The sequence below is a fragment of the Gossypium arboreum genome, chromosome 13 (assembly GCF_025698485.1).
Source record: "Gossypium arboreum isolate Shixiya-1 chromosome 13, ASM2569848v2, whole genome shotgun sequence".
Lineage (NCBI taxonomy): Eukaryota > Viridiplantae > Streptophyta > Magnoliopsida > Malvales > Malvaceae > Gossypium > Gossypium arboreum.
In genome coordinates, this window is record NC_069082.1 from 90,653,826 (window position 1) to 90,725,914 (window position 72,089).

A 72,089-nucleotide genomic window follows, 5' to 3' on the forward strand; every position below is an offset into this window, starting at 1 on the left:
GGTTGAGTAGTCTACTCGGCCTGATAGGCCCGGCCCAATTTAGGCCATTTTGGAGAAGGAATTTTATATTTCAAACTTGCTCGGCTTAATTTCAATTTAAATAATAATAAATATTCTTTTAATTTAAATTTAATTATAAAATATATACAATATTGATTAAATTTTTTAACAGTAAAATATTTTTTATTTTTATTTTTGGTATGAACTATCCAAAAAAAAGGAACTTGGACATAAATTTTTTTTTGAACCAAGCCTCAATCTCGGCTCAACCATGGAGAGGTGTAGGTAGCCCCCACTCTTTGTCTATTTTTCTCGACAAAATGTCGAAAAAAGATAGAATATACATGTGTTGAATATAAAGATATTGATTTGTTGTTGCTTGTTTATTGGTATATTATACTTTTCCTATTTTCTGAGTGACCCATCGACCCCACCATTGGGCTTTGTTTGTTGATAATTTGAAGATGATTGATAAAAGAATTCGACATAACTGTAAGACATTGGGCATTATTTGGTGTTAATTGACAAAATCTAGCCCTTAAAACTAACATTCATTACTCTCAACTCTGGCCCGTGACTTGCACTTCCATACAACGATGACTCCATTCCTCTTAGCTTTTTTATTAGGCCTATTAATGAACCCACAAGAAAATAGAATGGCCCAACTTTGGTTTCGCAAAATAACTCAAATATGTATTTTTTTTAAAACAAATTTAATATGATTATTAAAATAATAAGTAAAATGCTGTAAAAAGCAAACATTTTGGAACTTAAAGAATATAATTGTGTAAGAAGGAATTTTCAAAAGAAAATAGTTGTAATACTTGTGGTAATGAACTCTTTTTATTTATTAAGTAATTGTAGTATAAGAATTAAATAGAATTTTGTATAGTTCTTAATATTAATAAAATTATGGTTTCATAATTAAAAATTATGTCTATATATTAAAAATAAAACGTGAATATAAACAAAAATAACATAATATTTATTTTAAAATTCAAAGACAATAAAATTAATATAATATTAACTACCATAAATTCAAATTTTAAATATAAATAAAATTGTTTAATAGAATTAAATGTAATTGTAATACCTCAAATTTCTGTAGTTTCGACTTTTGTAAGTGTTGGGCTTGGAAGTGTCTGAATCTGTGTTCTGAGTTATTTTTGGTTTAAATATATGAGGGTTAAGTGATAATATGCTCTGGGGTGTGTTTGGGAGGTCTTAAGTTCAAGCTTTAACTTGGGCTAAATTTTAGTTTTTATTGAATAAAGTCTGACTTGAGGTCAGTGGGCTTATAATGAATTATGGGTAAAAACTTAACAGAATGGGGCCTACTGGTCTAGTGGTTAAATGGCAAGAGAATACGCTTAAGGTTAGGGGTTTGATTCCCTGCAGTGGTGATGGGATTATTTTTGCTGCAAGTTGCAATTAAGATTGGCCTTATTAGAAATCTAAGTTAGGGTTTTAAGGAAATTAAGGTTTATTCCCTTCTTTTTAGAGTAAAGGCATTTTTTTGTTCTCTGCCGTATTTTCTTTTGTTTTCCCTAAAAAAACCTTACTGCCGAAAATCATCTTTCTCCTTCCCCTCTCTTTTTTTCTCTTCTTTTTCGATAAGCTTAGACGTATAGCTAGAGGTTTTGTCGATTCGGTAAGTATCGCTTTAAATTGAGTTACATGTTCTCCTTTGGAGTTTGTTTAAAGAAGGATTTTGGTTGCTATTTAGGGAATATTGAAAGATCTATGGATCACTAACCGAGTTTTTAACAGTGAAGAATCATCGTTCCTCGTTGAAGGTAAGTAGATCTCTCTTTCGGGATTTCGTAGTTTTTAAGGATGTCGATTTAAGTGATTGATTTTGGGTTCGGTATTGTCGATTTTAAGCTTTAGAGTGCTCGTGGTTGGATTAGTAGTAAAAACGAACTAGGTGTGTACTCCGATCGCGTAGAAATCGAGTTTCGGTGAAATTCGAAAAGTAGCCTGTCGACGCCACATGGACGTGGGGTCTGCCCGTGTGGTAGCCTGCGTCGCGAGACACGGACGTGTCACTGACGAGCCAGGTTGTGCGCGCGCCACACGGGCGCAACAAACACGGGTGTGTGAGGCTGGTGAGGCCGTGTGCGAGGCACAAGCTCGACCAATTGGGCCGTGCAGGCCGCACGGGCGTGTGGGTCACACGGGTGAACCACACGGGTGTGTGGGACTTTGGGCCAAGCCGTGTGATCTATAAGGGCAAAGCCAAGTTGAGCCGTGTGGGCCACACGTGCGTGTGGGCTTACACAGGCAGGGCACACGGGCGTGTGGGCCCAATTTATTTGAAATGTTCTATAAGGTGGCACGGGTCGCCTAAGTCGACTGTGACCTGACTGTAGGGGCAATAAGCGTTACTTAAACCCTATACTCTGATTGATTACTGAATTGTATGCAAAAGCATGTTATTATAAGTATGTGTATCTATCTGGTTCCGTATATCTGTTCTGTCATGATTTTGATAAGATCTAATATCTGCATATAAGCATGTCATGATATGTATGTTGCCTTACATTGGGTTGGGATTGTTGTGAAGAGAAGGAAGTCTAAGAGGCGATTAGCCTATTATCTGGCAGCTACGATGCATATATCTATTATGTACTGTTTTACAGTACCTCTTGATGTGTAGGGTTGGATAGGTTGATTATATACCCATACTTGGTGTGTAGGGTTAGGTGGGTCGATTTTATCCCCACATGGTTGTTGGGTTGGTCGGAGATGGTGTGCAGGGTTGGTGGGCATGTTTTCTGATATTTGATTTATTATGCATGCAATACCTGTATAGCTAAGGCTAAGCTATCTGTATTTTGTTATCTGTTTGTATGCATGCTGTTTGAGGAGATGTATACACTGAGTTTGCGAAAACTCACCCCTTTGTTTATTTATTTCTCAGGTAATCCTCAGCAGTAGATGGATCGGTGCGACAGAGGGCTCGATGGTGACCATTGTTGGACATTTATGGATTTTTGAGTAACATTCTATTTGTCTGCTATTTTTTTAAATATTTATTTTTGAGATTAAAATGTCTTTGAACTTGAACTATTTTTAAGTTATTTCAGGTTTTTAAACTATTAAGCTATTAATTAATGAAATAATGATGTTTTAGCTTCCGCGATAATGAAATGTGTTCACCTAATAATCAATTTGGAGATTTCACGACTTAAGTAATGATAATGAACTAAACGATTTTTAACTTGCTAAAATTTTCTAAAAATACTCTCATGTAACGCTGCCAGATTCGGCCATAACGTCTAGGCCAGGTTTGGGGTGTTACATTTGGTGGTATCAGAGCCAGGTTCAAAACTCGACTGGGAATTTTGGGTTTTAAAATTTGGTTTAAAGAAAATGATTTGTGAAACAATTTAAAATATTTTTGATAAATAAGTGGTTCACCGAGTCTCCAGCGTCGATCCTGTAAGTTCTTTGAAACTCTGATATGTATTGTCTGAAAGCATGCTTATACTGAAAATTTTTCCTGTATCTATCTGAAATACTGTGTATGTGTTATAAAATACTTTAGGTAGTGTAAACTGGAAACTGTAGTTAGCTTACTACTCGCGATAACTGACTCTAAAACTCTATTACCATATTGCATAAAATATCTGTTAATGATTATCGAAACTGTAAACTAATGTACATAAAACTTCTAAATATAGATTAATTCGATAGTTACGATGAACACACGTGGTACTTGTGGCTTGTAGACAGAGTACTAGAGGCCGAGGTAGAGGTTGTAGAGGGATTCGAGCTGAGTCCTTCGCATCTGATACGATACCTAATTTGTACACTAGCGAGACACTGGTGTCACCTGTTACTGAGACTGGTGCTGAGTCTCAAGACCGTACAGTTGGGGACGACGCTTTGCCCCAGGCCATACTGCGAATCTTGGAGAGGGTTGCTGGGGCTAATACTGGATCTAGAGGTCGTGGGTCGGTTATGGAATGACTCCGGTCGAATGGGGCTGAGATATTTAAGGGCATCGCTGGAGTTGCTCCGAGTGTGGCCGAGTATTGGATGGATGCCACAGAGCGCATAATGGATGCCTTGGATTTTACTGATGAGTAGAAGCTCAATGAAGCTATGTCTCTGCTTCGCGATGAGGCATACCAGTGGTGGTTGAGCGTTAAGGAAGGTACTCAGCCTGATAGGTTGACTTGGGATTTGTTTAAGACCACCTATTAGAATAAGTATGTGGGAGCTAGCTATACTGACACTAGGCGACGTGAGTTCCTGAATCTCACTTAGAGAGACTGTTCAATGGTCGAGTATGAGGCAGAATTTCTGAGGCTGAGTCACTACGCAAGGGGCATGGTGATGAATGAGTATGAGCATTGTGTTCGATTTGAGGATGGTCTTCGTGACAGTTTCCGAGTTTTAATAGCTTCTCAGAGGGAGCGAGATTTCTCGGTCTTGGTCGAGAAGGCCAAGATAGCCGAGGAGGTGAAGCGCTCTGAGTATCAAAACCATGAGAAAGGGAAAGTTAAGAGGGATTTTGAGTCTACTGGTTCTAGGATGAGGCCTAAAAAAAGGCTAGAGCTGATGGGTCCGTTAGAGTTGAGCCTACTGTTGCACCTGTTAAGGTGGCGATCTGCCAGCTATGTAATAGAAGCCATCCAAGCGAGTGTTAGAGATCTACTGGCGCTTGTTTGAGGTGTGGATCGACTGAGCATCGAGTTAAGGATTGTCCACTGAGGGGTAATCAGGTGCAAGCTTTGGTTGTTGAGACTACGCAGCCGCCGAGAGGAGTATAGCAGCCATCTAGGGGCCGAGGACAGACTAGGGGTGGTAATGGTATGGGGCGAGGTTAGAGAGCACCTGGTAGAGGTGCTGGGCTAACTGAGGTGAGACAACCTGCACTTGTCTATACTGCACGTCACCGTGAGGATGGAGATGCTCCAGACGTCATCACGGGTACATTTTTTATTCTTAATGTACCTTATGTTGCATTGATAGACGTAGGCTCTACGCATTCTTATGTTGCATGTTTTGTGTCTAAGACCTTGTGGATTTTGCATGAGAGTACTTCTAGTGAGATTTCTGTGGTAAGTCTGTTGGGGCAAACCATTAGGGCTAGTAAGCTATTTAGGGACGTTCCATTGGAAGTCCAAGGGACAATATTTTTGGTTGATCTAATGGAACTTCCGTTTGGGGAGTTCGATTTAACTCTGGGTATGGACTGGTTGGTGAAGCATCGTGTAAGTCTGGATTGCACTGAAAAGGGGGTGGTTCTGAAGATCGAGGAGGATAATGAGAGAATCGTGATTGGAGAACGACGGAATTATCTGAGTAATATGATATCTGTATTGGTAGCAGAGAAGCTGGTGAGGAAAGGATGTGAGGCATTTTTGGTCTACATTAGTACTTCTGATTCTGTAGACTTATAGGTTAAGGACATCCGTACTGTGAGGGACTTTTCAGATGTATTTCCATAGGAATTACCAGGATTACCTCTGAGCCGTGAGGTAGAATTTGGGATTGAGTTAATTCTTGGTTCAGCTTCGGTGTCTATCGCCCCTTATCGAATGGCACTAAAAGAGCTGGCTAAACTTAAGGCTCAGATTCAGGAGCTGTTGCATCGTAGGTTTATTCGTTCTAGTGTGTCTCCGTGGGGAGCACCTATTCTATTCGTAAAGAAGAAGAATGGTACGATGAGGATGTGTATCGACTACTGTCAATTGAACAAGTTGACGATTAACAATAAGTACCTACTTCCGAGGATTGATGACTTATTCGATCAGTTCAGAGGGGGCTTCAGTGTTTTCTAAAATCGATCTGCGGTCAGGTTATCATTAGTTGAAGGTGAAGGAGGTTGATGTGCATAAGACGGCATTTAAGACTCGTTATGGGCATTACGAGTTTTTAGTTATGCCCTTTAGGCTAACTAATACACCAGCGGTATTTACAGACTTGATAAACCGTGTGTTTTAGCCCTACTTGGATCAGTTTGTATGGTGTTTATCGATGACATTTTGGTGTATTCTAAGTCTGATGACGAGCACGACGAGCATTTAAGAGTGGTTCTGCAGATCTTTCGTGAGAAAAAGTTGTATGCGAAGTTCACAAAGTGTGAGTTCTGGCTTAGGGAGGTAACCTTTTTAGGGCATGTGGTTTCTACTGAGGGGATTCAAGTGGATCCTCGTAAGATTGATGCTATGATGGATTAGAAACAGTCGAAGAATGTGTCAGAGATCCGTAGTTTTCTGGGATTGGCAGGATATTACCGACGTTTCGTAGAGGGGTTCTCGTTGATTACAGTGCCGTTAACTAAGTTGTTGCGCAAAAGAGTTCCTTTTGTTTGGACTGACGCACAGTAGGAAAGCTTCGAGAAACTAAAAATAATTTTGATTCAAGCTCCAGTTCTGATACAGCCTGAGCCTAGTAAGGACCTCGTGGTTTACAGTAATACGTCACACGTGGGTTTGGGTTGCGTCTTGATGCAAGACGATAAGGTTGTAGCTTATGTGTCTCGACAGCTTAAAACTTACGAGGCTAATTATCCAACGCATGATTTGGAGTTGGCGGCAGTTGTCTTTGCATTAAAGATTTGGAGGCATTATCTGTACGGTGAGAAGTGTACCATCTACACTAATCATAAGAGCCTCATGTATCTCCTCACTCAGAAGGAGTTCAATCTTAGGCAGTGACAATGGGTTGAGTTACTTAAGGACTACGACCGCAGTATTAAGTATCACCTTGGAAAGGCCAATGTGGTGACCAATGCATTAAGTTGTAGGGCTGTGGTTGATTTAAGAGCGTTATTCGCTCGACTGAGTCTTTTTGACAATAGATTAAGGATAAACAGTTAGGAGATGAGTCTCTTCAGTTGCGATTTCGTCAAGTTGAGACTAAGACTACTACTGACTTTGGAATTAATAGTAATAGGGTACTGTGTTTCTGAGGTAAGATCTGTGTACCTAATGATGAAGATTTGCGATTGTTGATTCTGAGAGAAGCACATAGTAGTCCTTACGCTATGCACCCTGGTGGAAATAAGATGTATAAAGATCTCCGAGAGTTGTACTAGTGGCCAGGGTTGAAGCGTGAGGTGGCCAATTTCGTTGCTTATTGTTTGACTTGTCAATAGGATAAGGTTGAACATCAGTTACCTTCGGGTTTACTGCAGCCGGTTAAGATACTGATTGGAAATGGGAGCGAGTAACAATAGACTTCGTTTGTGGGTTGCCCCCAACACCTACTAAGAAGGATTTTGTGTGGGTCGTCGTGGATCAATTGACCAAGTCTGCACATTTTATTCCTGTTAGGACGGACTTCTCCTTGCAAAAGCTGGCTAAGCTCTACATTTTTGAGATAGTGAGGCTGCATGGGGTACCTGTCTCGATCATTTCTGATAGGGATCCTCGTTTTACATCTTGGTTCTGAGGGAAACTTATGAGGTTTTGGATCCTCGTCTTGACTTCAGTACTACTTTTCATCCTCAGACAAATGGTCAATCAAAGAGGGTGATTCAAGTACTGGAGGATATGTTGAAGGGTTGTGCTATGGATTTCTGAGGTAGTTGGGAGGAGTACTTGTCGTTGGCAGAGTTTTCTTACAATAACAGCTATCAGTCTAGTATTCAGATGGCACCGTATGAGGTACTGTATGCACGTAAGTGTCGCACTCCCTTGTGCTGGACTGAGTTAAGTGAGCGACGTATTCTGGGTCCGAAATTAGTATTAGAGACTGATGATAAGGTCCACCTGATTCGGGATTTACTGAAAGCGGCTTCTGATAGACAGAAGTCCTATGTGGATTTGAAAAAGAAGGACATCGAGTATTCTGTGGGAGATAGGGTTTTTCTTAAGGTCTCACCATGAAAGAAGTTTCTGAGGTTCGGTCGTAAGAACAAGTTGAGTCCTTGATTTATTGGGCCGTACCAGATTCTGAAGCGAGTAGAACCAGTTGCATATCAGTTAGAGCTTCCTCCAGAGTTAGATTGTATACATGATGTATTTCACGTGTCGATGTTGAGACGCTGTCGCTCCGATCCTACTCACATTGTGTTTGTGGAGGAGATTGAGGTTAGACCGAATCTGACATTTGAGGAGGAGCCAGTTCAAATTTTAGATCACGATGTTAAGATTCTACATAGGAAATCTATTCCCTTGATAAAGGTGTTGTGGCAGAATCATAGCACTGAGGAGGCTACTTGGGAGCCAGAGGATTCGATGCGTCAGCAGTATCCTCACATTTTCTAATCAGGTAAAATTTAAGGACGAATTTTCTTCAATGGGGTAGTAGAATTGTAACGCCCGGAATTTCTGTACTTTCGGCTTTTGTAAGTGTTGGGCTTGGAAGTGTTTAAATCTGTGTTTCGAGTTATTTTTGGTTTAAATATATGTGGGTTAAGTGATAATGTGCTCTGGGGTGAGTTTGAGAGGTCCTAAATTCAAGCTTTAACTTGGGCTAAATTTTGGTTTTTATTGAATAAAGCCTGACTTGAGGTCAGTGGGCTTATAATGAATTATGGATAAAAACTTAACAGAATGGCCCTGCTAATCTAGTGGTTAAGTGGCAAGGGAATATGCATAGGGTCAGGGGTTCGATTCCCTACAGTGGCGATGGGATTATTTTTGCTGCAAGTTGAAATTAAGAGTTGGGCTTATCAGAAATCTGAATTGGGGTTTTAAGAAAAATTAGGGTTTATTCCTTTCTTTTTGGAATAAAGGCATTCTTTTTATTTTCTGTCGTCTTTTCTTTTGTTTTCCCCAAAACAAACTCACTGCCGAAAATCATCTTTCTCTTTCCCCTCTTTTTTGGTTTTCTTCTTTTTCGATAAGCTTAGACGTATAACTAGCGGTTCTGTCGATTCGGTAAGTATCGCTTTAAATTGAGTAACGTGTTTTCCTTTGGAGTTTGTCTAAAGAAGGATTTTGGTTGTTGCTGTTTAGGGAATATTCAAGGATCTATGGATCACTAACTGAGTTTTTAACAGCGAGGAATCATCGTTCTTCATTGAAGGTAAGTAGATCTCTCTTTCAGGATTTGGCAGTTCTTAAGGATGTCGATTTAAGTGATTGATATTGGGTTCGGTATTGTCTATTTTAGGCTTTAGAGTGCTCATGGTTGGATTAGCAGCGAAAACGAACCAGGTGTGTACTCCGATCTCGTAAAAATCGAGTTTCGATGAAAGCTAAAAAGTGGCTTGTCGACGCCACACGGGCGTGTGGTCTGCCCGTGTGGTAGCTTGTGTCGCGAGACATGGGCGTGCCACTGACGAGCCAGGCCATGCGCGTGCCACACGGACCCGACAGGCATGAGCGTCTGAGGTTGGTGAGGCCGTGTGCAAGGAACGGGCTCGACCAATTAGGCCGTGTAGGCCGCACGAGCATGTGGGTCACATAGGTGAACCACACGGGCGTGTAGGACTTTGGGCCAGGCCGTGTGATCCACACCGACAAATCCAAGTTGGGCCATGTGGGCCCATACGGGCAGGGCACACGGGCGTGTGAGCCCAATTTGTTTGAAATGTTCTGTAAGGTGGCACGGGTCACCTAAGTCGACTATGACATGACTGTAGGGGTGTTAAGCATTACTTAAACCCTATACCCTGATTGATTACTGAATTGTATGCAAAAGCATGTTATTATAAGCATGTGTATCTATCTAATTCCGTATATCTGTTTTGTCATGATTTTGATAAGATCTGATATCTGCATATAAGCATGTCATGATATGTATGTTGCATTGCATTGGGTTGGGATTGTTGTGAAGAGAAGGAAGTCTGAGAGGGAATTAACCTGTTATCTGGCAGCTACGCTACATATATCTATTATGTACTGTTTTACAATACCTCTTGGTGTGTAGGGTTGGGTGGATCGATTTTATCCCCACATGGTGTGTTAGGTTAGTTGGAGATGGTGTGCAGGGTTGGTAGGCATGTTTTCTGATATTTGATTTGTTATGCATGCGATACCTGTATGGCTAAGGCCGAACTATCTGTATTCGTGTATGCATGCTTTTTGAGGGGATGTACACACTGAGTTTGCGAAAACTCACCCCCTTTGTTTACTTGTCTGTCAGGTAATCCTCAGCAGTAGATGGATCGGTGTGACGGAGGGCTCGATGGTGACCACTGTTGGACATTTATGGATTTTTGAGTAACATTCTATTTGTCTGCTATTTTTTTTAAATATTTATTTTTGGGATTAAAATGTCTTTGAACTTGAATTATTTTTAAGTTATTTCGGGTTTTTAAACTATTAAGTTATTGATTAATGAAATAATGATGTTTTAGCTTCCGCGATAATAAAATGTGTTCACCTAATAATCGGTTTGGAGATTTCACAACTTAAGTAACAATAATGAACTGGACGATTTTTAATTTGCTAAGATTTTCTAAAAACACTCTCATGTGACGCCGCCAGATTCAGCCATAACGTCTAGGCCGGGTTTGGGATGTTACAGTAATATCAAAATAATTAATATAATTAAAAAAGAAAACATTTTAGACCTTGAAGATTTAATTTAGAACTCAATATTTTCGTATTTGCTTGTGTTCCTTCTTATATATACAGTAAAACCTCTATAAAATAATACCATTGGGACCCAAAAAGTTATTATTTTATCGAGGTTATTAGTTTACCGATAAATGAATATTTTATTAATTTATCGATAAATTAATATTTATTAATTTAGAGAATATTTCATACTTTATGCATGGTTTTTTTTTACCAAAATCCAATATGCATGTAGGTGCAATGAATCAAAGTTAATTGGTTCATGTAACAAAAAAAAAAGTTAATTAATTGGTTCATGTAACCAAAAAGAAAAAAGAGTTAATGGTTTCAAAATCCAATACGTATATATTCATTGGATAGATTAAATATTTTATTATAAATAAACACATGTACATATCAAAATATCATAATTCATATAATCTTTTCCTCCATGGCTTTCCATTTGAAAGGTGTAAAAAAGTCTACATTGACGGATGAGATGAGAAAAAATATTATATATAAGTACAAAAATGAGCATTCCTCTTCAAGTAAAAAAGATTTGCAACAGTGGGTTCAACAAACATTTGATCTCTCTGTTAGCCAATCAATAATATCAAATACTTTTAAAAGATCATTTGAATATTTGTCAAAAGAGATAAAGAACAACAATGTTAAAAGGCACAAATTAGCCAAATATCCTAAATTAGAGAAGGTATTGTATGAGTAGTTTCTCCAATATCAAGAGAAAGTAAACATGACTGGAGAAATGATTTAAACTAAAGAAAAAGAATTTCTGCAGAAAATGTATGGTAATGCAAATTCCGAATTTAACTTCTCAATTAGTTGGTTAAAACGGTTCAAGGCAAGACATGGGATTAAGTATTATAGAAGATTTGGTGTAACACCCCAAACCCGGCCTAGACTTTATGACCGAATCTGGCGATATCACATGGAATGGAATTTGAAATCGAAGTTATCAAGTTTAAACCGTTTTCCACTCATTAGCTTTAATTTATCTTTCGTCTATTTCAAAACTATTTTCTCGTTAATTTGATTCATTTAGAAACATATTCTATAGCGGAAGTTTTTAAAACCGTGATATTTAAAGAAAATCATTCACGTGTAGGAAAATGTTGTTTTTAATTAAACCAAGTTTTCATTGTGTTTTGCAGTTTAAAAGTCCATATAAACAGTTAAAATCCAAAATAACGGCAACAGTCTAAAAATTCAAACTACATAAAAAATACCCCAAAAATAATAGGAATTAAATCAGTTTAATAGTCATGTGGTCACCGTTGAGTCCTCCGCCGCACCTATCCGTCTAGGTCTGGGGGTTACCTGTACAGCTAAACAAAAAGGGGTGAGTTTACGTAAACTCAGTGTGTAATCCCCACAGAAGGATGCATACAGTCAAACAACAATTATCAGTCAAATGTAGTCTGGGCCTAAGCCCACTACAGATTCAGATACAGTTTAGGCTTTAGCCCATTCAGATAAAGTCTCAGATATAAATTAGGGCCTTAGCCCATCTCAGATACAATATGCATACAGTAACAGAAATCAGTATCCTACCTACCAGCTTCTACACACCATCTTCGGCCGTCCCTACACACCATGTGGGGTTTAAAACACCCACCCAGCCTTACACATCAAGTCGTACCGAATGCGGCACATATCAGTAATATTGCAGCTGAGCTGCCAAGTAATAGGCATCAAAGCCTTTCAGTACACTTCCTTCAATAATCAATCATCATATCCCAATGTAGATGCAACTAAACATGGTCAATGCAGATATACAGTAATACATGCTTACATACTAATATTCAATTATCAGTCATACATACAGATCAGTAAACTTGCATAAATTTAACATGCTCAATACATACATTGTATGCTCAGATCACACTAGTTAGGGTCTAAGTAGCGCTTACCTACCCTACAGTAGGTTCACAGTCGACTTGGGCGACCTGTGCAACCTTAGGAAACATTTTAGCTAAATAGGTCCACACGCCCATATGGTTTGCCTGTGTGGGCCCACACACCCAGATTGGCCTTGGCCCATGTAGATCACACAGCCTGGACCAGATATCACATGCCCATGTGGAGTATCTGTTAGGCCCACACGCCCGTTGGATTTAGCCCGTGTGGCCCACACGGCCATACTTCAGCCACCACAAGGCTGTGTGCTGCACACGGCCATGTCTTCGTCGACCACACGGCCGTGTGGTATCGATAGTTTGCACTTTCGGCTTTCGTCGAATCCCGTTTTCTGTGTTTTCGAGTACACACCTGGTATCGATTCACTACAAAAACACTCCCAAGACCACCAGGACCTAAAATTAACCAAAAGACTCTGAATTAATTGGTTAAACGATAAACTAAGTCGATCCCAATAAGTTATTCAACCTATTGGCAACCAAACCTTACCTTCGAACGAAATGACGATTTCACACTACTAAGGTCGCAAACAACAGCCCCCAACCCCTTAATCTCTCCTAAACACAAAACGAATTCTATTAGCATATGATTCATTCAGTCAAAACAAGAATTGCACCACCAAACCTATCGGTATCGCACGAAAAGTACCGAACTAATGAAACGCGAAATTTCGGCAATAGATAAAAAGGCAAAACAAATTCGATGACAAGGAACAGAAAGAGAAATCGGTAGAGTGCAAGAGAATAAGCAATTCACGTTAGACTTTTTGGGGAATTTTGAGGATAGAAAAAATTTTGAAAAAAAAAAGAAGACAGTTTAGATTAGATAACACCAAAATCCCCCAATTTCCTCCCCACTAATCCACTACTCAGAATTCTAACTACACTGAAACACTTGCGCAGTTCCGAACAAAAATAAATACCCCTACCTACTCTGAGATTCAAACACACGACTTCCTCACAACAAACAGACTCTCTTACCATTTGAACCAGCAGGCTTATTCTGGTATGGTTTTACAACTAATTAAATATAAGCCCGCTGAGCAAGTATAAGGCTTAAGTTAGAAAAATACCAAAATTTGCCAAAGATAGCGCTTGAACTTGATACCTCTCACACACCCAAAACACTTAACCACTGAAGCAAATACACAGTTGTGTCACATTTCAACAGAAACAAAAATAAGAATTTTGGGGCGTTACATTTGGTGAAAGTGGTTCAGTTGTTATGGAGAATATTGAAGATGTTTTGCCATAAATAAGAGCTAAATTGGAAAATTTTGATTGGAAGGTTATCTATAATATGGATGAAACAAGCTTATTTTATCATTTGCAAGCATATCATTAATTTACTACAAAGCAATTAGAAGGACGAAAAAAGGATAAAGAAAGACTTATTGTTGTGGTTTGTTGCAATGAGGATGATTCAGATAAAGTACCTCTTTGGGTTATTGGTAAGTTTGCTAATCATAGATGCTTTAAACATATGAATATTGATAATCTTAACTGTCATTATCGAGCCAAAAAAAAAAGCATGGATGATTGGATTACTTTTTCAAGATTTTGCTCGCTGGTTTGATGCTAAAATGACTGGTAGAAAGGTGTTGCTTATAGTAGACAATTGCCCAGCCCATCTCAAGGTTATTGAAGGCTTGAGAAACGTTGAATTATTCTTTTTGCCTCCAAGTTCAACATCTTCAACTATGTGATGCTGAATTATTAGAGTAGTTAAGATTTATTATCGGTGTTTCTTTTATTCTAGCATATTAGAAGGTTACGAGAAAGGAGAAATAAATCCTGAAAAGATTAATATATTGGATGTAATCCATTTTATTAATGTTGCTTGGAATATTGATGTGAAGGCTACAACTATTGCAAATTGTTCCAACATTGCAAAATTCGATCTAAGGAGTATATGTCTCTTGAACAAGAAATTGGTGATGTTGAAGGCATTCATAAATTAAAAAAAGTAATTTCTGATTTACACTATAGAAGTGCCATGGATGTTGAGCAGATTTTGAATTATCCAAGTGAAAATGAATCTTTGATGGAATCACCTACGTATGAAGAAATTATTCAAGGAGTAATGGATGTGCCAGCTGATGAGGAGCAAGATCCAGATAACAGTAGTGTTTTATCACATGTTTCTCCAAAAGTGGCTTTTCATGTAATGGCCTAAATTCAAGGTTATCAGAATAGTGGTTTCGTAACCACAAATCCGATTTAAAGAGAAATTTATTTCAATATTTTTGCATGAAAATTGATATGATAGGAAAATCGTATGAAAATATTGATATAAAAATTTTACTGATTTAGTGATTAGTTAGAAAAAGAAATTATTGAAGAAATTGGGTAAAATAAGGTATCAGGACCTCTATCTCGTAAAACTGAGTCGAAAATAATTTTATAAATATTTATGAAATGTTAGTAATATGGTATTAAAATTTCGTTAGGAAATTTTAATGTTTGGATAGTTAATTAAATGAAAAGGACTAAATTGTAAAAGGTGTAAAAGTGGATGGGATGATTAAATAGCTTAAGTGTCTAATGAGAGAGGATTTAAAAGGCAATTAGACCCAAAATTTATTTGGGCTGGACGGTAAGGGCATGAAATCAGCAGGAAAATTGATAAATTAAGGGCAAAATTGGAATATTGCAAAATTAACTAAATAAAACTAGGACTAAATAAGAAATATCTAGATTTCTATTCATTTCTCTTCAATTCCAGCAGCTAAAAATGCCTTAGGAGGGTTCTCTAAGCTGGTATTCCATAATTTTTTCACCAAGTGAGTTAATCCTTGCCTTTTTCTTGTACTTTTTGTGTTTCTAAGACTTTTACAACTAGGTCCTACTATTAAATTCATTAGTTTTTGATTTCATGGATGAAATTGAAAGTCACCATGGTTGAATAAGATAAAAGATAAAAGCACGCTCATAATAATATGACTTATTTAAAATATGTAAGGATATCTTAGTAATTTCATTGATTTAGTTGGTGTCTAGTTGACTCGTAAACCAACCCAATCACACACTTAAAGAATTTATAATATATGTATACATATAAACACCCATTTAGAGAAATTTTGAATTGACTAGAGTATCCTTTATTTTTCATTTTATTATTAAATTGACATTAAAATAATAACTTATTAATATAATATTAATTATTATATGATAATAATAAGAGTAATATTAATTAACTATTAAAACATTGAATCTAATTAGATAAATTAGAAATAATAATTCCTTTAGATAAATGATATATAGATATTACATATACTATTAATTATTATATGATCATAACAAAAAAATATTATTAACATAAAATAAAAATAATTATTTTATTATTAGTGTTACTAATATTATCATTTACTTAGATTTCGAACCTATATTAAATTATATTTATTTATAATTGTTATTAATTAAATAGTGTTACTGTCATATATGAATTAAAACTAAATATAAATTAGGGAGGTAATTTTATTCAAGTAATAATTAGAGAAAAAATTAATTTTAGTATTATTTGATAAGTTTTTCTTTCAATCACAAAAGAAGAAAGTTTAGTTTTATCATAATTTGATATGTTTAATTTAAATTATATTATTATTATTTTTGATGTATTGATATTAGCATTTCTTTTTCTTGTGAAGTTGAATGAAAGAACAAAAGTCAAAATAAAACAATAGAAATTAAATAAAGTTGACAAATAAGAATCTGGAAGATGATTCTAAATAGAGTTAGAAATCGTTGTAGTACTTATTTTTATTATTTACTATTACTTTTTATTATTTACTATTACTATAAATCTATATTGATTTACTATATTGATTGCAATAAAATCTTTTTGAATTTAGTTTTGAGTTAGCATTTTGTTTTTTTTTTGGAGATGATGAAGATTGAGAACCTTAAATGTTTTTGTAATATTACTATTTGTTTTTATTGTTTGAGAAAGTTGAATATTTTAGTTTGTCTTAATTTAATTTCATATTAATTATTTTAGGAAGCTGAATTTTTTTAATTTATTACATATAAGTTTTAGTATTATTTGATAGGTTTTGTCTTGAAAAAAAATAAATTATCATCAATATTTAATATGTTTAATGTTTACTATATTATTATTTTAATATTATATTATATTTAATAATACTTTTATTATTTAATACATTAGCAATAGTTTTTCGTTATCAAAATATAACTTTCTTTTGAAATATAAAAATAAAAATCTATGAACAATAGTAAAATCTAGAGTCAAAAAGCTTAAAATTGGCATATAAGATAGATTTAGTTTTATTTATTTTTACTATTAAAAATTCTTATATTTATGAATTATGAACCTTATGATTTTAATTACTGTTAAATTCTAAATTACAAGATAATTCATAGTTAACAACTCAAAAGATAAGTAATGCACATCCAATATTATTACTGCATTTTTATTTTTGATATTATAAATTCTAACTTATCCAAAATATAAAAATAAATAAGGATCCTAAATGTATTTTTTTTCACTTGTGATTTAAATAAATATTTTACAAATCTACAATCTATTATATTATTAAATTAACTTTTTTATATATAATTGGGGAGGAAAATGAGGTTACTTAATATTGAACCTAAACTCTTATGCCTATAACATAATGCTTTTGTTATTAGGTCAAGAGGTTGTTGACAATTAATATTTTCTTTGATTATTATTAAAAAATACAATTAAGATAATAATTTATTTCTATTATTAAGCTTTTGGTAGAAAATTTGAAATCAAACTTTGTATTTATGTTAAATTATACTTTCACTTTAAATCAACTAATTTATTTTGAGTTAATAGAAACTTTTGAACTAGAAAAATATTTTTATTATTCATCATATTATTAAATTAATATTTAAATAATATTTTTCTATTATTAAAATTTTAATATGATATAATACTTTATTAAAATTAAAATCAAATTTTGCATCCATGTTTTTTAGAGAAAAAAAAAGAACTTCATTAATGAGAAAGTTACAAAACAAGCAGAAAGAGGATACGAACTACTAAACCTGAGCCATCAGGCCCACCTCTTACACCTAAACCTATCATTCACAATCTTCAATTATACTAACATTAGGTGCAAGACAAAAAATTCTCATTAAACGAAGTAGTGGGAAGAGTATCTCATTCCGTGCGGTCTGCATATAACAAGGCCGTTTGCACTGATAAATAGATTACCTTATTAGAACACCGACAAATCCACAAAAAGACAAATACTGAAAATGACTTTTTATAAGCAAATAATCTTATAGCAATACACCTAATTGATATGCATCAGATAATGAGTAAGACAAAGCAGATATAAAAAGCAAACAGTTCGACTTAATGAGTACATTATCAAGAGACAACATTTTTAACCATGAAAGTTCCTCCCGAATAGTGAACATACTCAAACCCCAGCAAACACTTCAGCACACGACCTGTAAAATCCCGTACTATATCCGCATAATTCAATTATTGGTTTACTGTGATTTATATAATTCAATTTTGAGTTATATTTTCATCGGTATTTTAATAATATAAAACTACGACTTACCGCTGTAAATTAAATATTTTAACATTCAATATTTAGATATTTTCATTTAGTTATTAGTCAAAAAATTATTCAAAATTTTGAATTTTATTATTATTTTGTTTTACATTATAACTATGGTTTGATTTTTTTTATTGTTGTAATATTTTAATGATCAAAATAGTTAATATATTTACATTTTTTGTAATGTTTTAATTATCAAAGCAATTAATATATTTATTTATTTTAAATAATTAATTCATTTTAACTAGAATTTAAATAATATTATTTTTCATTAACTACAATAAATAAAATTACATTATTTAATAAATTTAAAATAAATATATAGCATCACATGCAATGTACATGATATAATAATTAATATTATAGAAAAGCCGAAATATTAATAGTTTAGTTGATATATTTTAAAAATCAGTTGCTAAAATTAGCTTAAAATAATCACTCCTCTTTATTCAATCTCAAGTTTCTCTATAGATTACAGCATTTAAAATTATTCGTAAGCCTTTAACTAAAATAAACAAAAATACTTGTAATGAAGAAATATAACGAATCACATTGATAATGTGGTTCAACGAAGATATTTTATATTTAAAATATATATTTATAAAAATAGATTAATAAATTATTATTAGTTGAGTGGTAAGGGTTTTCTATAAGAAATTGTTGGTCTTGTGTTTGGTTTCTAAATAATATTTTTTAATTATTTTATTTGAAGATTATATAAAAATATGAAAAGATGAAAATACCCAAGTAATGATTCTTTAACATAAACATATTTTAATAATAGTATAACTAAATTGGTGTCGAATTAAACTGTGACATTAATCAGACTGTAGACACCTATATATAAAAGTTTGGACCTTCCTACGGACGAAACGTGGCTCTCTCACCAATTTCTTTCTCTTTGTTTTTTCATTTTACTCAAATGGTTAAATTTCACCTTTGGTCCCTCTAATATTATATACCTGTATAAAAGAACTTTCTGTTGGCTCTCTTACGATGCTCTTTCAAATGTTTAAACTTCACCTTTGGTCTCTCTAATATGCTTAAATTTAATATTCTATATACTTTAAATTTTAACATAATTTAATCTCTATATTTTGTAATGTTATTAATTAGTCCAAATAGTTAATGTCATTGACTTTTTAGTTAAAACATTTTGTGGTTATATATAATTTGAATACCCTAAGAGTCGTTCGACACGTGGCTTCTCATTTCTTTTAGGTTTACATCGACGCTTTTTCTTTTTTTTCTTTTGCAATTTTTAAAGAATGGTTAAAATTTAGTTTTAACCCTTATATTATGCCTAAATTTGATATTTAACCACCTCACTTTAATTTCTAATGTAATTTGGTCCCTGTAGTTTTATAATATTATTAATTAGTCCAAATAGTTAATATCATTAAATTTTCGATTAAAATATTACATGGTTATATATAATTTGATTCCCTAATGGCCTTAGAGAGGGATTGTAGTTTTTTAATTTCTTTTAGGTTTGCCTTGCATTTTTTTTTTTTTTGATATTATAAGACAATGATCAAACTTCAGCTTTAGCCCTTATATTATGCTGAAACTTGGAATTTAATCTATACACATTATTTTTTACATAATTTGATCCTTCTACTTTTATAATGTCATTAGTTAGCCTAAATATTTAATATTGTTAACTATTTCAATTAAAATGCTAACGTTAATTTTTCTTAAAACACTATTCCAACAAAATTATTTTATCACGACAAGTTTGAATGAATGTTTTAAGAAAAAAAATCTATATAAGAATTTTCAATGTTATTTTTATTGTTATATGACTACCAAGTGATTTATTTTAATTTCAAAGTGTGACACCAGCGAATTTAATAGAAGATTTTTAATAGGGGTAACAATTGGACCTAAATTTTTAAATCCAAAAAGTAAAGGGTCTTGTAACCTCCCCAATCTGACCTCAACGTTAAACCTGAATTCAGAAGATAACATTAGCCACCAAAATGGCTGAGTAAGTTATCAGAGTTTTGAAAACAAAAATTTTAAAACGTTTGTTTATCTTAGAAGAAAAACTTAGCCTATTTTCAGAAAAACATCACTATAATATTTTAGAATTCACAGTTTTATAAGCACATGCTTATGAATGACAGTGCAATTTTAGTTTATTAAAAAAAGTCCTACCCTACTGATACACACCACACTATGAGTTTCCTAGAACTCCGATTGTGGATTAACCACCGCTGATTTGCAGATAAACTACCACTAGTTGTGGGTACACAACGTAATTGCAAATAAAAGCTGCCATTAGGTTTGTAAAAATTGTGGGTAAACCACTAGTATTTTTAGATAAAAATATTTGCAGACAAGCTGCCACTTGGTTCGTGATCAAACCACATATTTGCAGTTACTACCACTTGTTGTGGGTGCACAACATATTTGCAGATTAAACAAACTTCCACTTGGTTCATGTATGAAACACACTTATTAAACTGTTGCTCTTCCTTCGTATATATCATCCCACTCCATGCAATGCAGTATGACATGCTTTGTAATAGAATAAACCGAAACTAGCAGTAATCATGCTTAACATGTATTCAGTTCATCACTAGCAATTAACATTATTTCATTGGTATCTGATAAGGTGGTAACAAAAATTAACACTAACAGTTTATCTGTTTCACAATGACAGTAGCATGTAATATACGTTTCACATGCTGTATAGCCATAAAACTTTAATAATTAAATCACAAATTCCATAATCGCATAATATCAAGGACTCAATTGAGCAAATAAAACTCTAAAATAAATTCAGGGCATATACAAGGACTAAACTAAAGATATCATAAATTTATGGGCAAAACTGTAAAATAGAGGGACACATGATCATGTGGCCAGGTCGTATGGAAGGGGTACACGACCGTGTAGCTGGGCCGTGTGGCAGGCTGTAGTTGTGTGGAAAATGCAAAATATAATTTACAGAGGAGACATAGCCTTGTGGAAGGGTCTTGGTCGTGTGGTTCACAAATTAGCCTGGGCCTTCTAGGGCAAATGGCCGTGTAAGGGGGACGTGTGGTCCACACGCCTATGTGAGAGACCATGTGGCCCTATTCCTACACATGTTTACCACCAATTTGCTTGGGAAAAGACACACACCTTTCACCAGGAATCTGATCGACATTCCTCACATTTGATTTTGATTCGACTCACCTAAATTAGGTCATTTAAACGATATTTACACAAGAATTAATGGTTGATTTCAAGATTTGATAAGATTGTCGAAAGATTTATCAAGAACCGAAAAAGATTGTTTAGATCAAACGAATATTTATGTTGGATAATAATATTACGAAAAATCGGGATCTAAATATTGAAAACGAGTTGTACTTACGTATTCTTGAATAGTGAAGCTATCAATAGTAATTTCAAATCCTATAAAAAGGACGATTGAATGGAGGATTATTTGATTCGGGAAAGAAAAATAATTATCAACAATTAGGATGAAAAAAAAATCAAGGTGGAATTCTAATTCTATTGGAATTTTGGAAAGAGGCAAGTTATTAATTCTAATTAGAAAATAATTGGATTAATTCCTATGGTTTGTAAACTCTAAGGGCGCCACTTTCAATTTCCACAAGCTGGCCGAATTTCAAAAGAAAATGGAAGGGAATGACATGATTTGAACCTAGGAACACAAGGAAGGAAGGCTAACTCTTAACCATTTGGGTTATTGCCTATTTCTTGTGTAGTTTTTAATCTCAATAGTGTATATTTTGTGTTTATTGAAATCTCAAAATTAAAAAGGGATGGAGGGGGCTCAAACTTGGGTAAGTAAGGGGGAATAAGTGTATTTAACCATTAGGGCTATTCAAGTTTTTTGTCTATCCAATACAATTAACCCCTTATATTTTAGGGCATGATAATTCTCCCCTCCTTAAAAAATTTCATCCTCAAAATTTCTCTGTTGACTCATCAATCACTTAGGGCTAATTTAGCATTGCTTTTAAGAAATGCTTTTAAAACATGCGTTTGAAAAGTGATTTTGAGAAGTACTTTTGAATAGTTTGGTTTAGGATTTGAGTGTTTAGCATTGCTGTCAAAAAGTACTTGTGAGAAATAAAATGCCCATTTTAAACATGGTATTATCAAGTAACAAATAGTTATTTAAATAATATTCAAATTAGTTAATATTATTATATTTTAGTAAGAATATAAACAATAATTTATTATAACTTGTTGTTAATATTGTACTATATGAAATATAAATTTTAAATATTTTTAAGCAATAAATATTAATTATTTATAAAATTTAATTAGAATATATAAACTATATTTTAAATATTTAAATATAACCATTAAATATTTGTAATTAGATATTAACATATTTGTATTATTTTAAAACATAATTTTTTATTTTTAATTAATAATTTAACACATTTATAATTAAGCACCAAGAAAAAAAAAGAGAAAATACTATGTTGTTGGAGGGGTGAAAAAGTAATTAAGCACCAAAAGTGCTTTTGGTATAAGAAAAACTAAAAAATTTAACTTCTGCTTTTCAAAAAAAGTAAAAAATTTCAGCAAAAAGCAGTTTATTTAGAACAATTTTTTTTCCAAAAGTATTTTTTTAAGTAATACTAAATAAAGCCTTAGTCACACAACCTGTTATTTCTCCTTTTAAGCCAACCACTACACTTTTGCTGCACAACTCTGACTATTATTCTCCTTAAACTTCCTATAACTTTTCTCGAAGATCCTATTCACTACCATGGATTGTCCTTCTGTAACTTCACTAACGGTTTCATCTACCCCGAATTCTCATATTATGAGCAACATATGAATGGGTGGATTCTATTTCTACTAGAGCAAAATACATGTGATGGCATCAGACGCATCTTTATCCTCATAACCTCTAATGACATAAACAAGGGCAGGCTGTCTAATGTCAATTTGATTCACACCAGTTGCTATGGTATTTGCAACCATATTTTGACCTCGTCCCCTAAGGAGGTAACTGATTTGACCTTTATTTTTGGGCCTAATTTTGAGTTGGAGCTTGATCCAGTTTGACTCGATGTGGACAATCCTTAACCATATGCTCTATCAACCAACATTTCAAATACGCACCCAATTTCCTCCAGCACTCGCTCGAGTGGTATTTACCATGATATGTACAGTTGGAAGTCTTACCCTAGAATTAGTTGTAGCAACCCTTTGCTGTGGTCTACCCTCTTTGGCTCATTTTATGAGATGAGAATCTGAATTAGTGGAACCAGAATCTCTATTAAGCAGGACCTTATTCTTCTTCTGTTTTTCGTATTCAACCTGTTTGATCTCTTCTAAAATTTTGGCTTTCTCCACTAGGGTCTCAAACACCCGTTCATGTGGTGGAACATGTATTTTGAGGTCGAAACACAACCCATTTTTGAACCTCACACACTTATCCTACTTCATGGTGACCATTCTTTGGGCATAACAACTGAGCCTTAAAAATTCAGCCTCATACTACGCTATAGTCTTATCCCCTACTTTAACTAAATAAACTCAAGTCGCGGACTTCCACATACCTAGTGCTGGAACGACGAAAATGTGCAAGTGTACACAATCGCAACAAGTAATAAAGTGACAAGTAAATGTCGAGTTATCATACCCACAGGGACTGTGAAAAGGATTGTTTATGAATGCAATTTAAAACACTTTGGTGAAGAAAGATATTTTGTTTTAAAAAGGGTCATGAAGAAAAATAAGATTTTAAACTAAATAACTAAAGAAATAAATCTCAAATGCACGCTTTCAAAATATGATTTAATCAAGATGACATAATTATGTTGATTTAATTACATTTCTTTAACTTAGAATTATTAAACTCATGCTTATGTTGTTACGAATAAATTCACAGCAACTCGGTAATTTGCTAACTTATGAACATATTCACCTACACAAATCCATTCATCTCTTAACATATCCCTATGTTAATTTAAATGATTAAACAGATTTTAATAAACAAACATGTTATGGCACATACATACTCATTAAATTGAACTAATCTCTTGCATATCCCTATGTCAATTCAACCGATTAATTAAATTTAATAAGCACATAAAAGACTATGTGAGGTAACAAGGTATCCCTACCTTGAGACAGTTTAATCACAATAATCTTGCAAGTCATACAAGGCAAGTGTATCGCCAGATACATTGCTAATTTAACCTTCAGCTACCTTAGAAGAATAAACATGCACTAATTAAGTATTGCGTCCATTAATTACATTTTCAATCCGTTTAAATAATTAATTCATTAGCTACCTCACAATTGTAATGCAAGAATAACTTAGGCATGATTTTACTTAATCAAGCATTTTACCGAGGCCTATAACAACATAAACACAATTTTAATAATTTAAGTAGATGAAATGCAATCAAACCAACACGAATTAAGTCCAAGCTAAACTGATTAAATTTACCATTCCAACAACATAAATATTCATAGATATGTTCATCATAACAACAACAAAAATTAAAGAGATAGCAGACAAGAATCAAATCCGGTGTTTTTCCTTAGCTTGACTAGGTTGCTCTGTCTTCGTTCTTTGTTGTCCTTGCCGATCAAGGCTGCTATGAACACTTCAATGTTGCTCCAAAATGGCTGAAGAATAACCCTTTCCCAAGGGGAGAAATCGGCACAAGAGCAAGGGACTTGAAATGGAAAAATGAGATGAGAAAGTGATAGAGGAGAGAAGAGATGTGAATGAATTGAGGTATGTCTTGAATGATCAGCCAATGGGGGTTTTTATAGCTGAATGTGGAAGCTAAAATTTGATAAAAATAGCAGCCAAAGAGACACCCCTTGGCCAGCCATCTACGTGGTAGAGTTGATGGCTTCAACTTTGCTAAATATGGCTTGGGGCAAATCCATAAAGCCTCCAATTGTGGAGGGGCTTGAATGCAACTTTGACAAGTCTTCAAGGGATTCTTTGCAAGCTTAATTAATCAGTTAATAAGCTGATTTTGGTCAGCATATGGACGGTTTTGGGCTGCCCAATCCTTGGCCGGTTCAGTTCAATCGGTTAGGTTCAACTAGATCGCTCTTTCCATAATTAATTAATAATAATTTATTTAGCCCAAGTTAAATTGGGTATAAATTAAAATTAATTATATTATGAATTAATACACATAATTGGACCGTCTTAGGCTGGAAATTAATTAGCCTCGATACTTCAAATTGCTTCTCGATTTTGTGCTTACAAAGGTTCATCGGCCATTTTTCGCCCTTTATGCAAATCATTAAAATAACCAAAATTCATCAAAAATAATTAGAAAATTAACTAAATTTAAACATGTTCATATTTTAAGTGTACTTTAATTATTTTATAAAAATTAATTATATTTCGACAAGAATTTAATCGAATTCGCATGAATTTAAGTTAAAAAGGGTATGAAAAAGTATGAAAATTTTTGTGTTTCCACACCCCAAACTTAGTTCATTGCTCGTCTTGAGTAATGCACAAATTTTGAAAAGAATTGCTCGAAAACACCTTTGAAAAATTCCTTCAGAACAATATTTTTCCCAAAATTATGAATTTAATATACTTGTGCTCAAAGACAAGAAAATTGATAGTTATGCTACTTAAGTATACATATCGTTCAAATTAATCTCAACAACTATTATAATAGTAAAAATTAGACTAAACAATTCCTAATAAAGTCATGTTAAACCTTACCAATGTGATTTTATTCTCTTTATTCAAGATTAAGTTGCAATCATTAAGTTTAACTTATGTCTTCATATGTTGTATGTAGCAATTTCTCTCCACTAATGTAGGTAGCATCAGAACTTTGAATCAATAGGTCTTTAACAAGGTTGTAACGTGGCTGGGCTTAAGGGTAGGTAAAAGATAGATAAATTTAGGCTTTTAAACCCTAGACTCAGCTTGTATCGGACCTTCGAAATAATTACCTTCAATACATCAACTTTCTTTGCTTTTACATACTCTTTTGTACATCTTATTTTAAGAAGTCAAACTTTTTTTTATAAATCGAGCATTTTGCTGAGTGTACTACAATTTTAGAGTATTCGATACTTTTTTTCTTCTTTTCAACTCCCCCAAACTTACTTTTAAAGAATACTTCGAATAGTACTGAGTCTAGTATTTGAGACAATTTCAAGATAGTTAAGAGAAAAGTGATGGCTAAATTTGCAAGGGTTCAAATAAAATTAGGCCATATAGTCTCAAAGTCGGGTTTCAAAGGATAAAAATTTCATCATGGTTGGCTTGAAAGGCTCAAACAGTCCAACAAAAGTTACCTAAATCATTTTCAATGTTCCATGCTTCCTAAGATTTCGCCTCGAGAAACTACTAAGTCAATTCTAAATACTTAAACTTTCATGCACGCCTAACTTTCGTAAGGAACTAAAAATTTATGGTACGATTTGCATGCTTTATTAGAAATACATTCATATCATTATTAAGCTAACAAAATAATTTATTGAAATAATAGAACTTTATTTATACTGAAGCTTAGCATACTTAACTAAATTTCAAATTATTGAACAAAATATACCCTAATCATAATTAAAAGAAAATTTTTACTCTGAGTGGAAATAATTCAAATTCAATTTTTCGGTCTCCCCTACTTAAGAGGAACAATGTCTTCATTGTGTAAAGTGAATAGATACTATATACCAGGTAGGATTCTAGAAAAGAGGAGGTGAGTTAAATTGACTGCTTAAGTACCAAGCTTTCTCTAGATCCAATCCTAGACATGTATATACCTATTGCCACACTTTATACTTTGCGACTTATTCAAATTTTATTTATGATTTTCCTCTCTTATTCTGTGAAAATAAAAATTCCTAATTAAACCTAATCTTAAAATGACCTAAGAACAGAAATAAAATAAGGTCAAGATCCCCCTTTTATTTATTTGTAGACTTTTCTAAATTTGACTCATCTTTTGCTCTATCATTATTGCCTTTACATGAATCGCTTCGCTCCTTCTTCGATAATGGACTCCATGGTTCAAATATAAAATCTAGAAATTCAGGTACAAAAATAAATGGGTCATTGTAAATTTTCTTAAGAGCACTTCTCATCGAGTCATCCCTTATTTTTGAGTATCTCCAATAAGCTTGTTGCTGCCATTGCATATGCTGCATTATGTCCACCAACTTTGACAGCTCATCTCGAAGATCTGGGCTAGGCGGTTAAGCTCTGAACATTGAGGTTTTGTTATCAAGTTCAACTTCTGGTTCCAGTGGTTCCATCTTATCAGGGACTTTAGCTGATTGCATTAGTTTGATCTCTTTGGGATCTTCTTCGGGATTCTCACTTTCTTCAATTTGCTACTGTAGAACAGAATCTCCAGCTATTCGGTAAAGGTCCCAATCTGTGATTGTGCGCTGGCTATAACCTGTCTTCGTTATGTTTGCAAGAATTTTAGCTTTCAAGCACAGAAGTGTTATCATAAAGGGAAAGTAGGCTGGGCCAGAACATCTAACGGCACAATTCCGTATCTCTCTCAGGATGATTTTTCCCACATCAATGGTCTTTCCTGTTAAGATCGTGTATAATAAGACCATTCGCTCTAATGAAATTGTAGTCCCATGTGAGCTAGGCATAAGGCTGAAACGGATGAAATAGAACCATACCTTTGTGAGTGGTGTCAGATATTCTCTTCGAAAAGTGTGGATTCCTTGCTTTAACACAATCCACTTAGAACCTGGAACTGTAACTTCCTCAAGAATTTCTTGCAAATTTTCAGGCTTGATATTGCTCATCAAGGAAGAATAATCATCGTTTTTGAAATCAGGCAATTCAAAGAACTCATTAATAGCTTTTGAAGTTATTGGTACCTTGATCCCGCTAACTGGAACTTCCATCAACTCGCTTGAGGTTAAATTCGCATAGAACTCGTGAACTAGTTCCTCATCCATACTAGGTCTCTTCTCACAAAACAATTCCCAATTGAGGTTTCAGCAACTTGAAGAATACGTGCCATAAAATCTTTGTAGTTTCTCTCTTTCGATGTAAAGCCTTTCTCTGAATGCATCTGTTGATTTTTGAAGATATCCTCATATCTTGCTTTGGCTTCTTCACAATGGAAATTTTTTGTGTTTCATCAATTTAGGCACAGACACGAGTTCTCTTACAAGGAATGATTAACCTAAACAAAAGATGGAAAAAAATTATTTTTTCAAATATTTAATTAAATAAAAATTATTAATGATTCAATAAATTGAAATTTTAAATAATTAAATAAAATTAAAAATTTAGGAGAAAATTAGGTCTTACCACCTTTTTTTTTAGAACTCCTAAAAAATAAATAGTTAGAAAGCAAAAGAGGTCAAATGGAAGTAGGTTGGAGGATTTGGCTAAAGGTGGGTGAGAGGGTGGTGTCGTTCGGGTGTGTGAGGTAGTAGTGCGCAGCAGGCGTTAGGAGTGAGCAGCAACGCCCGCAGGCTAGGCTGGATGTGCGAGCAGCTTGCGGATCCTCGTCAAGCAGACCCGGCGTGAGCGCCCGCGGGACCTGGGCACAGGTAGCAATGCGCGGGATGAGGGCCTGGTGTGGGCAAGAACACGAAGCGCAATGCATGCAAAGTTGAGAGCAAGTGTGTGCAAGGTAGGCTGCGGCGTGCAATGCGATGGACCTAGGGTCATGGCAAATGGTCGCTTCACTAGGAGGTTTTGGCACTTGAAGGTTTTTGATGCTTTAGGATTTTGAGTGATGAATGATGAAGAAGGTGGTATTTATAATGAAAGGAATAGGACTTAAAGTAGAATTCTTTGAGAAATTTAATAGCTAAAAACTCTAAGTTCTAATTTTAATCCAGTTAACAACAATTAATAATTAAATACATGCATATTAAATTATTAATGCTATTAATTTATTTAAAAATAAGATAAACTAATCCTAATTCTATGCTAAATTGATAAAAAATAATATATAAATTATAATAGATATAATTATATATTAAAGATTGTCATCTTAAAAAACTTATCAAATAAAATATGATTAAATTAACATTAATTTTAATTCTACATAAAGTTGATAATAATTAATATATATTATAATGGATATAATTATATATTAATAATTATCATCTTTTTAAATAAAAAACATTTATTCTAGAAGCCCTTTGAAAATATTTATAAAAAGAGGCATCTAATTTTTATTATTTACAAAAGAGCAACAAATTTTAAAAATACTTCAATTAAGTCCCTAGACTTAATGATAATTTGAAATTGAGTTGCAATTTAAAACTTGGATCAAAATTGACCCTCTTATTTGGAAAACCAAAAATTTAATTTTATTTAGGGAATAATTTCTCAGAAAATTATGTTAAAATCAATTCCCAGTAAAGATTGGAGGGGTCACAAGCGGTCCTACTTAAGTTCCAATCTCCTAGACAGAATTTATTTAAACTAACTGATCTCGAAAATATACCCCAAAATAATTTATTAAAAAGGAAAATAAGAAAATTCAAACATCTAATAAAATGAACGAAATTTGATTCCGTTCAGTCTTATCTCCCCAGTAATGTTTCAGACGCTGAGCATTAACTTGAAAATTACCTCCCTTACCTTGGAGTTCAACAACTCCATATAGATGGACGTGATGAATTGTAAATGGACCGGACCAACATGGTTTTAATTTACATGGAAAGAACTTTAATCTGGAATTAAATAAGAAGACTTGTTGACCTGCTTCAAATTCTCGAAGTCGAATGTGCTTGTCATGCCATTTCTTAAGTCTCTTATTGAGTAATTTGGCATTTTCATACGAGAACATTTGGAATTCCTCTAGCTCATTGAGTTGGAGCATCCGTTTCTCTTTAGCAACCTTCGGATCCAAGTTGAGTTGTCGTAGGGCCCAGTAAGCTTTGTGCTCTAACTCCAGGGATAGATGACAGGCCCTTCTAAAAACCAACCTGTAGGATGACATCCCTAAAGGTGTCTTGTATGTTGTTATATAAGCTCATAAAGCATCATCCAATCTTTTGGACCAATCTCATCGGTTCGGGCAAACTACCTTCTCAAGTATGCCTTTGATCTCTTTGTTCGCCAGTTCAGCTTGCCCATTTGTCTTTGGATGGTAAGCTGTAGTGACCTTGTGTTACACTCCATATTTATCTAATAACCATTTCAACCACTTGTTCACAAAATGGGACCCTTCATCGCTGATAATAGCTATTGGGTTTCCAACGTTATGAACACGTGTTTTTGCATGAACTTAATTACAACCTTAGCATCATTTGTCGGATAAGCTTCAGCCTCGACCCACTTAGACACATAGTCTACTGCTACTAATATGTACTTGTGACCAAAAGACAGTGGAAAAAGACCAAGAAAGTCAATACCCCATACATAGAACAATTCTACCTCAATGATATTTGTTCGAGGCATATCATTTCTATTGGTGACATTTCCAACCCTTTGACTTCGATCACAACTCTTTACGTAAGCATATGCGTCCTTGAACAGTGTTGGCCAAAAGAATCCGGCTTGCAATATTTTGGCCGCAGTACGAGTACCTCCAAAGTGTCCCCCACTTAGAGCTGAGTGACAATGGTATAGAATCTTTTGTATTTTATCTTCTGCCACACATCTCATGATCATTTGATCTGAGCACTTTTTAAATAAATATGGTTCTTCCTAGGAATAGTACTTCAGATCGTGAAGAAACTTTTTCCTTTGATGATATGTCTTATCAATCGGCATCAAACCACAAGCTAAATAGTTAGCAATATTAGAAAACCAAGGGGTATTATGGACATGATTTACCTTTAGTATGTGTTCATCCGGAAACGTCTCTCAAATTGGTATAAGAGTAGAGTTCCCTTCTTGCAGCTCTAATCTGGACAAGTGATCTGCTACTTGATTTTCCACTCCCTTTTGATCTTGAATTTCTAAATTAAACTTTTGAAGTAGAAGTACCCATCGGATCAACCTCGGATTAGCATCTTTCTTAGAAAATAAGAACTTAATTACTGAGTGGTCCGTATAGACAGTCATTTTGGTACCTACAAGATAAGATCAAAAGTTGTCAAAAGCAAACACAATAGCGAGTAACTCTTTTTCTGTTACCGTATAATTCAGTTGAGCTCTTGTCAGAGTTCGACTTGCATAGTGGATGGGATGAAAAACTTTGCTCCTTCCCTAGCCCATGACAGCTCATATCGCGAAGTCACTTGCGTCACACATCATTTCGAATGGCAAATCCTAATTTGGTGTGACGATTATGGGTGCCGTAACTAACTGACTGTTTAAATCTTTAAAAGCCTTTAAGCATTCCTCATCAAAATTGAACATCGAGTCCTTCTCTAATAATTTGCATAAAGGTTTAGTAATTTTGGAGAAGTCCTTGATAAATCTTCGATAAAAACTGGCGTGGCCCAAAAAGTTCCTAACACCCTTTACAAATGTTGGAGGTAGGAGTTTCTCAATAACATCTACCTTTGCTTTATCAACCTCTATTCCATGTCTTGTTATCCGATGCCCTAAAATAATACCTTTTTGTACCATGAAATGACACTTTTCCCAGTTGAGTACCAGGTTTGTTTCTTCGCATCGCCTTAGTACCTTCACTAGATTGGCTAAGCAATCGTCATAAGTATCTCCAAATACTGAAAAATCATCCATAAAAACTTCCAAATACTTCTTAACCATATTAGTAAAAATAGACATCATACATCTTTGAAATGTAGCAGGTGCATTACATAAACCAAATGGCATGAGTCTAAATGCAAATGTACCATACGGGTAGGTGAATGTTGTCTTGTGTTGATCTCTTGGTGCTACTGTAGTTTGATTATACCCCGAGTATCCATCGAGAAAACAGTAGTAGTCTCGCCCCGTGAGTCTATCCAGTATCTAGTCCAAAAAGGGCAAAGGAAAATGATCTCTTCTAGTCGCCTTGTTTAGCTTCCGGTAGTTGATGCAAATTCTCTATCCCATAACCGTTCTAGTTGGTATCAACTCATTATTCTCATTTTCAATGACCGTGATACCTTCTTTCTTTGGCACGCACTGGACCGGACTTACCCATGAACTATCTGAGATGGGGTAAATTGTATCCGCATCTAACCACTTGATGATTTCTTTCTTTACTACATCCTTCATGATAGGGTTCAATCTTCGTTATCCATCAACCGTCCCTTTTTCTCCATCTTCAAGGATAATCTTGTGCATGCATACAAATGGACTAATTCCGTGAATATCGACTATGGTCTATCCAATAGCCTTCTTGAATTGTTTCAATACAATGATGAGTTTTTCTTCTTGCTCGCTAGTTAATTCTGCTGAAACTATCGCAGGCAGAGTAGAAGCATTACCGAAATAAACATATTTCAAATGTGAAGTAGTACCTTGAGTTCTAATTTAGGCGGCTCCTCGATTGACGCTTTTGGTTGGGCATAATCCTTTTTCTCTAATTCCAAATATTTAAAACAGGATTGCGGATTAAATGCCTTTTGATTAGCTTCTAACAACGCTAAGTATTCATCCTCTTCTTTATCATTCGGAGGATCTAATATCAAAATTTGTTCCAATGGATCTTTAATATAGTTGAGCTCCCTTTTCACTATTAAATCCTCTAAATTAGACACTGCAGAACAATCATCAATAGTGCCAGGAAATCGCATGGACTTAAAAATGTTAAATGTTACCTGATCATCCTGAATACCCATAGTAAGCTCGCCCTTCTGCACATCAATAAGGGTCCTTCCAGTTGCTAAGAACGGTCTTCCTAAGATAATTGCCACTTCTTTGTCTGCTTCAAAGTCTAGGATAACAAAATCAGCAGGGAAGATAAATTTATCTACACGTATCAATACATCCTCGATTTTTCCTTCTGGATCTGCTAATGATTGACATGCTAATTGAAGTGTAACCATAGTTGGTCTAACTTCACCTATCCCCAACCTCCTAAATATTGACATAGGCATCAAATTAATACTCGCACCTAAGCCACATAATGCCTTACCACAATACGTTGCTCCAATGTTGCAAGGTATGGTAAAACATCCAGGATCCTTCAACTTTGGGGGTAATTTTTCTTGAATATATGCACTGCATTCCTTCGTCAGAGCTAATATCTCAAATTCTCCAAGTCTTCATTTTTTGGACAAGATATCCTTTATGAATTTGACGTAGTTCGGCATTTGCTCAAGTGCTTCAACCAACGGGATGTTGATATAAAGTTGCTTGAGTACGTCTAGGAACTTTTGAATTGAATCTTCTACTTTTGCTTTTGAAGTCTTTGAGGGTAGGGTGGTGGTGGTTTCTTTACTGGAATTGGTTGATTCGTCTTCTGTGGCAATTCTGCATCTAACAGAGTTGTTAGTTGGTCAGAATTAGCTGGTTCTGAAATTACCTTGTCGGGTTTTGCAGATTCTGGTTCTTGTGAAATTGGAATTTCAATACTCGGTTAAACTTCCTCTGAATCTTAAGCGTCAGCTTGTTCCTTTTCAGCTTCGATGGTGTTGGGCTCTATTGTCTTTCCACTCCTCAATGTCAATGCTTTGCAATGCTTATTCCCCGGATTCCTTGGATTCTCTATATCACTAGGTAAAGCACCTAGTGGTCGGTTCTTGAATTCTATTGCAAGCTAGCCCATTTGGTTTTCTAGGTTTTTCAATGTAGCTACTTAGCTTTGGATTAAGGCATCATTCTTGGCCATGTATGCCTTCAACAGATTTTCTAAGCTATTGGATGGTTCAGCTTAGGTTGGTTTCTGAACTTGTTGAGGAAAACTAGGCGGCTGGGTTGGTCTGGGTTGGGCATAAGTGTTACTGGTTCCAGCCCCTTGGTTACTTCAGGAAAAATTGGGGTGATTTTGCCACAATGGGTTATAAAAATTGGATTGTAGTCCTTGCCTTCCTCGATTTTGGTTCTGGTTACCTATGTAGTACATGGATTCTGGGTTTGATGGACATTCTTTGAACAAATGTCCTTTCTCACAATAGACATAGGCTATATTTTCAAATTGGGTTGATGTCTGTACTGTAAAACTGTTAGACCCATTAGTAGTAAGGTTTTTTAGCATTGAGGATATTGATGATACTTGAGATGCGAGTGAAGTAAGAGCGTCTATTTCATGTATTCCAGCAACTCGTCTTCCTGACGCTGCTCGACTAGTTGGCCATTGATAATTGTTGCTGGCAATCCTCTCAATGATTTCATAAGCCTCGTTATAAGACTTAGAAAGTAGAGCACCATTAGCAGAAGCATCCACTACCACCATTCTGTGAGCATTGAGACCATTATAAAATGTCTCAAGTTGGATGCAATGTGGGATTCCATGATGATGGCACTTTCGTAATTACTCTTTGTATCTTTCTCATGCCTCATACAAGGACTCATCATCCATTTTTTGGAAGGCAGTAATCTCATTCCTTAACTTAGCATTCTTGCTAGGCGGGAAATACTTCATAAGGAATCTTTCTTCTAACTCTTGCCGTGTGAAAATTGAGTTCGGTGGCAATGAGTTCAACCAAGCTCGAGCTCTGTCCCTAAGTGAATAAGGGAACAACTTCAATTGTAATGCATCTTTGAGTACCCTGGCTAACTTGAAAGAATCGCTCACCTCTATAAATAGTCATAAGTGTAGGTGAGGATCTTCAGTAGGCATTCCATTGAATTGGCCCATTGTCTGAAGCATCTGGAACATGACTGGCTCCAGCTCAAACTGTTGTACCTCAATTTCGGGTCTCTTAATACCTGGATTAAGATCATTAAAAACTGGCATGGCATACTATCGTAAAGCTCTATCCCTATCATTAGCAATAAGGATAGGATTTTGAGCAAGGTTTGCTCCATTTCCTTGGAACAGATTTTCGAAGTTCATCTCTTCGGTCCTTCTTTAATTTACTTGTCTTCTTCGCTGTCGAAAAGTTCTTTCTATCTCAGGGTCTACAGGGAGTAGGTCAATAATTGGGTCAATACTTATAAACACCTGAAATAATCACTGAAAAATTAATTAAATTAAAAATTAAACAGGAAAAATAAACTAAAATGTAAAACTAACAAATTCACAAATAATGAGTTTTTAAAACAGTCGCCGGCAATGGCGTCAAAAACTTGGAACGACGGAAATGTGCAAGTGTACACAATCGCAACAAGTAATAAAGTGACAAGTAAATGTTGAGTTATCGTACCCACAGGGACTATGAAAAGGATTATTTATGAATGCAATTTAAAACACTTTGGTGAAGAAAAATATTTTGTTTTAAAAAGGGTCATGAAGAAAAATAAGATTTTAAACTAAATAACTAAAGAAATAAATCTCAAATGCACGATTTCAAAATATGATTTAATCAAGATGACATAATTGTGTTGATTTAATTACATTTCTTTAACTTAGAATTATTAAACTCATGCTTATATTGTTACGAATAAATTCACGGCAACTTGGTAATTTGCTAACTTATGAACATATTCACGTACACAAATCCATTCATCTCTTAACATATCCCTATGTTAATTCAAATGATTAAACAAATTTTAAGAAGAAAACATGTTATAGCATATACATACTCATTAAATTGAACTAATCTCTTGCATATCCCTATGCCAATTCAACCAATTAATTAAATCTAATAAGCTCATAAAAGACTATGTGAGGTAACAATGTATCCCTACCTTGAAACAGTTTAATCATAATAATCTTGCAAGTCATGCAAGGCAAGTGTATCGCCAGATACATTGCTAATTTAACCTTCAGCTACCTTAGAAGAATAAACATGCACTGATTAAGTATTGCGTCCATTAATTACATTTTCAATCCGTTTAAATAATTAATTCATTAGCTACCTCACAATTGTAATGCAAGAATAACTTAGGCATGATTTTACTTAATCAAGCATTTTACCGAGGCCTATAACAACATAAACACAATTTTAATAATTTAAGTAGATGAAATGCAATCAAACCAACACGAATTAAATCCAAGCTAAACTGATTAAATTTACCATTCCAACAACATAAATATTCATAGATATGTTCATCATAACAACAACAAAAATTAAAGAGATAGTGAACAAGAATCAAATCTGGTGTTTTTCCGTGGCTTGACTAGGTTGCTCCGTCTTCGTTCTTTGTTGTCCTCGACGATCAAGGCTGCTATGAACACTTCAATGTTGCTCCAAAATGGCTGAAGAATAACCCTTTCCCAAGGGGAGAAATCGGCACAAGAGCATGGGACTTGAAATGGAAAAATGAGATGAGAAAATGAGAGAGGAGAGAAGAGATGTGAATGAATTGAGGTGTGTCTTGAATGATCAGCCAAGGGGGGTTTTTATAGCTAAATGTGGCAGCTAAAATTTGCTAAAAATAGCAGCCAAAGAGCCAACCCTTGGCCGGCCATCTATGTGGCAAAGTTGATGGCTTCAATTTTGCTAAATATGGCTTGGGGCAAATCCACAAAGCCTCCAATTGTGGAGGGGCTTGAATGCAACTTTGACAAGTCTTCAAGGGCTTCTTTGCAAGATTAATTAATCAAATAATAAGCTGATTTGGGTCAGCATATGGACGGTTTTGGGCTGCCCAATCCTTGGTCGGTTCAATTCAATCGGTTCAGTTCAACTGGACCACTCTTTCCATAATTAATTAATAATAATTTATTTAGCCCAAGTTAAATTGGCTATAAATTAAAATTAATTTGAATTAATACACATAATTGGACTGTCTTAGGCTGGAAATTAATTCGCCTCGATACTTCAAATTGCTTCTCAGTTTTGTGCTTCTGGTAGTGTTTACGAGCCATTTTTTGCCCTTCGTACAAATCTGTCGAAAATAACCAAAATTCATCAAAAATAGTTATAAAATTAACTAAATTTAAACATATTCATATTTTAAATTTACTTTAATTATTTTACAAAATTAATTATTTTCGACAAGAATTTAACTGAATTCGCATGAATTTGAGTTAAAAATGGTATGAAAAAGTGTGTAAATTTTTGTGTTTCCAAGTGGCAACATACTTTTTTTGGAAGGCCTCTTGGAAGTACTCCCAGTTTATACACTCAGCTTGCATACCCCTTACAATATACTGCCACCAACAATAAGCCTCCTTCCTAAGGAAGGACACAATGCCCTTCAATTTTTACTTCGGAGTACAATCTAAATCCTCCAGAATTCTTTCTTTCGACTCTATCTAGTACTCAACCACAGTGGGAGTTATTCCAGTAATGCCTTTCAATGTCTCAGCCCATTTGATCGGCGCCTCTCTACAACAAATCCACAACTCCCCGATCCAGATTGTAACGACCCGAATTTTACCGTTACCGAAAAAGTGTATTTTTGGGTCTCCATTTTTGAAAAACGAATTCGTAAATATTTATTAAAATATTTACAAAGTAAAATGAGTGGTTAATTAGAGTTTAATTAAGTGAATTTAATTTAATTAAGAGTAATTAAGAAAAGGACTAAATTGAATAAAGGATGAAAGTTAAATTGTAGATTAAAAGAAAATGAAGAGGACCAAAATGACAATTATTCCATTTGTCCTAAGTATATGGCATAAACATAAAAATCTGAGATTTTATGTGTTAAAATATATATTAAATTATTATTATTAAAAGTAAAGTAAATAAAAAGGAAATAAAGGAAAGAAACAAAAGAATAAAAAGAAGGAAGGAAACAGAATAGCAGGAAACGAAACAGAGAAGAAACAGGGGAGAAAGAAAGAAAGAAAAGAAAAAGGGAAAATAAGGTTTTAAAAGTTCCAAGTTAATTTGGTAAGTCAATTTAGCCCATTTTCTTATGATTTTTGAGTTTTTTGGAATCCTAGAGATAAATAGTACTTGTTTTAAGTAGAAATTTTGAAAGTCATTAGGTTTCTAAGTTTGGTTCATGTTGAATAAAATGATGGAATTGGGGGTTTATTTGATAGAAATTTTGATTGGAATTGAATAAAGGATTGAATCGTAAACTAAGCTATAAGTTTTGAGTTTTAGGGATTAAATGGAAATAAATTCGAATTTATGAAAATATGCTGGAAATTTAATAGTTAAGTATGAGTTTGGACAAAATTTGAATAGAAATAAAGTATGAATTAAGATAGAAAAGTAAGAGAATTTAGTTAGGATTAAATTGAAATTAAAGTAAATCAACATTTTGCACTAAAAGTGTTTTAGACAGCAGCAGTAGTCTAACTTTGAAAAATCATAAAAAAATTATAGAAATTGAATTAGAAGATGAATAAAATATGAAATTAAAGCTTATTGAGTCTAGTTTCTTATAGAAGAAACGATATAAGGAATTGAATTGTAAATTATGAGATATAATGAATTTTGTGAGACAAGGTCAGAATGAATTCGAGTTCCCCTGTTCTGACTTTGGAAAATCACCAAAAATTGAAGAAAAATAATTAGAGGCTTAAATTTATATTTTTAGAATCCCTAATGAGTCTATTTTTAGAAGAAATCAATGAGAATATTATCCGAGTTCTGTACTGTGAGATAATTAATTTTTCGTGAAGAAGGGACGAAACTGTCAGATAGCAGAATAGGGGTGAATTTAAAGAATAAACTGTACTTAATGGCTAAACCAAAAATTCTGAAAATTTTATTGTAAGAAGATTTATGAGTCTAGGTTCAGGAAAAATTAGCGGATCTAAATTTAGAATTCTGTAACTCAAGATATGAATTAGTAATGTATTAATGATTATGAATTGTATTAATTTCGTAGTCAATGTGGTGCCGGAAATCTCGGCTAAGAAAGGACAAGACAAAGTCAACGGGAGTTAGCTCGAAAATTACAGTTTGTATTTCTATAATCCGAACTTAGTTATTATTTGTTATATTTATATACATATTTCAATTGTTAGTGTTAGAATTATGATGTTTTACAATTGGAATGGATTGATTTTGGTATGCGATGAATTTATTGAATTTATATTGATTGAAATTATTTTGATTGAATTTATATTGATTGAATTATATAATATACATGATTTATGTAGAAATTTGAATATTGAATGAATGTTATATTGAAAAATATATTGATTGGAAATATGAGGAAATTGATATGAATATATGAGATTGTGATATTTGAATATTTGATATTGAAAAGTGAATTGAATTGTATTGAATTATGAATTAATGTGAATAATTGAAATATATTGTTGAATTGAATGAAATTGTATGAATTGTGAAAATGGGTGAATATATGTGATTATCGAATGGTATATTGATGAAAGAATTATTAAATTGAGAAAGTGAATGAAATACCCTATTAACTAGTCGGCCGAGTCGGATATAATTGGCATACCATAGGATCCGGAAGTGTACGGATTTGCTTTTTATCGATCGTGCACTTTATGTGTCGATTTCGGCACCTCGTGTGTCGTATTAGGCACCTCGTGTGTCGTGTCGAAACCTCGTGTGTCGTTTTAGGCACTTTATGTGTCAGATATCGATCGTACTATGTACCGCTTTAGGCACAATGTGCCGTCGGTGTGTTTGGGTTGGAATCCGTGTATCTGTCAAAGTCCGGGTTTGTTAATAGGGTAAATAAGTGAAAGATAAATCGAATAAATTTGATTGATCAAGCTATTGAAATGAAACGAGAAATTGAATTGAGAATTGAAAATTTAGATATGAATTGAAAATATGAACCAAAGGTTCATGAAATGATTGAGTTCGAATTGATGATATATGATGCCACTTGATGAATTGAAATGTGATTTGAGATATATGAATTGTATGTATATACTGAAAGCTATCGTGGATAGTAAGTTGATACGATATAAATGAAATTGATGTTATTGAAATGAATTAAAATGGAATATGATTGATAAGTATATAGTTGAATATAGTTTAATGATATTGAATTGTGAGTAAATTAAGGAAAGCTATACCAAATAGTAAGTGAAAGAACGGAGTAAATAGTAATGGATTTATTTAAGAATTGAACAATTATGTTATTGTGTTTATTATATGAACTGTATAAAATTTATATGGTAAGTAGTTGAAATTTATCTATGAATAAATAATTGAATAATTGTAATTATTATTATGATCTTAAGTATTTGTTATATTATTAATTATTCGGATTATAGAAATGCCACTTGAGTATACCATACTCAATGTCGGTTTGTTTCCGTCATGCAGTTAAGTAAATATAGTACGTTGAATCAGCATCCCAAGACGATCCCGAATTTATTAAGGTAAAGTATGTTGAGTATTGATAATGGCATGTACCTAGGACGTTTTATGAGAGTCATTTAGGTTATAGAAGTATTGATGAAATGAGTAAATTATGGTTGGCAACGGTATGTAGTATGAATTTTGAAATTTACTAAGAATTCGTAGTGATTCTAAATTAGTCCCGAATTGAATTTACTGTTCATATTGGACCGCGAGGGCCCATTAAAGGGACGACATCTTAAAACTAGGATGTGTGTGAATATTTATTTTAATTAATGACCGGAATTGGACTGTACTGACTGGTAATGTCTCGTAACCCTGTTCTGGTGACGGTATAGGGTTAGGGGACGTTACACAGATTGGGCTACAACAACCTTTTGTGAAACCCTCAACATCGTCTGTGTCACTATGTCATCTCTGTTTTCATAGCCTCCACCACCATTGGCAATAAAGTTCTCAACATAATCCTCTTCAAGGATTGGGTTTTCTCCCCGGACAGTGCATGGCTCAATAGGTGCAACCCTACTCGACCTATCCATACCCCGTCTACTTTGAGTGTTCATTGTGATCTTATATATATTTTAATATCAAAAGTATATCTATGGTTTTCAAACAAAAACGTTCAAGCATTAGCTATTTCTCCTTAGTGTTCACAATCTAACGTTTGTAATTTATCTAAAGTTTCAAGAGTAATCAATAACTAAGGTAGGACCAACATTGGAGTCTTAGATTTAATTTCCTACAGAAAAATAATTTTTCAAAAACTTGTGGCATATTTTTCCCAAAATACCCATTTTCAATGCATATAGACTCGCTCAAATTTCCACGATCCAAGTTTAGAAAACCTAGGCTTTTATACCATCAATGTAACCTCCCCAATTCGACCTAGATATTAGACCCGAATTCGAAAGATTTCATTAGCCACCAAAATGGCCCATAAGCTATCAGAGTTTTGAAAACAGTCATTTTAAAACATTTGTTTATCTTAGAAGAAAAACTGAGCTTATTTTTCAGAAAAACTCACGAGTTAACAAAAAATTGATTAAGTAAAACATTTTCCTTGTAACGGTAACTACTTTAATTTATTTATTCTTCTAAAATTTATTTATAATCTAGCAGCAGAAAAGTGATATGCAACTTAGTTTTAATTAAGAAAAATTAGAATTATTTTGTGCATATTTAATTTTTAATCCATGTTCAATATCCTAAATTCGAATCAAATATCATGCATGCTAAATAAACCCTAATCTTAAGTCTCATGCCATAGTTTAAACAAAGAAATACAATTCTAGAATAATAGGAATTATAAAACATGCCATAGTTTAAACAAAGAAATACAATTCTAGAATAATAGGAATTATAAAACTATGTCTAAAATACATTTATATAATAAAAACGGTTTTGAGCCCTCCGAATGTTGCGTCTGTGTCCCAACTTGGTGGGTTATTTGTAAAAATAAAAAATAAAGGGGTGAGCTTAAGAAGCTCAGTGTGCGTCCAATCACAAGAAAAATCAGTATGAGACAGTAAACATAGCATACAAAATAACAATTCTTAAGGTAAACACGTTTGTATAGCAATTTACAATTTCACAGTAATGGTTTATCATAATAGCACATCACTATAATACTTTAGAATTCACAGTTTTATATGCACATGCTTATGCATGACAATGCAATTTTAGTTTATCAAAAAAGGTCATACCCCATAGCTACACACCACACTATGAGTTCCCTAGAACTCATCAAGCCTTTTAACTTCGGGTTGTGAATTAACCACCACTAATTTACAAATAAACTGCCACTAGTTGTGGGTACACAACATAATTGCAGATAAAAATTGTCACTAGGTTTGTAAAAATTGTGGGCCAACCACCAGTATTTTTAGATAAAAACATTTGTAGACAAGCTGCCACTTAGTTTGTGACCGAACCATATATTTGCAGTTACAACCACTTGTTGTGGGTGCACAACATACTTGTAGATTAAACAAATTGTCATGTGGTTCATGTATGAACCACACTATTTAAAGATTAATAAATTGTTACTCTTTCTCTGTACATATCATCTCATCCCATACAATGCAGTATGGCATGTCTTGTAATAGAATAAATCAACACTAGCAATAATCATGCTTAACATGTATTCGGTTCATCATTAGCAATTAACATGCTTTAACAGGTATTCGATAGGGTGGTGATAATATTAACACTAATAGTTTATCTATGCTATAATGACAGTAGCATACAGTATACGTTTCATATACAGTATAGTCATAACACTGTAATCATTAAATCACAAATTCCACAATAGCATAATATCATGGACTCAATTGAGAAAATAAAACTTTAAAAACAATTCATGGCATATATAGAGACTAAAATGAGCATATCATAAATTTATGGGCAAAACTACAAAATAGGGGACACACAACCTTGTGAGAGGCTATAGGCCGTGCAGAAGGGGTACACGATCATGTGGTTGGGCCATGTGTTAGGAGACACGATCGTGTGAAAAGGGCTTGGCCGTGTGGTTCACGAACTAACCTAGGGCTTGCAAGGCACATGGCCGTGTGAGGGGCCATGTGGTCTACATGCTTGTGTAAGAGACCGTGTGTCCCTATTTCTACACACATTCACCATCGATTCGCTTGAGAAAAGACACACACCTTTCACCGAGAGTCCAATCGATGTTCCTCACGCCCAATTCTGATTCGATTCACCTAAATCAAGTCCTTCAGATAATATGCACACTAATTAATGGTTGGTTTCAAGATTGTCAAAAGATTTGTCAAGAATAGTAAAAGATTGTTTAAATCGAACGAAATATTTACGTTGGATAATAATATTAAAAAGATTAGGAATCTAAATATTGGAAATGAGATGTACTTACAGATTCTTGGTAAGAATAGGAATACTATCATTGGCAATTTCAAATTCGATAGAAATGACAATTGAATAGAGGATTATTTTATTTGAGAAAGCAAAATATTTATCAACAATTAGGATGAAAATATGGTGTATAGAAAAGAGAAATAAAATAAAAAAAGAATAAATAGAGAATGGAGAACAAATTCTATTAGGATTTGAAAAGAAAAGCAAGGTGGAATTTTAATTCTATTGGAATTTTAGGAAGGGGCAAGTTATGAATTCTAATTGGGGAAGAATTGGGTCAATTCCTAGAGTTTGTAAACTCTACGAGTATCACTTGCAATTTCCCCAAATTTGGTCGAATTTCAAAAAAAAAAATAGAAAGGAAAGGCATGAATGGAACTTAAAAACACATGGGAGGAAGGCTAGCTCTTAACTATTTGGGCTATTACTCATTTATTGTGTAGTTTTTAATCTAAATAGTATATATTTTGTGTTTGCTAAAATCTTAAAATTAAAAAAAAAGGAGGGGACTTAAACTTAGGTAAACAAGGGGGAACAAGCATGTTTAACCAATAGTCCTATTCAATTTTTTTTGTCTATCTTCTATCTAATACAATTAATCTTCTATATTTTAGGGCGTGACAGGTCTGAATTTCTTAAAAATAAAAATAGGATTAGAGCATATTTTAGTCTTTAAATTTATTTTAGTCTTTAAATTTTACTTCATAAATTAGCACAAATAAATAATCAACCCAACGCAAAGTGTGAGAATCATACTAGTGCATATTAATAAGATATTTCAGGGCTAAATCTCGAGCTTAACAAGTTGCTTCATACTGGTTGTCTAGTTTGCGTTGACTGTGACTCATTTTTTCTTTTGAATTTTTGTTGGTTAGAGCTATTTATGGGTCGAGTTATCTGTTTAAGTTCAACAATTCATCTGGAATTTTGGAGGATTTGGACAAAAATTTCAGGCTCGAAAAATAGGTTTGGGCAAAAAAATTAAGCTCATTTAAAATATGAGTCGAGCTTAAGCTTGAATATTCAAAACTCGAGTTTGGCTTGACCTATTTTCTAAGTTGTATTATATTATATCATGGATGGTTATTTGAACCAGACCAGCCGGTCAGACCGATTGGATCGGGACTCAACTGGGGTACCAATCCAAAGAGAGGCATCATACTAGTTGATCGCCAAATCAGTTGAATCGAGCTAAAAATCAATTGAACTAATTTTTTATGAATTTTTAATTATTTATTTAATCGAACTGTACAAACCAATTGAATTGTCAAATTAGTAACTTGATCAGTCCAATTCTGAAAACCTTAATATTATGTAATTTATAGTGTATAAAAATAAATTTAATAATATATAATATTATAACGTAAACATTAAAAATATTAAAATACTTAAATATAAAATTTAACAAATAAAAATATAAAATTATTAAATATTAATTTTAAAAATAAAATTTTGAAAAATTAAAATAATATATGAAGTTTGATTCATTTGGTTACTTTAGGATAAGCAACATCGCTAAAGACGATCCATCCATTTGATGGCTGAATTTTTGAAGGGGAAGTCAAAGTTATTTGATATTATTTATTAATATTATTCTTTTTAGAATAATTTATTAACATTGTTAATTTCCCCATAGAACCAACTTTATTCTTTCGTACGCACAAAAGGTCGTGGAATCGAGTTAATGGTCGTTACCACAATTTCAAAATCCAAATGCCTACATCGTTAACTTTTTTAAAAAAATATATAAAAAATGATTGGAAATTATTTTTCATTGGAAAAGGATAATCAACAAGGAAATATTGATATTAAATAAAGTAACTTTGAGGTTATTTCTAATTAAATTTTATTTAATTTTATTTATACAATATAATATAATTATTTGATATGCCTTTGGTAGAGTTTTTTAATTCAACAAGTATCCCTATCAATAAATTATATCATTAGTCATTAAATCATACGTAAGTTTTCATTTTGGTTTTTAATTAAAAATTATAAATTGGTTACTAACAGTTTCAATTTTTCATCCAACTATTAAGTGGTTAACGGTAGTACTTTTTAGTTGGTATAATAACAATTATAATACTCAATTTTTATACTTTTGTCAATTTAACCTTTATTCTATAAAAATGATAAAAATTAAAATCCTTTTAAAATTTAAGAAATTTTATAAAAAATTATATAAAGGTAGATAAAAATGATATAAAGAGATAAAGTTAGAGAAAATGAGGAAAATTGTTTTTAAACATTCCAAATTTCCTATCTGTATTATCTATATAAAATATTTAATACTTATTCTTTAGAAGAACATAGAAAAATAGAAACATTAAGTAAAATGGTTAGTTCTCTATTTTCTTTATCTTTTCTTTTTTAATAATTGAGGGAGAGGAATATGGTTACTTGGGATCAAACCCAAACTCTCATCCCTATAATGTAATGATTTTGTCGCTAGATTAAGAGGTTGTTGGCACCTCTTTTGTTTCTTGACATAGCTTTATTGTTATAAGAGAAGATAAATTTCAGAAAATAATTTGTTTTTACAACTTGAATTTTGAAAATAATTTAAATGAATTGAATCTGAAAAAAAATTTATGGTATATTCTGCATTTTTAGTTAAAAAAAAGGCATTAGAGTCAATTTCACAAACCTTGATAATATCAATTTTGGATGTTCTTCAAATAGCAAGGAGGAATTTGACTTGAAAATATTACTAATTTAGTTTTGAGAAATACCGAAGAAGCATGTAATAATTTAATTTTTTTTATTTCGTTCTGTTTTTAAATTTTCTTTATTTCCCTTACATATTAGTTCTTCAACAATTACACATTCGAGATCTTATTTTTCTAGAATTTTTTCTAGAATTTTTATTTTTAAATAATTTTGAGTTTTAGGGTCAAATTGACAAAAACTATAAAAGTTGAGGACTAAAATTACTATTATACCAAATAAAAAGTTCCATTGTTAGCCATTATGAGTTTGAATGGGCGGCGAGGTGCAGTGCGGTTCGTTTAGCTTACTTTTTGTCTTGTGCTATAGTATCTAATCTTACCATCGCCATTGTTTTTATACTAACCGCAAGTAAATGTACCGCCCATCCAAAATCACCCTTAATAATCGAGTGAATTTTTTTTTGAAAACGTTAGTAACCAAGTTGTAGCTTTTTAGTTAACTGATCAAACCGAAAATTTACCCATAATTAAATGACTAATAATATAGTTTATCGTATATATTATTTAAAATAAAATTTTCTTATTGAAAAATTCCAGACGAAAGAGTTTATAGTGTAACAAGTGAGAAACTTAATTAACACAAGTGAGAAACTTAATTAACTGACACATCAAAATTTTGTAATATTAAAATGAAAATTAAGACACACTATTAATGATAATAAATAATATTTTCATCTATTTTTGGAATTAGTTTAATTTTATTATTTAAATTTGAAATCAATTCTATTAGATATAATTGCATTATTGATATCTCATTATTAGTGACTACTTTTATAATTTGTAGGTTTTAATATTTGGTGTAACAATTTATTACTTCTGTAAAATTTTAATTTCCTTAGAACCAAAATTATTCTAATGTCAATAATAAATGTAAAAAATTGAAAATAAACATATATTATTGTGTTTTGATTTTGATTTATATTATTTGTGAAATGTTATAAACTTTTAAATATTTTTAAAAATAATTAAAATAATTCAATTAGTACATACTACCAACTCATAAATCATATGGGTAAAAAAAAACTATTATATATTAGTTATATTACACTGTATATGTGCTTTTTAGGAAACTTCTACACATGGAGGCTTTAATAATATTTTATGATTTCAACAATGATGATTTACTTTTGAAACATATTATTTTTCACGTTATAAATTTTAAAATAAAATATTTTAATAAATATAATAAACATGTGCATGTATATACGACATGTGTATACAAATTAAATAAATGAGATATGTAACAATTTTGAAATATATTCGTAAAAAGTTTTGTGATTTTACCGATTGGGTTGAGTTTTAGATACATTTTTTAGTTTATACAATATATTGAATAAAAACAATTTTTATAATTTAGTTAGCTCCATTAATTACAATAATTTAACTACTTAAGTTATGTTAAAAGCTCAAATTTCTATGGGATCTATCCTAATCAATTAGAACATCCCTTAAAAGTTTGAGAATATATACACCTACTTCTTAATAACCTTTGTTATTTTTATTCTTTTAACCTAATTATATTACATAATAATTTATTTCACCTTTCAATTTTTTATAAAAATTATTTTAATATTCTATTCGTTTCTTCGCCTTTTTAAATTATTGAACTTATATTGTTTGTCAAATTATCTCAAAAATAGAAGAAAAAATTAATGGTTGCTAACGTGACAATCTACGTGTGTGCCACGTTAACAATTAATTAAATTTTAAAATATTATAAAATATTAAAATAATATTTTATTATTTTTAATTTTAAAAATTAATTAATTTAAAGGTTAAAAAGAAAATATTAAATGAAAAATCTTTTTTAGTTGAAAGATGAAATAAACCATTATTTCTTCTTCATAACTATTTAACTATATTTCTTTTTGTGTTTGGAAAATTTTAAGTTCTTAAAATTTGAATAACGCTTATTTGTTTTATATAAATTAATTGAGTTAAATCCAAATTTAAATAGAATACATTTATAAAACATTATAATATCGAATTATTAGAAAAACAAATTCAACCCACTTTTCTAGAAAATAGCTTAAAATTTATATTTTATTAATTTATTTTTAGTATAATAATTTATTTGACATTCTAATTTTATAGAAAAATTATTTTAACTTTTTATTTAATTTTTTTATCTTTTAACCCTTAAATTTGTGTTTTTTGTCAAACCACTCAAGATAGATGAAAATTTTAATTTTTGTCAATTTTGCTGATGTGGCATACACTTGAATTACCATGTGATAACATTTTAACATTTAATTAATTTTTAAAATTTTAAAAATAAAAATTACTTTTAAAAATTAAAAATCATTAAAATTAAAATTATTAAAAATATAAAATTATAATTTTTAAAATTTTTAAAATTAATTAAATGCTAACATCTCATCTACGTGACATTTCACATGTATGCTACGTTAGAAAAGTTAGTTCATTTAGAGGTAATTTGATAAGAAATATATGTTTAAGGGTTCAAAGAGATAAAAATTAAATATAAGGCTAAAATAAATTTTTATAAAGTTGGAAGGTTAAAAAGTTATTATACCTTTATTTTTTTAAATACGATTTATTTATTATATATATGTATGTATATTTTCACTGCTAATAAAAGCTTTGTAAGGACAAAGAACACTTCTTTACCTCGTTCACCCTCTCTCCTTTATATATACCAACACACACTATACAAACAAATACTCTCTGGATTTCTTCTTTTTTCTCCACTCCATGTGAAACAAAACAAAGCCTAATATCTCTTCGACCCAGGTATCATCTTCCACTCTTCAATCTCTTTTTATATATACAGTTCTTGAGATTTTAGTGTCAAAACTCAAAGACCAAGTGCTGCTTCTTTTTGTTTAGTTTTCCTGTTTATGTTGGTGTTATTTTTCGATGGATATAAACGTTTTGATTGGAAATAGCTACGAATCAATGCAAAACATAACTACCCATTTCCTTAGCTTCCTTCTTTCACATTTAATTTTAACGTTTCAGAACTTTTCTTCTTCCCTGGGGAAGGTTAAGTTTATCATTTTAAATCTCCCTTCTTTTTTCTCGTTTACTCTCTCTTTTTGGTTCTTAAATTTCGTTTCTTTTTTCCTTTGTTCTTGTTATTTGTTCCTTTAACCACCTTTTTTGTCAACAAGTTAATGTTTTTAGATATAGGATCATATCAGAATTTTACTTATGATTGTTGGGTTCTTGTATTTACCTTGGATGTTATCGTTTTTTTTTTTTTTTACTGTGATCTTTTATGTTAGTTCAGATTTTCTTTTTCACTATGTAAATGTTTTCTTTGGTATGACTTGTTGTTTTAGTTGCTTTCCTGTTTCTGAATCAGCTTTGAATGGTGATTTTTTTTGTATAAAAAGAAGATCTGGGGTTGTTGATCCTGTTATTAGCTGTTGTTCTTTGATGTTATCAACAGTTTTTATGTGTTTCTCTAATGTGAGATTCTTCAGGTTTTTGTTTGTGTTTCCCTATATCTGCATTTGTTTTGGTGATTGATTAATGCATGTTCATGTTGCAATATAGGAATGGAGGAAAAGAATGGGATTTCTCTTTCTATAGTGTATAATAAATGGTATTTGGATTGGCTGTTTCTCTTTGAGCATGATCTTTGCTGTACTATGTTGAGCATTTCCCCCAAGATAAAATCTTTAAGCTGCTTGAATCCCTAATGATTTCGTTTTTCTTTGTTGTTGGCAGAGTGCAAAATGATTCATCATCTATGAATCCCTTTGTTTGAACTGTTTCTCAAATAATGTCTATTGGATGACTATCCTTTAATGCTTTGATTAAATTCACTAATTTAACTTTCTTTGACAGGCATTCGTTCATTTTGCAACCTGAATACTGGTCTGTGTTGCCATTTTCTGTGTCTCACAGTTTAAATTTCTCACTGGCTTGTAATCTGTAATGAGTGTACTTGAGCACATAATATGTTCGTGGAATATTTTCCCATGTCATATTTTTAGCTGTTTTCTATCAAGTATGTTTCACCCTTATTTTCTAACTAGTATTCTTTTCGCAGATGGAAACTGTTAAGTTGGACCCTAGCTGCAACCTCCCTGAAGAAACATCTCACAAGCTGTTGCTTCCCCCTGATTCTCCTGATATAATTGATATTTTTGGGGATCCACAATTAAGTCGAAGAGTTGGAAACAAATACCAGGTGGAAATTCCTCCCATGATAACAGGAACGGAGCATCTTTGGCTTTTGATGGACCCTGTTGACTCAGAAGGCATTCCCTATCTTGCCCATTCCTTTTTATTAGGCTTACCTCTCCCTGTCATGTGGACACATGAAGATATCGGTTTCGAGGATGAAGACAAAGGTGGTTTAAGTAAGCCTTATCATGGAACTAAGGTGGATGAGCCTGTTAAATCTCGGAAGTGCCGAGAGGGCCAGAATTCCAAGAGGAAGGAAAATTTTGAACCAAGTGCTGAAGAGTCCGGTGCTAGGTTGGACAATGAAAAAGAACCAAATTTGGACAACCTTGAATGTGGAATGACAAGTAAAACTAACAAGCTTCGACTGTTAGAAAGTAAAAGCTCTTGTCTAGTTCCTGGTGCAGCAGGTGATTCCTGGAGCAATGCAGACATGGATGGTTTTCTTCTTGGTTTATATATATTTGGGAAGGATTTTGCTCAAATAAAACGGTTCATCGAGAACAAGGGCATGGGGGATATATTGTCATTTTACTATGGGGCATTTTATAGGTCTGACGGATATCGCAGATGGTCAGATGGCCAAAAGAGAAGTCGTCGAAAAAATGTATATGGACGGAAAATCTTTACTGGTTGGAGACAACAGGAATTACTATCTCGTTTGCTTACCCATGTCCCAGATGAATCACAAAGTAATTTGCTTGAGGTAAACCTGATTTATCGCTTGGAGGAGAAGCTCACAAGTGAATTACAAAACAATCTTATATTTATATGTGGCACTTAACGTGTTTTGCTGTTTATTTATGTGGGACATTGTTTTTTCTATGTTAGCTTTTTGATATGTTTTACTAGGAATATAAGCTTCACTAACTCATCGTCTATTGGCAGGTATCTAAGTCATTTTTGGAAGGTAAAACTTCGCTTGAAAATTATATTTGCCACTTGAAGACTAGTGTTGGCATATCTGCACTTGTAGAAGCTGTAGGTATCGGTAAAGGGAAGACAGATCTTACAGGCCTGGCCATGGAACCTCCAAGGACAACTCAAGTTTCTGCTGAAATACCATCTGGGAAGGCTTGCTCATCTCTTACATCTGGGGACATCATCAGATATTTAACTGGAGGCTTTCGACTGAGCAAAGCTCGATGCAATGACATCTTTTGGGAAGCTGTTTGGCCACGTTTGCTTGCACGAGGGTGGCACTCTGAGCAACCCAAGAATCAATGCTCTGTTGGTTCCAAACATTATCTAGTTTTCCTTATGCCTGGAGTGAAGAAGTTCTCGAGAAGAAAACTTGTTAAAGGGAATCACTACTTTGATTCTGTTAGTGATGTTTTGAGCAAAGTTGCATCTGAACCAACACTTATCGAGCTTGATTCTGAAGGAAATTGTATGAGCAGATGCAATGAAGAAAATGTGTGCATTCCAGGGGAGTTATCGGATCAAGATGATCCTGCCTATCATAAGCCTCATTATCTCAAGCCTCGAGTCTCTATGTACAGTTCAAAGCATATGAAGTTCACAGTTGTTGATTCCAGTTTGGTCCATGGAGGGAAAGCATCCAAGATGAGAGAATTGAGATATTCACCAATTGATTTGATGTTTACTTCAAAACCGATTCACAAGGATACTCGAGACTCACGGCAGGTAAATGCTAATCATATGCTCTCAAAAGGTGACAAGTGTGGTACTAATGCTCACCATTGTGAGGGCATAATCACTAGCTCTACTGCACACCACATTAAATTTACCATTGTGGATACCAGTTTGCTCCATGGAGGGAAATCATCTGGGGTGAGAGAACTCAGATATTTACCGGTTCAGTGTGAAATTTCTTCTAAAATTAATAATTTTTCGGGAGGAAATGAAGAAAAATCAAGTGATGGTTCTTCGGATGAGGTTGAGCGAAAAAATGCTGACAAACTATCAAATCATGGTCCAATTGCTGCTGATAAAAAACCTAATAGTAAGCCAGTTGCTGCTGCTAATGTAATGAAAGGAGAAGGTAAATATGGAAATGACATTTCAAATCAAAATCTGAAGAACTCGTGTCATGCAGACCAGAGTTTGTTGATTCATCAAGACAAGAAGACCGATACATCAGAAGATGCCAGGTCTAAGAGGATAATAAAGCACCATTTCAGTCGAAGAGCTAAATCAGTTCCTTCTATTAGTTTGGTTCCCTCGGAAAAACGAAGGAAATTAACTTCTTGTACTAATAAAGAGGCAAGCTGCCTTACCGAGAATTTAGCTGCTATATCAATTAATTTAGCTTCTCCAATGAAACGGCAAAGATTAGCCGCTTGTGTTAAGATGGAGGGAACTGATCTTGCTGAGAATATCTGTAGCAATCCAGTTAATTTAGTTTCTCCCATAAAGAGACAGAGACTAAATGCTTGTACTAAGACAGAGGAAAGAAATCCTACTGAGAAGTTTTCTGCTGGAATTAGTGAACAAACAGGGGTATGTCATGCCTTAGATTCTCAAGATGAAGGCAGCAATAATGTTCTCCACATGAGTCATTTTCAGGAGAAAGTACCGTTTCTTAGCTCTTCAGCTAAAGGTAATCCAGAATTCACAGCGACTTCTCAGGGGAGTAATGAGAAGCTTCCATACTTGTCATCAATTGGTTCAAACCAACCTCCATTTCCACCTGACGCTCGGAATGGTGAGCCAGGAACCTTGGAAGCTGATGGTGGCCAGATCATCATTGTGAATAATTATGCTGATTTGTTGAAAACTACTCCTAATGTTTGTGCAGAAGAGCAGCAAGTTGTGAATCCCCGGAGGCAAAGCAAAAGAAGCAGACCATTGACCACTAGAGTGTTGGAATCTCTTGAGAGTGGGTTCTTCAACGTGAAGAAGATGCCAAAAGTGAGAGATGTGCAAGCACAAGCAATCCAATTTTCAAGTCCTTCCCGAAAGGCACGTAGTAGAGTCAAACCAACATCAAAGCATGTGAATCTTACTGTTAAAACTGCAGATGCAAAGGAAGGAAAAGACCGAGATGGTGCATTTATCTGTTCTAAAGATGTTATGACCCAACCTCCTCAAGTGGCTCGCTAGTATTTTGCAATCTTCATGGTTGGACAACATCACATGAAGCTCTTATCAACGACAAACTGATGTATTCATTTATGGATATTCTTCCAGTCCATCTCTGATGGATGCCTCAAACATCGTTGATATAGGAGGGGTTGACCAGTGATCCAATTTCCTTTATTCTTCCATGTCTCTCCCTCAGAACACTGAAACATCAGCTTTTGTTTTATTATTATCATTAGAAGCCATTTCTAGACATTCGGTTGCATTGGTAAACCGATAAAGAGTCAAGGAGGAGGTAACACTAAACAAAGCATGCACCAGTACAAGTTGGGGAAGATTTTCTGAAACTTCTGTTCATCTCCTGCACTACCCATTTACATCATTGAAGACTCCTTTAACAGCTTGTGAATGTAGCATTTCATGGTATTTTTCTCCTCCCCTCATGAATTATCAAACCTGTTTCAAGGGTGCATCTTTAATCAAAATCATGGTTTATTTTAGTTTATTAACTTCCTGCAACTAGAATTAACACCGGTCAATATGATGTGTTTGTGGTTGATCAAAGTTTCTTTCTAGTGTTTGGCTTTCCAACAGCTTTATGCTTGAATTAGCACTGACCAATGTGAATGTGCATGTTTTACTTGAATCAATGATCATAATCCACAATTTTTTTTAATTCTAATTTAATTCAGTTGATTATGTAAATTATTCTTATAAAGTGACCCTGACATCCTATTGGTTTAAGATTTAGATAAATTAAAAAAGATTTTTTTCCTTCTCGTACTAACAATTTTGTCGGTTTTTATTGAAGAGAGATTTACTTTTCTACTGAAAGTAAGGTAAATAATATTTGATTATGTGTTTGACTTGAATTTGTTTGAGTTTACACTTGAAGCAGTTTGTGGTACAAAATAGCGGAGAAGATCGTTTAATTGAAAGTCGGAAACAATAATGATCTGTCTAGTAGAAAACACAAGTGCGATTTTGGTAAAGGAGTTATTGCTATAAATATTATAAATTGGCTCGATTTTCAAAATTTTAATTTTTTGCTGTGCAAAAATACTATTTTTGTAACACTTCTTGCACAACCGATCTTCAGGTTCGAGCTATAGGATGTCATATCCGTTGTCAGAGCAATTATTGTCAAATATTTAACAAACAAATCATTCAAACATCCAATCATAACTTCAATAGGTTAACATCATGATATACAATCTTTTTCGAGTCTCAATTGAGCTTATGAAAGCTCTTTTGTAGGCCCAAGCATGAAATAGGGCTAATTTGCAAAATTTTTAAAATTTCAGATCAAGTATCGATATCATTACCTAGTGATTGTCTCTCGATGTGCGAACGTTGGGAGTGTAAATTACTGCAAAAATAAAAGATAAGAATTAAGTGCAGTTTCTACAAGCGAACAGGTCAAATTGTAATATAGTTAATTTACATCGAAACACTTGGTAAGTATTCTAAGGATTGCAAACTAGACAAAATTACTATTAAATTAATTATCGAAAATAAATACTACTCTAATCAAGTCAAGAATTAACAGTTCGGAATTTAAAAATAAAATTAATTAAATTAAACTAACAACTAACCTAGGTTAAGTTATCAAATTTTCCTATTCCTAATTTCGACTATACGAGCTCCTTAGACTAGAATCAATTGAAACCCTGATTATTAACTAAGTCGATAATTACCCTTAATTTAAATATTTACTATCCTTAGTTAGGAATACTTTTTAGGTCTCATCTTCACTAAGGATTACCACTTAAAGATACCCTTTCGGACTCATCTAGGCAAACAGATACCCTTTCGGACTCATCTAGGCAAACAGATACCCTTTCGGTCTCATCTGTCTAGATATCTACTAGTGTCATCAATCCTAATATACTCTGTCCTCTTGAATAAATACTTAATATTAAATAACTATTTACTCCATCAATTAATTAACAAAACAACCAAATCATGCGAGATAAGTATGAAGCACAAAATAAATTCTAATATTTATACAAATATTCAATTATTAAAATTAATGAAAGAAATATAAATAGAAGAATAAAGAAAAGAAAATGCTCATGAATTTATTGATGAAACAATGCGGTTCCGGAACAATCTTCACTCGCAATTGTCTAATCCGAAATAGAAATCTTTCGATTAAGCGAACATAATAAAACTAAACTAAAACTGCAAACTAAATCAAAAGTATGAAAAAACTATATGGAAAGCTCCCTAATCTCCTGCCTTGAGTTGCTATAAATAGATTACATGTATTATAACCTAATTAGGTCAAGTAAAGGTTGAATAACAAGTTAATTAATGTTGTGCGGACAAAAACACCCTTGTAGTAATTTTTAGCTTCATCGAACTGATGTCTCAACACTTGGTATAAATGTCGAAAAACTAAACATCGAATGGGACTTCTGTTGGCTCAAAGTTAGGTGTTACGACACTAAAGTCGTCCCTTGTGCTCCTTGGCCTAAAATGGTGTTCTACACGCTCTATTAACCTATTAGTCTTCCCTTAGGCTCGGGTTGGCTTAACGGGTCATAAAACATATAAAAACACTTATTTTATTGAACTTAAACATAAAATACTAAAACAGAAAACTACTAAAAACGTAATCAAATTACTCAAAAACAAACTTATTAAGTGTTGAAAAGAACCTAATTTTCCACAACAAATTGTGGCAAATTACCTGAAAACAAGCTTAGTACCTGAAAACAAATTCGGGCAAATTGTGGCAAATTACTAAAACGAAAAACTACTAGAAAGAAAATCGAATTACCTGAAAACAAGCTTATTAAGTGCTAGAAAGAACCTAGTTTTCCACAACAAATTGTGACAGATCACTTGGTATCGATACCAATTTGAGCTTCGATATTTAGAAAAATTAATTTAAAACCAATTGTATTGATACTAGCTATAAAATATCAGTACCTTATTCAAGGTATCGACACCTTACCCCTTATATCGATACCATTTTAAGGTTTAATGTTTTAAAAATTAAAGAAAAATTGCTAGAGAATCGATACCTTTGCTTAGGTATCGATACCCCAAAGGTAAAGTTTGCATTTCGGTACCTATTTCATGCCAAGTTAACTAATAGCACATTTGGTGCATATATAAACCTTACCTACACAAAGCATACCAAATGCATGCTAAAACATGACATTTAACTAATTCCAATTATCCAATCCAATATGCCATAAATTGACACCAAATCCAACTAATTCAAATTATTTAAACTCAGCCTAATAAATCATACCCTTTAACGTTCCATACCATTATATGCCATACCAATTTATCATGAAAATTTGTCATTTAAATACCATAATTATAGTTTATTACCTTACCAAACATAACCTAATCACATTACCGAAAACATACCATTTCATGTAGGCATTAACTTTACCACATTAAAGGTTTCAAGCTATACCAACAATCAAGAATCAACAAATATATAACACCTATATACATGCCACAAAATTGAGTTTTGAAACGATTAAAATACTATTGACCCAATAACGAGATAGTGTGAGCTTCTCGAAGATCTGCTTGACACGTTTCGCAAGACGTCGATCTACAGGGAAAGGAAAAATAACAGGGTAAGCATACTGAATGCTTAGTAAGTTCATAGGCATTTGATGGCCACAAAACTAACTATAAATACGACAAAGGCAAGTGCACCTATCGAACAATAGTATAACTATGGTGAGTAGGGAATATCGTATCCACGAGGATTAAAAGTACTAGTAATTACCGTCTTTTTATTATTTAGCCGACAAATTGAAGTGATTGTTTTTAATCTAGATTTACTACTCTAATTTAACTAAGAACGCAACAAAAAAATGAAATAGGAAAATAATCGAAGATAACCAATGAGATAGACAATACCTAGAAAAGAATCCACCTAAACTTCACCTATTAGTATGAATCTGAATTAAACGATTTATTCACTTCTGCCTTGATCCATAGAAATCCCTAAATTATGTTAATTTCTCTTTCGAGAGTAAGAATAACTGACTCTAGGTTGATTAATTGAAATCTCTTTCTAATTAAGACCCTTATTGTCGCATTAACTCGATCTATGGATTCCTCTATTAGATTTGATCGTAATCCGATAGATTTATGTCATCCTATTTTTAGGATTGCATGCAACTCCAATCAATTATGCTGGATCTACTCTTAAATAGGGATTTTGCTCCACTGAAATAAGCACATTAAACATGAATTAATATCTTAGAAATATTAAAACAAGAAATAAGTATACATAATTGAGAACAAGAATCAAGTATTTATCACGTAAATTAGAAATCAAATATTAAGATTCATCATAGGTTTCATCCTCCCTAGGTATCTAGGGAATTTAGTTTATAATCCTGAATAGAAACATCTCAAAGTTAGGATAACTACAAGACATAAAGAAACTCAATAAAACTTCGAAAGAAATTAAATGGAGATCTTCGATCTTGAGGGAGATCTGCTTCCGAGTTGATTCCGATGGTGTTCTTCGAGTGTTTTATTCAATCTTCTCTGATTTCTCCCTTAGGTCTTCTTCTAATTGGTATTTATAGACTTTAGAATGCTCAAAAAGCCTAAAATTTGGGTTTTTTCACGTACTTGGGAAGCAAGGTGTAAAATCGACACGAGCGCATGGGCGTGTGGCTAGCTTATGTGGATATGCCCAGGTTGTGTGGATCCTAAAAATAGCTCTATTTGTTCAATTTTGGCTTATTTTTAACTCTTTTTGCTCCAAATGCTCTCTCAAGTATTGAAACATGAATTTAAAGGATTAGAAGCATCAAATTTACTAATTTGCATAATTAATTATCCAAAAATGCATTAAGAATGAGATTAAAATATGTTACTTTTATAGCTTATCAGCATTTAACAACAACTTACCTCAAGTTATGATTTCAATTTTGCCTAACATGGAAACCACATATCAATAAGGTGAGTTCAACATTTATCATATTATATAGTAATTCAAACTTATAACATTTCAATTCACTTATTCCATAAACATTTAATTAGTTCACTATTATATCCATATCATTCCACTTATTTATCAACAATACATCCAGTTTAAATTTAATTTTAATCACTATTTTGTTTCATTTTTCAAATTCTGAGTCGAGTTCATTGATTCGTCACATTTCCATACTAGCCCTCTGGGCTCGTATAATAGGTTCACATAATCTTTCACAGGCTATCTATATTCATATATCGCAGTATGTATTTTTATCATCAAATCACAATATCAACTCAAATCAAATATCATTTATCCAATTTGCATTTTATACCCCTATTAACTTGACACGAACTCAAACAAATACACGAATCCAACCAACACACTAATTTGGCACCTAATGTGTCACACTCGATTTCCTTTAAACCTAAAAATTAGGAATTTAAGGGTTAAATTGAAAAGAGACCATAAACTGGTGGTCTCTACTGAAAGGCTAGGAAATGATAGTAACTGACATTGGACAGGGTTGAGAACTAAGCCTAATTCGGTTAGATTAGAACCAACCAATCTCTCAGTGGGAGACACAATGATTATCAATAGGTGAATTTTACACTGTTGAAGACCATACAAGAAGGGTTATAAATAGCTTAGAGGTGATTTCCAGTAGAGGATTCATATCAATTCTGTTTCATTTTCTTCCCTTTAATCATCTTTTTCGTTGCTCTGAAGACAAGACGATTATGAGAAGCTATGCATGGGGCAAAAACTAAGAGGTCTAAGTCAAAAAAATAAAGAATCCAATAAGCTGGTAAGGTCTTAAATCTTTTAGTGTACGTAAGATTTAGGAACTAAAGTTAAGGGTTTCAAGAACCATTTTAGGAATTCTGTATGTTTCTGGGAAATTGAGGTTGTTAAAAAAAATATACTGAGTTTAACCCATGATTTGGTTGGCATGCTTAGTTGCTAGGAGAATGAAAACTCTGGAGTTCGGAAGTTGGTGAGGAAAAAAGAGTATCAGGAAAGTTTCTGCACTCCAACCCTAGAAAGACTAAGTACATTTAAGAGCATATAAAAATATAAGTGTCCTCCATTCAAATTTAGTGTACATGAATTAACTATGATTCCATGGTATTACATCTGTGAAATACATGTAATGCATGTAAGGGAAACATTCCTAGGATTAGATGAAGTTAGGAAGGGAAAATGGGTGATTCTGTTAGATATCACTATACGATTTTACAGTGTGCACCCGTGAGGTGCGAAGCTATGGGCCTTGTGGAGGAGACATTGCAGTGTTCGAGCATCAATGTTAGGAACGGTGAAATAGAGGAATGGATGATATGTAACAGAGAAGTAAATAGAAAGATCAGGCGAGGCCATGGTTCGGATCGGAGGTTATATGCCTAAAATGAGTAAGACCATAGTTGAAAGATATTATGGCATCATGATAAAAATGAGTAAGATCATAGCTGAAAAATGCTAGAGCATCATATCAAAGCACGCTAGAACGATAAATAGGACTAAGAACATAGCTAAAAAATGCTATGACATCCTTTGGTAGTCCATCGTGACAGTAAATGTGAGGTTATATTGTGTAAGACCATAGCTGAAAGACGCTACGACATCATAGATAATCATGTGAGACACTAAACATGGGATAGTTTGCCAGGATAGTAAACACGAGAATTGCGAGGTGTAAGACCATAGCTCGGCTATGGCAACCAATGGAGTCCATTGAGACACTAAACACAGAATAGTCTGGTGGGATAGTAAACATGGGTGGTCAATCAAAATGGAAATAGTGGGAACTTTTGCAAACAAGGAAACTAGGTCAGAAAGAAAATGGAAGTATGTGCATGCATTTGTTAACCAGCAATTCGAAGGAATTCGCCAATAAAAAGGAAATATAAAGTGGGGAAAAACTGCTAGAATAATAGTTGTTAAAGCCAATAGAGCATACGGGTGGTAACCCGACATCAATAGTCATGGAAGTTAACACACTAGCGGTGCTTGATGTATGGGTGAACAAAGATGGTTTAATTGAGGGTCGTAGATAAGGATCTGCTACCAAAAAAATGGCAGAAGATGCTCAGAGAAACCCTATATAGTACTGTTTTGTCATGAGAACGCAAGTTAATAGTACTGTTTTGTCATGAGAACGCAAGTTAATTTATAAGGAAATGATGGGTTAGTTAGAACCTATTGACAAAGAATGATACACATGATAATAGATATGTCTATCAAGACTATTCCTCTTCAAGGGGAAACCATTGAGGAAGTATTAGCTAAATAACTAGTTAGGTGGGGATGCCGAATGAAAGAGAAACTGTGAACCTATATAGCCACTTAATGATATTTGACTGAGTATTAAAGGTTAAAACGGTCCACAGTTGGCAAATATATCACACTTTTGAGCATAGTAGCTCAAACAAGGTGGATTACAAAGAAGATATCCAACAACTATTTGTTGCGAATGGGACTTAATCTGCCAGAATGGTTGGAAATCTTCTAGGTATACCAAAGGACGGGATGATAGCAAGCCTATCGAAGCTAGGATAATATAAAGAGTTAGCCACAGATTAATCAGATTTGGAATGATCGCTAAAGGAAAAATACCCAAGGGCAACTAGAAGGGTAGACCGTAGGGCTACCTAATAAGGACGTGGTGGAAAGAAGATTTTCCACTCTAGGAATAAACGAAAGAAGAAATACAAGGTAAAGACGGAGTCCACAAAAATGGTGAGATGTCTGAAGAATTGTTGAGGTTGGTTGTGGGTTGATAAGTTTACCTAAGTGTAATTTGTTTAACGAACTGTCCACAAACAAATATGAGTGAAAATAAAATCAGAGTCGTTAGGATGGGATTAAGTGGTTTTTCACACACAAGCAGGGAGTTAGTGGTATTTTAGTTTCTTTCTATTTAAACCCCTAGGAGATGTGGTCTAATTTCGAGTATTATAGAGACTCACTAAGTTCATCTGTACTTACAAAAGTATGGCTTGTGTTTTGCAAGATTTGTGGAATAAGGGACTTGAGGAGTGACAAAGCCAGACAGTGGTAGATCGAGGGGTGATCATTAGCTTGGTGTCATGCACATAGGAAGGGGTACTGTTAGGAACTTTGCCATGGAGTGACTATATTGTAATTATTTAAATCCCTTATAGTCCAGATTTCGGAAGGTGAAAATTTTCTTTTAAAATAATGTCATTGTTGTAAGTTTTATAAAAGGTAATACAATTTGATTTTAAATAGTGATTTCTAATCAAGTACACGAATTCAATTTGGTTGTGACACACCTTACCTGGATTTGGAAAACAAGTCGGGAATGAGTGTTGCAAGTTAAATGGTATCACAGCACGATTTAGCCCATCCTGTATGTAACACCTTATACTTGGCTTGGTCGCCAAGCCCGAATATCAGGATGCCACACCATCGTCCCATGTCACAAAAAAAAAAAGCTCATTCTAAAAGAAAAGTCTTTCATATTATCATATGCAAAAGTTATGAGTCAATCTTACTTTAATCATTCTTAATTCATACTAAACGTACATCAAATAGTCTTATAAATATAATTAAACATGCATAGGGTTCATTTAGTAAAATTTCAAAACAAGTCACGTAGGTATCGATATTGGAACGTAGGTATCGATATTTCCCTTAAGTGATATCGATATCGCTTGGAAAATCGATATGAAAATTGCTTACTGTTTCTCGTTTAAAAGGCAAAGTCATGAAAATTATTGGTACCTTTCGAAAAGTATTGATAATTTTACCCCGAGTCTCGATACTCGTGATAGGGTATCGATACCAATTTACGATTCTGACTTCTTGCACATTTCAAAATCATAGAGGTATCATGTTTAAAATACGAATATCGATACTTCTGCTCTAGACTAGAAAAATACAACATCTTTAAGCATATAAGTCATTCCAACTTGTACTAATTCATCATGCTATCATATCATCATCAAATAAACATCAATATGACCATAATAATAGTCTCAAACATCGAAATTAAGTCCAAGTAATAATCGACATATTATGAAACAAACCTCATAATCCTAAGAATAAATAGACTATGGAAGCATCCAAAAACATCATGAAAAATACGAATAAACATCTACCACATTGCCTTACTCCCAAAATGTAAACAAATAATCAATAACACCTAAAGAAAAATAGTAACGGACTTGCTTGGATCACCCTTCAGAACCACATTGCTCACACCGACACTTAACTACTTTGCAAGGGTTTAAAAGGAGTGGGTGAGCTTAACAAGCTCAGTGAATGTCTAGAACAACTACCATGCAAACAATTCATCAAGCATTAACGAAACAATCATATAGCACAACCTCAACAATTCTAACTATAGTGTCATATTATACTTATTCGTGCATTATTTACTAGTTCATTTACATGGTAATCATATTCACTTATAAGCATATATCACATTACACATATAATCACATAAAATTTAAGCATATATCACAATACTCATGTAATCACATAACATTCAAGAATATATCACAATACTTATATAATCACATAATATTCAAGCATATATCACAATACTCAAAGACATGTTTATAGATAAATTGACACTTGAGCTATGAAACATAAAAGCGAGCTCTATCATCTCTCATTGAATACATGGATCTCTAACACACCACATAGACTCAGAAAGTCAAACATATCCCAAAAGTGAAGCATAAAACTAACACTTTCTTTATTTCCTCTCACATGTGTAACACCCTTAACCAGTATCTGTTGTCGAAATAGGGTCATGAGGTATTACTGAACAAAAGCACTATTCTGAACATTCACACAAGTCATATTCATATATGTAAATGAATGTCTAATTAATTGTTAATCATGAAATTATTAATACATAATACATAAAAAATTACAAATCATATAATGAACATGTTAATGATATTTGAATATCTAATAAACATGAATCATTTTTATGTCATATTTCTATACATGTATAAATTTAAATCAAATAACATATAACACAAGACATTTTAGAAATTAACTTATATGACATTAATAATCCATAAATGATCAAATAAATTTCAATGAATAAATAAAACTTATACACATTTTAATCATAATAAAATGGAACTATTGCCGAACATCAATGATGATGCTAATTAAGCTTAGTTCACATACTAAAAGTATACTTAATCAATTATTTATAGTTAACCATTTTATAACATAGTAGTGACTTAAATTGCACTCATTTTACATGCCAAAATGTATATACACCACTAGTCTTTTTACCACCAATTCAGACATTTAAACATTACATACAACACATTTACTCTTGAATATCACCTGTCTAATACATGTTATACCTTAGTTAACAAAATAACCATTATTTACCTTGTGGCTGACACATATAAACCAAACTCCTTAACATTACATAAATTGAACACACCTTCTATATAAGTCCAAACCAAGGTTACTTGTATACATAACCATGAGCATTATAATTAACCATATTCATTGTCTCATTTTAACAAAGCATATTAACCAACTTCACACATATTTATATTTAAATACCATAACCGAATCAACCAATATACTTACGAACAGGTATATATATTTGTACCATGATAGGTGCATCAAATACTTAGATACATAAATGCAAAAACTGAATCATTTTAACTAAGAGTGACACATCAACATGATTCATATTATAAGTATATCATGTCCGACTCTTTCAAACCACATCCAAATCATCAAGCACTTCAATCACATATCACATATACTTCTATCCATGAATAACCTTAGCCGACCCATTCACATGCATATCCTAAGTTGTCAACCATTTCTAAAACTTGTAGTACCTAACACAAATATTATACATTCATAGTACATAACCTAATGACTAAAATGAATTTAAACCATACTTAACATAACCGAATTCAAACATAAAAGGGTTAGCCATTTTTGCATGGCTTAGATTATACAAAACCAAAATCCAACATTCCAAATTACAATCTAGCCTATACATGCCGTAGGTTCGAAAACTCAGCTTGTAAAATACCGAAGACAGTCAACAATGTGATAAGCTTCTCTGACAATTCTCGAGCTCGAAACTTGAATCCAAAATCTATAAAACAGAGGTAAACATGAACACACACAGAGTAATCTTTTATAGCTTAGTAAGTCATAAGCAAATAAACAACGTAATTACATAATCAAATCATTTAAACTAAACCAAATTATACTATCATAGTTACTTTAAATCTTAAGCTTACAAATTCATGTATTTTATATGTACTTCCACATGTATATTATTCAAGGCTGAATGAAGATAGATATATATTTCATCAAACTATCATTCAATTTCCAAACCAAAATATCTTTATCATAACTAGTACATATACTCTTATATGCATAAATTCATAGGTCAAGGATAATAATCACATACATATTTATATTATATGGCGAATACACATACATATTTATAAGCAAAATATCTTTCAATTTCAAAGCTATACATCAATATGTGAGCACAAATATCTATACTCATAAATCAAAATACATCACTTTATGCATAAACATGGTAATGATTGAATGAACACTTGTATATATAAAGATACATTACTAACTATCTTTCAATGGCCAAGCCAAAACACATTTTTCATACCAAATACATATACATTTATATGCATATATTTATATCAATGGCGAATATACTACCAATTGCATATATTCAAAAATAATTTCAATAATGTTCATATTAAATATTTACAAGGCCGAATACTTTTTTTCACATTCACATATAATTTTTACTTTACTTCAAATTTGTTTACATCAAAGATTAAGTAACTTACTCACTTTATTTCAAATAGGTAATAAACCAATTCATACCTGATCATTTTAACTTATTTTTGTACATTTGATCACAGCTTACCGATGCCAATGAACCATTCAGAATTGGATAGGACACTCGAAAAATCACACATATATCGTACAATGCCAACGTTCCAGACATGGTTTGTAACGCCCCAATTTTCCAGAATTCTGTGAATGTTGGCATAGGTTTAATTATGTTAGTGGGCCTCTAGAAGGCTCAAGCTTAAGATAGAACCCGACAATTTTAGTTAATTTTTGTTCCATAAGAAAAACGGGGTGAAATTATGAAATAGAACCTATGTGAAAATGTTTGAAAATGCTATAGGCTAAATTGAAGTGGCCAAATAAATAGGAGTGCAAAATAGGAGGATTTACATGACAAACCTCCCATTTTACATAAAGTGGCCAGCCATCATGTTGTTGTAGACAATATGAGCACTTGATATCCATAATTCATGGTACAAATTGATAATGGGTTAGGTAAATGTTCCATGATAATGGATTAGGTAAATATTCTATGATAATGGGTTAGGTAAATGTTCCATGATAATGGTTTAGGTAAATGTTCCATGATGGGCATTTCATGTCTTTTGTATTAAAGAATTAAATGGATGAAATATGAAATTTTATTAAAAGAAAAAGGGGTGAAAAGAACAAAGTTTTGTCCATCTTTGTTCATCATAGCCGAAAGTTAGAGAAGAGAAAGGAGAGGAGAATGCTCTTGAATGTTCGGTCACTTGGGGAAGAAAATTGAAGGTAAGTTCATGGTAGTTTGCTTCTATCTTGATGTTCATGAGTTCTTCTTGATTCTACCTTAACTCTTGAAGCATATTTTGGTTTTTAGTTGTGTTGTGAGCATTTAGTCATGAATTAAAATGAAGGAAATGGTTGTTGTCTCATGTTCTTTTGATGAAAAATGGAAGATAGGTGAAGTTGAGCCAAACAAATGAGCATGCATGTGCCTTAGATGCTAAAGGGAAAAATCGGCTAACATTTTGTGCTTTAAAATGATGAAATGGAGATTATACTTAAGTAAAATCATATATATGTGATGACTGATTGGTGATATACATGTTTAAATAACAAGCATGCAAGTTAGGTGTGAAAGAGTGATTTGGTAATAAATCTGCTTGGGACAGCAGCAGTAACGTGACTTTGGAAAATCACCATAAATTGTGGGAGATGAGTTAGAAGCTGCATAAATTATGTAATTAAAGATTAATGAGTCTAGTTTCAAATGGAATAAAGGAGAACATATTTTGAATTCTGTACAATGAGAAATTTGATTCGTATTGAAGAGTGGTCAGATTAGTCAAACAGTGAAACATGGGAAAACTTAAGAAAAATCTGGTATTGATTGGCCAAACCAAAAATTATGAAAATTTTATGGATAGAAGATATATGAGTCTATTTTTAGGGAAAATTAACGGCACTTGATTTGGAGTTTCGTAGCTCCATTTATAAATAATTTAGTGACTGTTGCTCAGGAAGACAGCTTGCAGTGAAATTATGATTATGTGGTAAACATTGACAAAAATTTGTTAATGAGTTGCTTATTGTTTTCTTATAAGCTTACTATGATCTGTAGGTGTCGTTGGCCGAATATTGTAAGGGGTTAATACGTAGTTTGTATTTGAATAGTTAGATTAACGTGTTAGTAATCCAATTGTAGGCGGTTCGTGTGTGGATCTCAATCAAGATATCGTCATAAATGTGTGTAATCGACACCCTCTCATAGACGAGATTGGCAAAACCGAAAAGTCGAAATGCCGAAAAGTCGGTATTTTGGGAATTTATGAAAAGCGAATGCTCGTAAGATAGTTGGGTTTGTATATTTGGTAATCTAAAGTAATAAACCGCAATACGCCGCGATTTCGTACATTTTGATAATTTGGGCTTAATGGGCCAAAGATCGGGTTCATGGGCTAACGGGCCCAATTCGTAAGTATCTTGTAAGTGTTCGATAGTACGTAAATAGTTAGGATATGCATGAAAACCCTAAAAGTAGCTAAATTACTATAATACCCTATGTATGGAAAATTATCGTTATACCCTAGGTGCAAAATTACCGTTATACCCCTAGGGTTAATTTTGACCAAAAGCATGACAATCTGATTCTGCATGATGTATGCTATGATTATATATCTGTTTCATGGGGACATGGGTTATATTATGGAGGAAGCGTCCTGGTGGCTATGCCACAATTATCTGATCTGGTGGCTCTGCCACATATATCTGTTCGGTGGCTATGCCACGATTATCGATCTGGTGGCTCGCCACATATATCTGCTCGTGGCTCGCCACAATATTCATATCTGGTGACTTCGTCACAATATCCGCAGCCTCGCCGCGATTTACGTGGTGTGTAGCAGTTGGGTGGGTCGAGTAGTCTCCCACATGGTGTATGGTGATGCGGGTGTTATGGATGAATCTGGGTTGGGTTTCGCATAAACATGTAATATCTGCTCGATCATTATGGGCCTATGGGCTTTATTCTGAATTCTGTTTTGGGCTAAGGCCAACTTTTTCTATTTCTATGGTTTGAGCTGATATAGGCTATGGTTGGGTTAATTTACACACTGAGTTTCCCCAAACTCACCCCTTTTATTTTCATCCACGCAGGTAACCCCCAACCATAGTGGGCTTGGAGCTGTGAGGGAATTCGGAGTGGTCACCCGTTCTGAAAGTTTGATTTTCTTCTGGTGAACTGGACATCCTTTTATTTACATTTGAAGTTTTGGGTTTTTAAATGTAATAAGGCCGCTTAATTATTTTTGATGGTTTTAATATATATTACTAAGATAGGTATTACTTATTTTAACTGTTGAAATTGGATAGCTTTAGGGCGCGTTTTCAAAAACAACAATTGATTTCAAAATAACACGACAACAAGCAAAGCTTCCGCAATGAAAGTATTTTCCAAAATTAATCACTTTTCCTAAAGATGACTTAATCAAATCGGTTTCCTAGAAATATCCATGACGTTAAGATGTGGCAATGGTGGTAGGGAGCTTGGTACTTAAGCAATCCGATGGACTCACCACCTCTTTTCCGGTTTCCTACCTGGTGCATAGCTTCCATTCACTTTAACCTATAATGAAATTATCGTTTAAAACACTAAGTAAGTTTTTCTGGATCAACAATATAAAATGTTTTGAACGCTTCGATGTGGCATGTCGGATCGAGTCATAACGTCTGGGTCGGGTAAGGGGTGTTACATTTAGTGGTATCAGAGCCTAGGTTACAACAACTCGACTGTGAAATGGGTTTACAAAAACAAAGATTTACGAAAACGAAAATTTTATAAAGAATGCGAAAAACTTGATTTTCAAAATTTAGATATTTAGAAGGTGGCATTCCGAATCTCCGACTCAAGTTTGTAAGTATAACTCTGAACTTCTCTGAATATTTTTCTGAATTATCTGTCTGTACTAAAATCCTGCTAGGATACTCTAGATAGGATGATATTGAAACCATAGAAAAATTTGATAAGAGACTGAAACTATAGCGAGACTTCGATTTTGTGAAAACAAACTCTGAATTACTATCTGATTCATAAAACATCTATTATAAACACTGGAATATTGAATTAATGCATAAAAATTCGTAATCAAGATAATACGATATGAGTACAAGAGCTGTTCATGGAAGAGGCCGTGGACGGGGCCGAGGAAGTGCTCGAGCGAGATCTTCGTCTTTGGGACATATGCCGGCGGTGGATGCACCGGTACCACCGATAATAGAGGTAGAGTCTCATGACTGCAGTGCCGAGGATAATGCCCTGTCACAGGCAATGCTTCGTGTTCTGGAAAGGGTTGCCGGGGCAAGTATGGGCATTGGAGTTCGGGGATCTATTTCTGAACGATTTCGGGCTAACAAAGCGGAGATCGTTAGGGGCGTGTCTGGTATAGCCCCGAATGTGGCGGAATATTGGTTGGAGGCCACAGAACGGATTATGGAAAATTTGGACTGCTCTGAGGAGATTGTGAGTGGGGTATCTGTACTAAGTCATTTGGGTCACTCGGTTAGGGTAGACAAACTGTATAGGGATGTACCCTTAGAAACTTAAGGCAGGATTTTCCCTGGATATCGATGGAGTTACCGTTCGGAGAGTTTGATCTCATTTTGGGAATGGACTGGCTTGTTAAGAATAAGACGACCCTGGATTGTACTGCTAAATGAATGGTGTTAAGGACCACAAAGGATAAGGAGGTTATAGTGATAGGTGACCGAAGGGATTATTTGTCCAATATGGTGTCGACATTAAGAGCCGAGAAGTGGATTCGGAAAGGTTGTGAGGCCTATTTGGCATTTGTAAGTCAGTCAGAAGAGGAGGGACTGACAGTGGATAAGGTTAGGACCGTAAAGGAGTTCCAAGATGTTTTTCTGGAGGAGCTTCCAAGATTGCCTCCGAACCGAGAAGTTGAGTTTGGAATAGATTTGTTGCTTGGAACGGCGCCAGTGTCAATCGCACCGTATAGGATGGCACCGAAGGAGTTAGTGGAGTTAAAGGCTCAAATTCAAGAGTTGTTGGATAGGGACTTTATTAGGCCAAGCGTGTCTCCATGGGGAGCACCGGTCCTATTCATGAAAAAGAAGGATGGTAATGCGGATGTGCATTGATTATCGCCAGTTGAACAAACTGATGATTAAGAATAAGTATCCACTGCCAAGGATTGACGATCTATTCGACCAGCTTAGAGGAGCTTCTGTATTCTCCAAGATCGACCTTCGATCTGGATATTATCAGTTAAGGGTCAAGGAGGTAGATATCCATAAAACGGCATTCAGGACTCGGTATGGTCATTACGAGTTTCTGGTTATGCCATTTGGACTGACGAACGCTCCTGTAGCATTTATGGATCTGATGAATCGTTGTTCCAACCATGTTTGGATTAGTTCGTAGTCGTCTTTATTGACGATATCCTAGTATATTCTGAAACTAAAGCGAAACATGATGAGCATCTCCGTATAGTGCTGTAAGTGTTAAGGGAGAAGGAACTCTTTGCGAAGTTCAGCAAGTGTGAATTCTGGTTGTGGGAGGTAACCTTCTTAAACATGTGGTCTCTACTGAGGGGATTAAGGTAAACCCTCAGAAAATTGAAGCGATTTTGGAGTGGAAGCCACCTAGGACAGTGTCGAAAATTCAAAGTTTCCTAGGGTTGGCAGGATACTACAGAAGGTTTGTGGAAGGTTTTTCTGTGATGGCAGCACCTCTGACAAAACTCATAAGGAAAGGAGTACTATTTGTATGGACTGTGAAGCAGCAGGAAGCTTTTGAGAAGTTGAAGAAAGTTCTAACTGAAGCACCTGTGTTGATTCAGCCGGAGTTTGAGAAGGATTTTACTGTGTACAGTGATGCATCACACGTGGGTTTGGGCTGCGTGTTAATGCAGGAGGGTAAGGTGGTTGTATATGCATCACGAAAACTTAAACCTTACGAAGGGAACTATCTTACTCATAATTTGGAGTTGGCGGCAGTGATATTTGCACTTAAGATTTGGAGACATTACTTGTACGGGAGAGTCAGATATATACACAGCACCACAAGGGTCTTAAGTATTTGTTGACTCAGAAGGAGCTGAACCTTAGGTAAAGGAGATGGATTGAGTTGCTTAAGGATTATGACTATTCGATCGAGTATCACCAGGCAAGGCTAATGTGGTAGCCGATACTCTAAGTCGTAGAACTGTATCTGATCTGAGAGCAATGTTTGCTCGTCTGAGTCAGTATGATGATAGAAGTCTGTTGGCTGAGTTGCAAGTGAGGCCAACCTGGGTGGATCAGATTAAGGAAAAGCAGTTGAACGATGAGTCTTTGGTCGCTCGTTTTCAACAAGTTAAGGAAGGGGAAACTTCTGAGTTTGGGTTAAATGGCGAAGGAGTTCTGTGTTTCTGAGGAAGAATTTATGTTCCGAATGACTCTGATTTGAGGCAGACAATATTGAAGGAAGCTCATGGAGGACTTTGTGCCATGCACCCTGGAGGGAACAAGTTGTATCACGACTTATGAGAATTGTACTGGTGGCCTGAACTTAAACGAGAAGTAACAGAGTTTGTAGGAAAATGTCTGACATGCCAGCAAGTGAAAGCTGAGCATCAATTACCCTCTGGACTGTTACAGTCAGTGAAAATACCACTTTGGAAGTGGGAGAGGGTAACCATGGACTTTGTGAGTGGGCTGCCTTTGACACCATCAAAGAAAGACTCGGTGTGGGTGATTGTGGATAGGTTGACCAAATTAGCCCATTTCATACCTGTACGTACTGACTTTTCGCTTCAAAAGTTAGCCAAGCTGTATGTGGCAGAGATTGTACGACTTCATGGGGTCTCAGTTTCGATTGTCTCTGACCAGGATCCTAGATTCACATCTCGGTTTTGGCAAAATTTGCATGAGGCGTTGGGGATGCGATTGAACTTTAGTACGGCTTTCCATCCCCAGACTGATGGTCAATCGAAAAGGGTCATTTAGATTCTGGAGGACATGTTGAGGGGATGCGTGATTGACTTTCGAGGTAGTTGGGAGGATTACCTGCCGTTGGCAGAATTTATGCGTACAATAATAGTTACTAGGCGAGTATTCAATGGCACCGTATGAAGCCTCAGATGGACGAAGGTGTCGTACACCTAGTTGTTGGACCGAACTAGGAGAGCGACAAGTTCTTGGACCGAGTTGGTAGGCGATCTCGAGGGTAAGGTCGAATAATTAGGGACCGATTAAAAGAAACATCTGATAGGAAAAAGTCGTATGCAGATTTGAAGCGTAAGGAGATTGAGTACTCAGTAGGTGATATGGTCTTCTTAAAGGTTTCTCCTTGGAAAAGATATTAAGGTTTGGTAAGAAAGGCAAGTTGAGTTCGCGGTTCATTGGGCCTTATCGGGTTTTGAACCAAGTAGGCCCAGTGGCTTATCAGTTGGAATTGCCTCCAGAGTTAGACAGGATTCACGATGTTTTTCACGTCTCCATGTTAAGGCGTTATCGTGCTGACCCTGCTCACGTCTTGCCAGTTGCAGAAATTGAAGTTCAGACTGATTTGACCTTTGAGGAAGAGCTTGTGCATATATTGGCTCGAGATGTTAAGGTTCTCAGAAGGAAATCTATCCCATTAGTGAAAGTACTTTGGCGTAATCATGCAAGGGAAGAAGCTACTTTGGAATCAGAAGGGACTATGCGTCAACAATACCCTCAACTAGTTGGATTAGGTAAATTTCGAGGACAAAATTTCTTTAAGGAGGGTAGAGTTGTAACGCCCCAATTTTCGGGAATTCTGTGAATGTTGGCATAGGTTTAATTATGTTAGTGGGCCTCTAGAAGGCTCAAGCTTAAGATAGAACCCGACA

The 72,089-nt window shown here is 33.8% G+C and overlaps 2 protein-coding genes and 1 non-coding gene across 4 annotated transcripts; all 3 read left to right on the plus strand.

Annotated features, from left to right (window-relative positions):
* Nucleotides 1-4,287: 4,287 nt before the first annotated feature.
* LOC108462015 (uncharacterized) lies at nt 4,288-14,582 on the plus strand. The gene is made up of 4 exons (XM_017762022.1): nt 4,288-4,674; nt 4,839-5,351; nt 5,463-5,607; nt 14,266-14,582. Exons 1-4 carry the CDS (start codon nt 4,288-4,290, stop codon nt 14,580-14,582), a joined length of 1,362 nt encoding a protein of 453 aa, XP_017617511.1.
* Nucleotides 14,583-34,236: 19,654 nt separating this feature from the next.
* Nucleotides 34,237-34,343, plus strand: LOC128287443 (small nucleolar RNA R71). The gene has a single exon (XR_008278143.1). It is a non-coding gene; the product is annotated as a small nucleolar RNA R71 (small nucleolar RNA).
* Nucleotides 34,344-48,308: 13,965 nt separating this feature from the next.
* LOC108489890 (uncharacterized) lies at nt 48,309-53,477 on the plus strand. 2 transcript variants are annotated; one of them, XM_017794611.2, is made up of 4 exons: nt 48,316-48,464; nt 49,527-49,556; nt 49,732-50,574; nt 50,757-53,477. In XM_017794611.2, the coding sequence occupies exons 3-4, from the start codon at nt 49,732-49,734 to the stop codon at nt 52,932-52,934; spliced, it is 3,021 nt and encodes a 1,006-aa protein (XP_017650100.1). In that variant the 5' UTR covers nt 48,316-48,464; nt 49,527-49,556; the 3' UTR covers nt 52,935-53,477. The 2 variants fall into 2 exon arrangements, with proteins under 2 accessions (XP_017650099.1, XP_017650100.1); XM_017794610.2 differs by lacking the exon at nt 49,527-49,556 and having other exon boundaries at nt 48,309-48,464.
* The last annotated feature ends 18,612 nt before the right edge of the window (nt 53,478-72,089 follow it).

Coding starts and splice junctions, on each gene's coding strand:
- LOC108462015 (XM_017762022.1), top strand. CDS start 4,288: ATGGTCGAGTATGAGGCAGAATTTCTGAGGCTGAGTCACTACGCAAGG. Junction 4,675..4,838: donor TTAGAGATCTACTGGCGCTT/GTTTGAGGTGTG, acceptor GGGCGAGGTTAG/AGAGCACCTGGTAGAGGTGC. Junction 5,608..14,265: donor GATTCAGGAGCTGTTGCATC/GTAGGTTTATTC, acceptor ATTGATGTGAAG/GCTACAACTATTGCAAATTG.
- LOC108489890 (XM_017794610.2), top strand. CDS start 49,732: ATGGAAACTGTTAAGTTGGACCCTAGCTGCAACCTCCCTGAAGAAACA. Junction 50,575..50,756: donor CACAAAGTAATTTGCTTGAG/GTAAACCTGATT, acceptor GTCTATTGGCAG/GTATCTAAGTCATTTTTGGA.